The sequence below is a fragment of the Cebus imitator genome, unplaced genomic scaffold, assembly GCF_001604975.1.
Source record: "Cebus imitator isolate Cc_AM_T3 unplaced genomic scaffold, Cebus_imitator-1.0 Scaffold120, whole genome shotgun sequence".
In the NCBI taxonomy this organism is placed as follows: domain Eukaryota; kingdom Metazoa; phylum Chordata; class Mammalia; order Primates; family Cebidae; genus Cebus; species Cebus imitator.
In genome coordinates, this window is record NW_016107435.1 from 3,678,356 (window position 1) to 3,750,444 (window position 72,089).

Sequence of the window (72,089 nt, forward strand, 5' to 3'; positions counted from 1 at the left end):
AGAAATCCAGTGGGTTATTTGTGGGACATTCCTTTATGTTTTTGTGAGCTGTCTTCTAGCAAAAGCCTGCATCCTGCTCTGCCTCAGTTCCCCAGTTCCTCTGGGATACCATCTGGACAGTGTCCTCCTTTCTTTTTTTTTCTTTTTTTTTCGTCTTTCTGTTATTTTCTTTTCTTTCTTTTTCTTTGTTTGTTTGGTCTTTTGAGACAGGGTCTCACTCTGTCATCCAGGCTGGAGCACAGTGGTGCGATCTCAGCTCACTGCGACCTCCACCTCCTGGGTTCAAGCAATTCTGGGGCCTCAGCCTGCCAAGTAGCTGGGATTACAAGCACCTGCCACCACGCCCAGTTAATTCTTATATTTTTAGTAGAGATGGGGTTTCATCATATTGGCCAGGCTGGTCTCAACTCCTGGCCTCAGGTGATCCATCTGCCGTGGACTCCTAAAGTGCTGGGATTACAGGCGGGAGCCGCCGCACGCGACCATGCTCTTTTCTTTTCCCCTTACCATGAAGTCTCTTCCTGGATGCATCATTGCAATGCAATGGCTTTTAAAAAACTTCTCCCTTTTTAAAAATTATTTTGAAATTTATCTTAATTTTATTCAGACAAATCTTTTAATGCTGATTATAAAATATTATTTCTTCCTGTCTCTTTAGTTTTTTCTATTGTTTTTGGAAAGGGGAAGGGCATGGATTTCCCCAACTCAGGAAAACTGAAATCTTAAAATGTCTCCAGGTTATCTTACACTGTAACTTTATGGCCTGAAGCAGATCTCCCCACATCCCACCACATTCCCAGATCCGAGAGCTGCGGACCTCAACTTCATCCTCACCTTCAGCAACACATCATCATCTCTGTTCAGGGCCAGTTTGTGCTACAATTTAGCGGACAGATGTGAGTGGGTGGTGGTGGGAAAGCCTTCTATGACAATTTTTAGTGAACATCTTTGTTTTTCTTATTTAAAAAGTCAATGGATTTTAATTTTTTAAATATTATGACTGTATTTGTACATTTTGCTTGTATTAGGTGTTTTTACATTAATTATAATTTTTATTATAAGGACAAGCTCTGACTCAGTACTGATGTTCTTTAGAGCCCAATTACACATTTCATTTTATTTTAGTTTAGCAAGAAAGCCACAAAATAAAAATCTACATTAAAATATGTGTGTACAAAAAATCAGATTCCCAGCCTATTCCTGTTTACAATTGCAGCAACATTAAAATGTAACACAACAAATACATTTTTTTCTTCTCTCCTGCGATCGCCAAAGAAAAAAAAATACGTCTTTTGATTTGTGGCTGCGGTTGCTTAATCTTCCCGAGTTTCATATTTTTTCATCTGTAGGAGGGGAATATTATTCAATTTGGAGCACTGTTGTAATGATTAAACGCAGTCGAAGATGAAAAGTGCCCAGTGCAATTAGCAATCCTTCAATCAAAATTAGCTAGCTAGCTAGCTGGATGGCTAAATAATGCTTCTCTCCATCCAGAATTTCCAGTTGTTCATTAGGTATGCACATTCAACTTTTTACTTAGGTAATTTTAAATGTGTCCCAGGGGCAACTGTCCTGCTATAAAGATGCTGTTTTGCTGAACGTTTATAAAATGCTTAGCTTCTTCTCACCTAATACACTTAGTCTGTTACAAATTAAATGTCAATTATAGAAAAAGTAAAGCCTTGAGCTACTGAAGGCCAAGTCACCTCGCTGAAGTTTGGATGAGTCGCTTCACTAGTGCACATGCAATCCTGACCTGGAGATCATGTGAGTTTCTGCGTTAGAAGGCAACCACCTGATCGCTCCCAGCGCAGCCAATCAGGAGAGTGTGTTGCCACCACACCCACCTGCTCCGCGCTTTCCCCGGGAGAGGAGCCAGCATGCCTGCTTTTTTTTTTTAATCCGGGCTAAGCTGCTACGAATTAAGTCTTCCTGGAAATCTCTGCAACTCTAATGGATGTGCTAATGGCACAGTTCACTCCAAACTGGATTCATATTTAAATATTACATATCCTCAAACTCTTGAGTGCTTTGATTTTGTTATCTGGTTAGCCTGGGAAACCATTATAAAAAAATACTTTACAAATATCAGACTTTCCCTTAGCAATTACATAAAATCTCCTTGCAGTTCCCTGAAAGGCACAGAAGTGCAGTTTGGTTTGATTGTCTTATCAAAGGACATTTACGCATGAAAATAGGCTGCAGGAGTATTCTATATAAGATAGCAGGCATTTTTGCACGTCTCTTTATATGCCATTTACACCATGAACACATCCAATGCAATTGTACTCATCTTCTGTCATTTTTTAAAATTAGAGTTTATACATGATTTTTGGAGGATGGCCACATCATAGTTATTCATCCCTTGCATGGTTTCTTCTGCCACTTCTAAAGTTCTGTGGAGTTTAATTTTTAGCAGGTTTGAAGATTCTCTACATACTTTGTAGGACAGAGTGAATGTGCACAACATATTGTGTAATAATCGCAATACAAGACAGTGTGCTCTGTTGTGGTATGGAATGCAACTTAATGACAGAGCTTTGTTGTGCACAATAGTAACCTTTGAATTATCTGGGTATTATCAATTTTTTTTCATTTTTTGAGAAAAACTTAAAAAGTGAGCCCAGTTTTTAAAAAGCCTTTCATTGTTCTAACCTACAAATGTACATTGTGTGTTCTTGTGTGTAGTGATGGAGGGCGGGATGAGTAAAGAAGACATTAAAAATATTCAGACCATGAATATAGTGAATTGGAGGCTCTGATTTGATGAGCCAGTTTCTCAGCCATAAACTGGGAGGGGGTGGGGGGTAGAGTTCATTGTCCTTTATGGCTATTACAAATACCTTATATTTAAGAAGATATTTAAAATTACTCCAAGCATTTTTGGCAGAAAGGCACAGTATTCAATGTGATTTTTTTTCTTATTTTATGTGCATGCCTCTCACCCATTTAAAAATAGCTTTTTTGACCTCTAATTTAAATACTATATAATTCCCCCGGTTAAAGAGCACAATTCTATTGTTTTTAGTATATTTACAGAGTTGCGCAGCATCACAATAATGTAATCTAGAGCGTTGTCATCAACTCCCCCCAAATCTCCCTATTCTTCCCCTCCCCTATTAACTACCCAGCCCCAGGCAACCACTGATCTACTTTCGGTCTCTATAGATTTGCCTATTTGTGGACACTTTAAATAGAATCATACAATATGTGTCTTTTGTGACGATCTTCTTTCACTTATCATAACTCAGGATGGCTTTAGATTATTTGACCTTAATGTACTACCTCTGAACATAAAATATTATCCTTGCATTCCTTGATGAGTTTGAGGATTGAGAATAATTTGCATGAGGCAAAAATTAGAAACTAGTTAGAGCAAGTGGGCTTTTCTCCATCACATAAGCTGATCCATCTTGCCAATGTTAAAATACCAGATTGTACAAGCACAAGCTGGGACGCAATGTGAGTCCCTGCATCCCTACATTGACTTTGCGGGGGTGGGGGTGGAGGGGGGTGGGGATGGAGTGCGGGGTGAGGGGGGACGACTGCAAGTGATAAACAGGACTCATCAAATGAGGGGTAAAGTGTCGATCAAATGTAATTTAACAGCTATACTTTCCCTCCTTGGAAAACAGGTGATTGTTGAGTATTCAACATGAATCTAAATAAACCTTGCGTTTGGTGCTTAGCCAGGGGGCCCCGGGAGAGTGGAACCCCTTAGGCTAAGCTAACAGGAGCCTAACAGAGCAAGTTTTTCCATCTGCCCTTTCCCCGTCTTCTCGTTGGCAGGGTTGATCCTCATTACCGTTTGCTCAAACGTTTGGAAATGAATTTAGGGCCCTCCCCCCAACTTATGGTTTTATAGCCAATAGGTGATGAGGTTTATTTGCATATTTCCAGTCACATAAGCAGCGCTGGCGTGAAAACAGTGTCAGACTCCATTCCCTCTCTTCCTCCTCTCCTCAAGGGAAAGCTGCCCACTTCTAGCTGCCCTGCCCTTCCCTTAAAGAGCGACTTGCCCAGCGCCAGACCGCGGCTCCAGCCCTCTCCCGCCCGTGGCTCAGCCCGTCCATCAGTCCGTCCGCGCCTTGCAGCTCCTCCAGAGGGACGCGCCCTGAGATGGAGAGCAAAGCCCTGCTCCTGCTGGCCCTGGCCGTGTGGCTCCAGAGTCTGACCGCCTCCCGCGGAGGGGTGGCCGCCGCCGACCGTAAGTTTTGCACGCAATTTCCCCTCCACCTGCAGACCCGGCGGTGGCAGCTTTCTCCCGAACTGAGGATGGGACGGAGGAAGTTGGAAGGGGCTGCGGCTGCACCCGGGGACTCTCCCAGCCTGGACACTCGCCCCGAAAGGGTCCGTGGAGTGGGATCCAGGAGGGGCTGGAAGGGAATCTCCCCGCGATCGCGAAGCGGCGGCCCCCTGTTCCCGCTTTTTCTCTCCGGGGTTCCGGGTTTCCCCTTCCACTCTGGCTGGGACAGCGTCCCGGGCGCGCGGGCTCCGTTGGAGAGGTTCGGGGTGTGGGGGGCGGGACTGCGGAGGCGGGGAGTAAGGGCCCATCTGGCGGTGACCTGCAGTCACTTCCCTGCCGGAGGGGCCCTGGAATGAAAGGCGCGCGGACCAAGGTGACCTCAGCTTGGCTGGGGCTGCGGCTCAGCCCTCGCCCCGGGACGCGAGAGCCGACAATGTCCCCTTCTGGGGAAGCCAGGGCGCGGGAGGCATTCCGGGCATCTGAGCCACTCGAGACACGCTCGCCCTCGGCGGGACCTCTAGCTCCGCTGTGGGAGTGGCAGTGGGTGTGCGGGTGGAGAAGGGACGCGTGGTGCGGAGTCCTGGGGACATGGCATCCAGTCCGCTATCTGGCGCCCGGGACTCTCTCCAGCTCCCAGGCTCGCACACCCCTCTTTTCTTAGTGCCCCAGCGAGGGGCTGACCCTCCCGAAAACGTGGCGCAGTGAATAGAAATCTGTGGCCGCCGACTCGGGGGCTGCCTGGTCTGCACTTGGCCACCCTTCCTGTCCTGGGGCTGAGGTCAACTCCGGGCTCTCCGCGTCGCGGCTGGGAGCACGTGGGGTTGCCGGGTGCCGTGGGCAGGCGGTTGTCACCGCCGCCAGGGCGCCGCCCTCTCGCAGGGGTCCAGGCGTTCGAGGCCAGACAGGAATGTCTCAGACCTCCCCGCAATGGAGGAAGCCTGTTTAATGCGAACCTTGATTCGGTTAACTTGTAACAGCAACACAGGCAGCAACTGAAGCCATTCATAACAAGGGACAGTATTTGCTTTTTTCTTCCTTGCTGGAATTGCAATTAGGGCGGTGTCGCTTGGATGTGCTTTCAGGGGGCATGTACCCAGTGCTTCAAGTTTGATTGCCGCTGAACGTTTGTTTTATTTTGGCATTAAATGTTGTGAAACAACATTTTTGTTAGGTTAAAAAACAGTTGGCCAGGAGCAACAGCTCACTCATGTAGTCCGAGCACTCTGGGAGGCCGAGGCCCGAGGATAGTTTGAGGCCAGCAGTTTGAGAGCAGCCTGGGAAACATAGGGAGACACCGTCTCTACAAAAGTTAGCTGGGCGTGGTGGCATGCGCATGTGATCCCAGCTAGTCAGCAGGCTGAGGGGAGACGATCACTTGAGCCTCAGAGCTCCAGGAGACTGCAGTGAGCTGCGATGGCCCCACTGCACTCCTTCGCGGGTGACAGGGAGACCCTGTCTAAAACAAACAAAAAAAATGTGATTCCATCAAAGCAAAATTGGTTAAGACAAAAAAGTATCTTTTCTATTGGACCAGTTTGAAAACACTGTAGAGTTGATGAGAAAGTCTTCAACATCTTATGAGGAGGTATGTTCCCCTTCATACTGCTTAGCACTGACAAGATGGTAGGAGCCAACTCCAAATTCTTATTTCAGAAAGCACACCGTAGAATAATGTTATTTTCATTGCAAAACAAGCATAGAAATATGTCGGCATATTCAAGTTTTTGCTAGGCTCCCTTAGAGGTTCAAGACCCTAAATTCTTGGGAGTCAGTGTCACCTCTGTGGCTTTAGCTTCCTCAATTCCGAAATGATGAGTTTGGATGAGGCCAATGTTCTCTGAGGCCACTGTAACTCTTAATTCTTTGATTTAAGTGGACACTTACGTGAGTAATTAGTTTAATTGAGTTTTAGCCAACACATGTTTTCCTGGCTGTAAATGCATTAAGGAAGGTTTATTTCAGAGTAAACTTGAAACAGCTCCCTCTCATCCCTTCTACTTTCACTCTACTCATCCTATATATCATGCCTCTCCCAACACTGCAAATTTGTGCTTCTTTCTCCTCCAGATGCATTCATCTAGGAAGGTAAGAATTTCAGGGTGAGAAAGACATCACCGTGGTAACAGCGATGCTGGTCCTGGTAACAGAGGGCAGCGCCTCCTCTGGGCTCTTGAGTTTATTTATTCATTCTGGATTCTTTCTGAGAAGAATGTGAGGATAAGAGGCACTGCCCTCAGGAACTTTGTCCTGGGAGCCACCACTCTCTCTGCCTGGCCCCAATTAGGAAGTGTGAAGAGCTAAGGAAAAGGAGCATATGGTCAGTGCTTAGCAGCTACAGTTCTATTTGCCTGGCCTTTGTGAATTTCCAGGCTATCTTTTGAGTTGAACGTGATGGCAAAGGAAAGCAAAATAGCAGATGTCACCGGAGGAAAGCTCAGCGAGGGAGTGATTGATTAATAGCTGTGTTGAAAGGTGGGAGTCAGGTATGGGGGAAGAGTTGCAACGGAAAATTTTCACTTTCTTTCAGCAACTTATTTTTAACTCAGCTCTCTATTCTTGCTCTGTTATGGAGGAAAAACCGGGTCATAGAGTTTACTGCCTTTCTTATGCCAGATTGTTCAAGAAACTGCCTTGCAACTTACAACATTTTGCTGCTAGTTTCTTCTGTGACCACCACAAAGGCTGCATTGACTTAAATATGAAGATTTTCTAGCCATCAAAATGATGCTTGGTGATGATTTTGGATCATAAAGTGTAAGGAAAATATTCAAGACGTGAGTATCATTATTTTTTCAGGTCTGGATGAAGAGACAAATTGGATTTGCTCATAATGTAAATTCCAACTTTTATGGCAATATAAACAGCAAAAACACTCATCAGTTATATGAGCAAAAAATGCTCATCAGTGGGAGCATTTATCCATTTAATGAATTTGTCACCACAGTGAACAAATATAGCCTTTTTTATTAACAGAGGCTTTCTAACCTGGGAGTAGAGTCTTTGTCACAGTGCTTTTGTCACACTCTGCCTTTGCAAAAGTTGAAGGCTCCATTAGTTTCTGAAGGAGTAATAGGATAGGTTTCCAACCTACTCAGAGGCTAAGAGTTTGAAATTTACTCTGAACGATGTCTGTTTATTAGACTGCATAACTGCACTTTGCTGTCTTGTGGCCATTTTGAGATTGTGTGCATTGACGCCGTTTGGGTACCCAACAAAAGTTACTTCATATAAATATCTACTATAAAGGAATGGATTATCTTACTTAGGTGATGTAAATTCTGCTGGAAGTGAGCCTATTAAACTTGTGTCAATTCACTCTTTTTGCTCGTCCCAGTCTGTGCTCTCAGAATGATCAAATGCTATCTAAGTAGTTTGGTGATTTTGACTTTTTGAATGAATAAAAGAAAATGTCTCCCATCATTATTTGACAGAACAGAACAAAGGTGACCCAGGTGGCGTGGCCACCCTTTGTCTAATCCAGCCACAGTATTCAAGTACTCAGTACCCTTTTCTGTGTGTGCTTATCCGTGTTTTCACAAATGTTGAAGTCTTTCTATGCACTCAGGTAGTGGTAATGCCATTCTGGCTTGGATTAATATGAGTATAGTGCAGAAGTTTAGAGAAGCTTTTAAGTAGCATGAAAAGTCAGATGCTTCTGGAAGGATGGTGTTGAATGAAGGTCAATGGATCTGCATTTAGATATCAATAGCCCTTCATTTGAGATATAGCTATCATGACATCAACGATGTACTTTTGAAAAAATTTGGTTGCAGAATTAATTATGGTGAACAATAGTGTGAGTGTTAGCACTTATATTTTAACTAAAAAGAAGAGCGCCCCAGTCTTTATCCAGGCTTCCCTTCAATAAAACAATTGTTAGCAAAGTAATCATGGACTTTCAGCAACAAGAAGAAAGTAGTCTCAGATTAACCATGTAAACATTTTGTATTTCACTTTAAAAATCTTAACTTAAATATGCCGACGTGATGACACTCAACCAAATTATTCCATTAACCAGTCCACAAGATCCCATGGAATAATGATGGCTTACACTTGTTCACACTTGATGGTCTACTTCAACTGGGCAATTTTAACACACATCTGTGAACCTATTCTTTTTTTGTTTGTTTGTTTTGCTTTGTTTTTGTTTGAGACGGAGTTTCACTCTTGTTACCCAGACTGGAGTGCAATGGCGCGATCTCGGCTCACCGCAACCTCCGCCTCCTGGGTTCAGGCAATTCTCCTGCCTCAGCCTCCTGAGAAGCTGGGATTACAGGCACGCGCCACCATGCCCAGCTAATTTTTTGTAGTTTTAGTAGAGACGGAGTTTCACCATGTTGACCAGGATGGTCTTGATCTCTTGACCTCGTGATCCACCCGCCTCGGCCTCCCACAGTGCTGGGATTACAGGCGTGTGCCACCGCGCCCGGCCCGGAATCTATTCTTTAACCCGTCTCTTCAGTAGTGTGGAAGGTTAGCCCTAATACTGAAGAAAATTCAGTGTAAAATTCAGGTGATACATACAGGATTATTTTTTACTATTCCAATAATAAAACATGTTTTATAAAAAGTAAACCTGCTGGTTTGATAAAGCATTGTTAAATTGGAATATCTGAACAGACTAATGAATTCAGTGTGATCATGATATCGATGTTTTTCTTCACCAAATCGATCAAGTAATTCAGTTTGTTCTTTGATATCCTACAGACACTGCCTGAGTCAGTAACTATGACCATCAGTCTCAAAGAGCAAATGAATTACTGAGGAAGCTCTATAGGAGTGAGAGAAAAGGGGAGAGAGAGAGAGAGAAAGGGGTGGGGAGATAAAGGGACAGTAGAAATTCCAAAGATAATTGCATTATCATTGAGCTCTTGTACCTCATGTCATTGCATAAATGTTAATCTTACTCATGTGATAACTTTGATCTGCCTTTAGAGCACTATCTGTTGCTTTCCTGATATGCTCAGCGCTTCCCTCTTTCTAGCAACAAGAATTCACACTCTTCCCCTCTATACATTTATCTTTCTCTATGTGCTTTAACTTCTCAACATAATTTTCTTTCTGTGTGTTATTATGTATATTAGAATAAATTGTCTTTGTTTACACACTCAGATTTGTAGTTATTTAGGAATTTAGGAATAAAGATTACATAGTCAGGAAAGGCATAATTTATAAATTGAATATTAACCAAAACTTTCCCTGTAATGCTTAATATGGACGTTTCTGATGGGCCTGATTCGCAAGTTGTACAGAGATACTAAGTTAAATTCAAGATGGAAGTCCTTCCCTTCCTTCCCTTCCGTTCTTCCTTCCCTCCCTCCCTCTCTCCCCACCTACTGTACTCCTTCTCTTTCTCAATTCTAAGGTGGCCTTAATTTCTAAGGGACACAGTAAAAGACAGTCTAGTTGGGTGAGTGCAGTAACTAATATTATTTCCATGTGTGGAAAATAATAGTTACCTTAGTAACAGTTGCATCATATCAGTTCATCTGCCACCCAATAGCAATCACAGTGTGCACTGAGACAACTAAATATACTGACTGCCCTGCAGCCAGGGTCCATCTTCCCACCCATCTCTACATGGTCTAAGTCAGTTGCCAGAGAGCTGACTGAGGTTTGGGAAGCACATTCATCTTTAGGACACCGAGACATCCTCGGCGGGTTGCAGACACAGGTAGTGTGAAAATGATCAGAACATCCAAGAGAAGGAAAGTTTGACTAAGTGCCAGTAAGATTTATGATTTCATATCTGACATAGAATTGAAACCATCTCATAGCTCATAGAGTGGCACTATTTTCCTGTCAAATTCAAATCATTTTCTTTAAAAATGAAATCATAGTCTCCAAATACAAATTTCCTGGAGAATGTGTAAATTTCATATTTTTCTTTACATGCTCTGGACCCAACAGAGGGAAATTGGAGCTGTCAGTGAGCCATACATGCAATCTGCTATAGGATCTATGGATTGAATAGACTTTTTTTCATGGAACTACACAAAGGCAGTCTTAGTCATTTCAAAGAAAATTTGTGGTCATTTCAAAACCACCAGCAATTCCAGGGACACCAAATTGCATAATTGTAGGGGAAAGTGGACTAAAAGTGAATGGCAGCCTCTGGGTTATACCGAGCAATAGTCTTAAAATATCAGTTTGGCAAATAGGTGGTAAGCTAGATTTGTCTGCCAGGTTGTTCAGATCATCTCTGCTGTAAAAAGATTGATAATCAGATATGTTAAAATAAGACTAGAGAGGAGGTATGAGCTATTTAAGGTGGAAAGATGTGGGAGAGGGTAAAATTAGTTTTAAATTTTCTGAAGCACTTTTTAACAGGAAAAGAAGTTCTTGGGCACTAAAAGCAGAATTATATTAAGAGTACTCAATACTCTTTTCCATTATTGGAGAAATAGTAAAGGTACCAGAGTGCTTTCTGGTTGGGAAGGAAGAAGATGACCAACATCTTCAAACAAAGATGAGAAATAGAGCATATTCTTGGTGAATGGATTCACGTGCAGTTTTACTATATGCAAATAAAAAGAGCTTTAAAGATCAGTAGTTTAGCACAGATTCTTGTTTGAATAAATTATCTTAGAGTGTTTACCCATTGTAACAAAACTCCTTTTCTCATAAATAGAATCATTACGAAATTGCTCCTACATTTTAGATGATGGAGGTTTGTGTGCACGTGTGTGTGTATTTGTGTGTAATCAACTCATTGTGTATTTCTTAAACCATAATACTGTTTAAGGAATTGTGGAAAATAATTACTCAAAAGGAAAATGTTGGCCAGTCCTCAGAAAATTAGATAAGGCTGATTCAAATGCCTGTACTTTCTCTGTTGTTACTATGACACTCTTATTTTTATTCTTGGCTTGACTTCTGCAGTTATTTTGAATTTATAGATTTTCACATTTTGAGTTGAAAAAAAAGAGCAAATTTAGATTAAGAAATGAGACATAGTCCTAGCAGCCTCATTAATCTGAAAGTTTTGAATGGTAAAACCTAAAATCTACAAGTTATTACCTTCTTATAGTAAATAGGTAGGTTTTATTTATTTTTTTTACTTTTTTACTTGAAAAGTAATTAAATGACTTCCCTTAATATAACTTCCCTTTGATTGTGCTCTGCTTTGTGAAGTCTGATTTTATTTGCAATATAATTTACTTCAACTATGCACTGTACCCCATGAAGATTTAGTAGCATTTATCAACATTGTCCATAGTTTCAAAAAGTAGGTTCTCTTTCTCTTCTTACCTAGTTTGGAATTAACTATGAAGAACCAGAGTGAACCCTTTCTACAACCAGCTTTGCTGTGGTTTTCAAGTTTTGCCTTTGTGTGGAAGATTGCAATGACATAGTGAGCAAAGAAATATTTGGGAAGAGAATTAACCATGGCTCATACCTAGCATGAATATTTCTGAACAACCTATTAAATGATTTCTTAGAACATTTTGAAGTATATCTTGCCATAGGGTTGGGAACAATTTCATACAAAAACTTCCGCATGCTTTCAATTTTCTTTAAAAAATGTTTTTAAAATTATTTTATTAATAATAGAGGCCAGGCCCGATGGCTCGCACCTGTAATCCCAGCACTTTAGGAGGCTGAGGTGGGCAAATCACTTAAGGCCAGGAGTTCAAAACCAGCCTGGCCAACATTGTGAAACCTCATCTCTACTAAAAATAAAAAAATTAGCTGGGCCCGGTGGCTCATACCTATAATCTCAACACTTTAGTGGGCCAAGGCAGGTGGATCACTTTAGGCCAGGAGATAGAGACCATCCTGGGCAACATGGCAAAACTTCGTCTCTACAAGAAATACAAATTAGCCTGGTGTGGTAACACACACCCGTGATCCCAGCTACTCAGGAAGCTGAGGTGGGAGGATCACTTAAGGGTGAGGCTGCAGTGAGCCAAGATCACATCACTGCACTCCTTTGGCCTGGGCCAGAGAATGAGACTCTGTTTCAAAACAATAACTATAACAACAAAAAACCGCAAATAGTAGAACTATATCACACAAGATCCATGCATGAGTTGATATTCTCTAGGAAAGCAAGTTTCAAAGTAGACCTCAGAGGCCTGGTTCTGGTCCTCACTTTCCCACTAATAGTAGGATAACCTCAGCCAAGTCACTTAAATTCACATCTTGAGAGAAGATTGAATTAACTAAGGAATCTCCAAATAGCAGTTCACATACTTGAAATCGTGAACGTACACACACACACCCTGACTGAGGAAAGCTACAGGAGAGGCTGGAAGACTTGTGAAAATCTTGGCTCAGAGTTAAGGCTGTCTCTCTGTCAACTTTGATCAATGCTGGAGGATCTGTTGTTCTCTTGAAATCCACATTTGTTTTTGGAAAAATTTTCAGAAACAAAAATAGCATCAGTGGTGGTTGCCTGTGAACCTAAAACATACCATTCCAACAAATAAAACCAAGCAACTCTCCAGTTAACCTTATATCCAATTTTTTCTTCACAGACAGAAGAGATTTTATAGACATTGAAAGTAAATTTGCCCTAAGGACCCCTGAAGACACAGCTGAGGACACTTGCCACCTCATTCCTGGAGTAGCAGAGTCTGTGGCTACCTGCCACTTCAATCACAGCAGCAAAACCTTCGTGGTGATCCACGGCTGGACGGTAAGGGAGGCTCTTTGGGGAAGACTGGATTGGGGTTGACCAGGTATCCTGATGGGTCTGTCCTAGTTGTTGGGGACCCAGTGATGGGTCCACACCCCATATCTCTCATGGCTCTCCTTTACATTTGAATATGGCTCTGGCACAGGTGGGATCTGAAGCCACAGGTTCATGAGAACTCCCCCTAGGCAGTGCCAGCCTTCATTGTAACACTGTACCTGGTTGGTGCCCTTGAGCCAGAGCTTCCTGGGAGGTGGGAAAAACATGCTGCCCAGCCATAGAGCAGAAGATAGGTGATTGCTGTGGGGAACTGGTGGAATCCTGGCATGATCCTGCATCATCCAGCACATTGCCAGGAGAACCATTCTAAAGGAGACAGTCTGGAAGAGTGAGGAGAGGGCTGGAGTGGAGTGAGGAAGCATGGGGTCTGTGCTGGCTTTGCCATTCTCCAGCTCTGTGCAGTGGGTCAAGTCACTTGTCATCTCTGGGCCTCCATTTACTGATCCATAAAGCAGAGGCTGAACTAGATATACCTAAGGACACTCTACTTCCAGAATTTTCCAGGTGGAAACTTTAGGGAGCTTTCCTAGAAATTACACAAAAAGAGCTGGGCAGGGAACTGACATGCCAGATGATTACAAAAAGTAAAAGTGTGATTAAATTTACTTTTAAAAAATATTGATAAAAGTCCCCTCTCTAAAGTCACATAGTCACTTTACATTATGTAGTCCTTGCTTAGTTTGTTTTAAAATTTTTCAATCCCGAGTAGATTGTGTCATTTTTTAAAAGGATTTATGTAAAATGGATTTCTAAAGATGTATTATCTATCCATTATGTCAGAGCTTGTGAATATTATAATACTAATTTCTAGTGAGAAGAACTAGCTAAAAATAACATTTATCTAGTCCACATTTCTTTCCCTACATAATTTAAATGCCTTTGTTGCTGACTGAAGAGGAAAATTGCCATAATTTTTATAGAAGTGAAGACTGCTACTAACAGAATTCATACCGATGTTTAATAAAATATATCTATTTACTAGTGTTAACATAATAAATTCAATATTTTATGATAAAAGCTCAAATTCCTAAACATAAGTCCTTTTATATTTTAATAAGTGTAAGTAGGAAAAAAAAAATTTTTTTTGTTGAGATGGAGTCTCACTTTGTTGCCCAGTCTGGAGTGCAGTGGCCAATCTTGGCTCACTGCAATCTTTGTCTCCCAGGTTCAAGCGATTCTCCTGCCTTAGCCTCCCAAGTAGCTGGGACTACAGGTGCCTGCCACCACACCTGGCTTATTTTGTATTTTTAGTAGAAGTGGAGTTTCACCCTGTTGGCCAGGCTGGTCTTGAACTCCTGACCTCAAATGATCCACCCACCTCGGCCTCCCAAAGTGTTGGGATTATAGGCATGAGCCACTGTGTCTGGCCCAGAAAAAGCAATCTGTAGGGGCACTTTGGTTACATACAGAACTTGGCTTTGAATACTTTTCAAAAAATTTGAGCTTAATAAACACATTTATACAACAGAAATAAACTGAATATCTCAGACATCTCAATCTTATCCCTGAGAGACTTGGGAAGTTGTAGAAAAACATGTTTCTTTTTTATGCTAAGATGACATGACCAACCCAATATCAACAGATGGTGCCACTTCCTATCATTGGTCCTACAGCCCCACTAAGCCCACCTGCATCTTTCATGTCCTGCGTCCTGACATTTTGAGTGCCTGAGCCCAGAGACTGGTGTCTGGCTGTGGGACTGAGTTGGGTCTGTGCAAGAACTAAGCCAGCCATGCTGATCTTAGCTTATCTCAGTGAACTCACTGGCAGGGTCAGGTGACCCACCTGGTACAGGTGGCAGGGAAGGCTTCAGTTCAACTGCGTGTCTGAAAACCAAAGATTTAAAACATAGTAATTACTGAACCTCGGAAGAAAAGCTCAGACTGAAAGGATTTAGAAAATAAGATCCTTTTTGAGTTGAAGAAGGTGAGTACTTAGATTTTTCACTCACTTTGTTTGGAGTTACTTCCATCAATATTTTATGTTCATCAGAAATAAAGGATTCAATTAGTTGGTGTGCAGTTAATAAAAGTGTCAGCCACTGTAGGAGCAAGTTGGATGGCCAGCCCTTTTAGATTGCTTAATTTAGAAACACTGAGCTGGGCACGGTGGCTCATGCCTGTAATCCCAGCACTTTGGAAGGCCAAGGCAGGCAGATCACTGGAGGTCAGGAGTTCAAGACCAGCCTGGCCAACATGGTGAAACCCCATCTCTACTTAAAAAAAAAAAATGCAAGAAAATTAGCCAGGTGTGGTGATATATGCATAGTAGTCCCAGCTACTCAGGAGGTGGAGGCAGGATAATCACTTGAACCAAGGAGGCGGAGGTTGCAGTGAGCTGAGATTGTGCCATTGCACTCTACCCTGAGTGAGACAGTGAGACTCTGACTCAAAAAAAAAAAAAAAAAAAAAGAAAGAGAAAAAGAAAGAATTGCTGGTAATACAGAAAAACTTATAATGGGACCTAGAGTAAACCAAGATTTTCTTTCTTTTTCTGAAAAAGGCTGCTTGGGGACTCAAGGGCACAGACTAAGAGAGATAAGGAGGCTCTCTAGTTGTGTCATTAGAGACCCGAAAGAACACTTAGCATGCAGCATGCATGTGATACGTTCCAACCTGTTGCTTAGGCACAGCTATCCTGGAGCTTTGCCACTGGCTAGGATGTCACTGGCTTTAAGTACAGGGTTCCCATTGTGAAGTCGGAGACCCTGGCTAAAACAGGGAGCCATGAACATTATATTCTGAAGAAATGACATCTTATCTTGATCCTGAAAGTCAACTACAAAGGGTGCCCAACGCCCCAACCTTGAGGAGACGAGTGAGATAGGTAGGGAGGAGAGGGTGAGTGGGGTAGGACCGATTCCTCAGGATTCTGTTCCCAGGCAGGAGCTCCTGCTAGTTTCCTCAAAGACCCATTTTGCATTCAGACCGATCTTTCCTTCTAATAGTATAAATGATCAAAAGTTTACTGAATGTCCAAAATATACTTGTAAAATGGAAAGCGTGATGAACTCCAATCTGCTGTTCCTCAACTCAACACATCCCTTCCTGCTATACCTAGATCTGCTTTGGAAGGGACAGACCTGTCTCTGAACACTCTTCCAGTATTTGATTTTTCTATCTGTGCCAGTAGACTTCCAAGTTTGTTTTTTCCATCTCATGCAGGTGTATTAGGCTGATGTATCTATGACAAGTGGTAGGTGGGTATTTTAAGAAAACCTGTGTCATCGTCTTCAGGTAACAGGAATGTATGAGAGTTGGGTGCCAAAACTTGTGGCCGCCCTATACAAGAGAGAACCAGACTCTAACGTCATTGTGGTGGACTGGCTGTCACGGGCTCAGCAACATTACCCAGTATCTGCAGGCTACACCAAGCTGGTGGGACAAGATGTGGCCAGGTTTATCAACTGGATGGAGGTAAGACTGGGAGAAGAAGACTTAGGTGTCCACAACAGTGTTGTTGACTGGAGCCAGACAAATGACTGTTCTTTCTTCCTTTTCTCTTAGATATAAATATTTTCTAGGGGCAGTTCAAAACTTCAGAATGAGCATGGGTATTATTTTATAGTCAAAAGCACCATTTTGATAAGAACAGACTATAAGGTCAATAAAGAGTGCTGCCCTGCTCTATCATTTGATATTTTCATAGTGAATAGATCTGCTGAGAGCAAGAACTAAGTGGGCCCAACAGACAAAAGCTTGTGATTTCAGGACAGAGGAAAGATGGTATGTCCTGCCAAATCCTTCCCCACCAGTTGGCTGGCCTGTGGACATTTTATCCTCACCTTGATATACCAGTATCTTTCATGAAAACATTATCAGTATTTATTCTTTAGTGTGAAATAAGGATGAATATTTTTGTTTAGCTTTAGAAAGTGATATAATTGAGCTAGGAAGATGTTGGAAGGGAAGGTGCATAGGATAGAAGGGAACTGAGGTCTGGGGTTCTGACTTAGCTGCAAGAAACCCACTTTTTCAGACCATCCCCTAAAAAGTACCTCTGAAAAGCACGTTGGGGTTGGAAAGAAGCTAATACTCTGACAGAGGCAAATTATTTTAACCAGGTAGTTGGAAGTAAAAATAAGCTGTTAGACTGACCATCAAAGGACAAAAGTTCTTCTCTTAGTTCTTTTGCTGACCAGGCAAATGAACGTGGGCAAATGGGATCACCTTTCTGGGGCTCAGGCTTCTCACCAGTTGAATGAGGAGCTGGACCATGTGTCTCTGATCCCTTCTACTATAATGTTTCCTGAGTCTATCATTGCTTGGCTAACCTTCAATGATAAAGTGATACAGGTATTTAGTAGGGAATAATGGGAAAATACATGCGCATATACTACATATACAAACATATACACATAAATATATGCATATACATGCATACACATGTGTATATGTGTATATGTTTGTACATATGGTTGTATATGGTTATATATGCAAATACATATACATATACAAATATGTATATATATACTACATAATAAATAATACTATTTCAGACGCTTGGAAAAACTTTGTAATTTAAACCTGTTATTAAAGAAAGAGAAAATCTATACTGGATTTGTTTATGCAAAAGTGAAAAAAAAGAAAAAAGGAGAAAATTGCAACACTAGGGAATATCTTCTCTCTTACCCGTAACACAAAATTAAAATAAGTTGAATTAGTTTTCAGTATTTCCTGTATTTTGAAAACAATATTTATATTCATTTTGTTTAAGTTTTGATTTTTGGCAGAACTATAAGAACCTTCGTTTTCTTTTTCTCTTCCAAAGGAGGAATTTAACTACCCTCTGGACAATGTCCATCTCTTGGGATACAGCCTTGGAGCTCATGCTGCTGGCATTGCAGGAAGCCTGACCAATAAGAAAGTCAACAGAATTACTGGTAATTAAGCAATTTCATTGGTCTTATCATAAGAGTGGAGAAGACTGTCTGTCATCCTGAGAGAGAATCAGAACAAATTTTCTTAAATCCCCACACATGTGTAGTGTTCTTCCAGTAGGTATGCCCAGCACTTGATTATCTCATTGTAGGGTTCTTTTTTACTGATAAGAAAACATATAGATGCTCTGACGGGCTTACTGTCCACTGGCAACAGCACAGAAATAAAGCAGAATTACACACAATGCCTGCAGATTTCTCTGGGAAGCATTTTTCCCCTCTCTCAGCTCTGTGTTTTAGTAGTGCAATGCACATCTGTACTAGGAGACAAGAAAACGGACCAATTTCAAAGGCCACTTGGAAAGAATCTATGCAAAGGTGTGGCATCCACACAGAGACAAATAACACACTTCTGTTTATACATCTCAACAGATTCAGAAATAATCCGCAAAAGGAAATCCAGCCATCCTGAGTGAAAATCACTGTATAAGGCTAGTTTAAGAGACTCAAATTCATTTTAGAAGGAGCCAAGCCTCCTTTTATGACTCTGTAGTAATGTAAAGATCCAATGCCTACAGAATAGGAGCTAATAAGAATCTAAATAGCTGCCGGTGTCAAATGATGAGCAGTGACATGCTAATGTCATACGAATGGAGATGTAAAGATCTGTGGGCCTGTTTTTTCCCTTTTAAGGCCTCGATCCAGCTGGACCTAACTTTGAGTATGCAGAAGCCCCAAGTCGCCTTTCTCCTGATGATGCAGATTTTGTAGACGTCTTACATACATTCACTAGAGGGTCCCCTGGCCGAAGCATTGGAATCCAGAAACCAGTTGGACATGTTGACATTTACCCAAATGGAGGTACTTTTCAGCCAGGATGTAACATTGGAGAAGCTATTCGTGTGATTGCAGAGAGGGGCCTTGGAGGTAAGTATGATTTAGAAGAGAATTCAACTGAGTCTTATCCTTAATCCTTATTGACCCAATGTCCTCCTCAGTAGCTGCAAAGTATGTTGTTTTCATATGCACATTTGGACAAATTACGTTTCTGAAGAATTCTGCAGTGTTCAGCATGACTACCTTAGAGCCAGGCAAACAGCCATATATCTTTTATGTATTCTATTGTAGACTACATTGAGAAGTGCACTTATAGTAGCAAGAGAAAAAGGTGGGATTTAGACAGGAAAACTCCACTGACCTCAATAATGGCATCATAAAATGCTATCTGGCCACATGTTGTCATACTTTGAATGTAGTTGCAAAGCCAATGGAAGGATTTTAAAAGTTATTAAAATGGGAAGAGATATTAATTAGTATAAATCTTCCAAAATTTTCAGAAGAAAGCATAATTTAATATCAGCTTAGCATTTACTTTAATAATCATGTTAGCTTGTGTTAAATTTGTGATTTTTTTTTTTAAGATAGAGTCTTGTTCTATTGCCCAAGCTGGAGCACAGTGGCACAATCACAGTTCAGTGTGGTCTTGAACTTCTAGGCTCAAGCGATCATCCTGCCATAGCCTTCCAAGTATTTGGAACTAAGGCACGCACTACCATGACAGGCTAATGTTTTTATTTTTTGTAGAAAAATGGGTCTTGCTATGTTGCCCTGGCTGGTCTTAAACTCCTGGCCTCGAGTGATCCTCCTGTCTCAGCCTCCCAAAGTTCTGAGATTACAGATGTGAGCCACCATGCCCAGTTTATGATTTATTTTTAAGCCCTTTGCATACCTTATGGACATTGGGACCCCCCTATGGTATTCTTGTTATTTTTGTGCACATGTTATAAATCTTAGAGCATAATGTTACTATTTTCAATTGTCTTCAAAACTTGTAAGAAATTTATTCTTAGGGCATTACTGATTATTTCTATGGTTCATCTGATGTAAAAGAGGGTTAGTAGGGGCAGAATCCTCAATTATACACAATATCAATGATAGAATAAAATTCATTTAACAATTATGCCCTTAAGATGCGGTTTCTAGAAATACAGATTGTCCTTGACTTATAATTTTTCCAACTTTATGATTGGGCTATAACCTCATTGTAAGTTGAGAAGCATGTATATGTATATATGATGGTTCAACTTAAAACTTTTTGACATTATGATGGGTTTGGGGGTATTAAGTACATTTTGACTTACAGTATTTTTGGCTTATGATGAATTTATTGTAAGGTAAGGGGCATGTATGTGTTTCCAGAAGCACCTAGAAGTGTTAGACACTTTCAATATAAGAGAAGGATGAGATAAATGAGGAAATCAACCTCTACCTTGGAGGCTTATTATGGCTTCATAAACATACTCATAAATGTAAGAAGCACAAAAGTCAAAAATTCCCTCTGAACTTGCAACTTTCACTGTCTTGGAGGTGGGGAGGGCAGCTACCACCAAGAATATCTGCTGAAATAGGGCCTACAATTATAAATGCACAGGACTATATCCTTGAGTCATTTTATCCTAACGCCACATCTAACCTATTTTAGACACACCAAATGAAACATTCACTGTGGATTTCTGCAGAGATACAATCTTTGTGTCTTTACTCAGATGTGGACCAGCTAGTGAAGTGCTCCCATGAGCGTTCCATTCATCTCTTCATCGACTCCCTGCTGAATGAAGAAAATCCAAGTAAGGCCTACCGGTGCAGTTCCAAGGAAGCCTTTGAGAAAGGGCTCTGCCTGAGTTGTAGAAAGAACCGCTGCAACAATCTGGGCTATGAGATCAACAAAGTCAGAGCCAAAAGAAGCAGCAAAATGTACCTGAAGACCCGTTCTCAGATGCCCTACAAAGGTAGGCTGGAGATAAGGAAAGCAAGGAGTCCTATTTTTAACCTGCTCACCACATCACATGTACTGATTCTGTCCACCGGAACAGAGATACTGACTGATATTACTAAACCCTGAGCCCTCACTGGTGTTTCTGTTGATGAGGGGTTGCACTGATCATTTGACTGCGGCTCCTAATTCCCATTGCCAGCAAGGCCCCAGCGCCCAGCCTGGGATTCGCAGACTTGCTCGCCTCCCTCCCCTATAACTGTGGCCATTGGCATGGCTAGCCTACAAGCACGGTGCTCAGAGCTCATTTGGAACCATCCACCTGGGGTCAACAAACTATAACCCTTGAGGCAAATCCAGCCTACTTCCTGCTTTTTTAATAGTTTTTTTAACTTTAAGTTCAGGGGTACGTATGCAGGTTTGCTGAATAGGTACACTCGTGTCATGAGAGTTTGTTGTCCGGATTATTTCATCACCCAGATATTAAGCCTACTACCCATTAGTTATTTTTCCCAAAGCTCTACCTCCTCTCACCCTCTGGGAGGCCCCAGTGTCTGTTGTTACCCTCTATGTGCCCATGCAAACTTTTATTAGGACGCAGCCACACACATTCGTGACCATGTTGTCAAAGGCTATTTTCCTGCCACCATAACAGAGTTGATAGCCCACAGAGCCTGAAATATTTGCTCCCTGGCCGTTTACAGAAAGTTCATGACTTACATGAAGGCAAGAACCATGTGTCTTTTTATTTATTTATTTATTTATTTATTTATTTTGAGATGAAGTCTGGCTCTGTCTCCCAGGCTGGAGTAGAGGGGCATGATCCTGGCTCACTACAGCCTCCACCTCCTAGGTTCAAGCGATTCTCCTGCCTCAGCCTCCTGAGTAGCTAGGACTACAGGCACATGCCACCACGCCTGGCTAATTTTTTGTATTTCTGTAGACCAGGGGTTTCACCATGCTGGCCAGGCTCAACTCGAGCTGCTGACCTCATGTGATCTGCCCTCCTTGGCCTCATCTGTCTTCTTCAATGTAACTATTCCTAGAAGGCATATCTCATGCCTTCTAAGATATTGCCATTTTGTCAAGAGTTTGTTTCACACTTGAATGTCAAGTTTGGCCTCTTGCTTAGAGCCAAACCTAAAGAAATGGTGGAAAAATGGGAGAGGACGGCCTTAGTAGCTGTGGGGTTTTGTTGTATTTCTGTTTGTTTTTTGCTTAGTATCTGGCTACTGTTTAATTATAAAAAGAGATGTCTCTAAACAAAATAGAAATTGTTATCAGAAGTTCACAACAACTTTTATCGAAATTTTTTTTCACCTGGACAAGAGTCTAAAGCAGCATAAAAATATAGTTTGCTATATTCTAAACCATCAGCCTTAAGAGATCTGTGTCACAGTTTAAGAGAAAGTACATTTAATAGTAACACAAATAAGAAAAAAATCTGACCTAGGATAGTGGGATATAGAAGGAAAAAACATTCCAAGAACTCTTTTTCTTTCTTCAGTCTTACTCTGTTGCCCAGGCTAGAGTGCAGTGGCCTGATCTTGGCTCACTGCAACCTTTGCCTCCCAGGTTCAAGCAATTCTCTTGCCTTAGCCTCCTAAGTAGCTGGGATTATAGGCACCCGCCACCATGCCCAGCTAATATTTTTTTTGTATTTTTAGTAGAAACGAGGTTTTACCATGTTGGCCAGGCTAGTCTCAAACTCCTGACCTTAGGTAATTCACCTGCCACTGCCTCCCAAAGTGCTGGGATTACAGGCATGAGCCACCATGCCTTGCCTCCAAGAACTCTTTTCCCCCCTTCATTGTGGTTGTATTTTAGCCCTGCTGCCATTCTTTTAATCTTTCCCCAGGCCCATTTGCCCAGGGTTTTTGGTAGAGACCAGAGGAGGAGCAGGGAGGAGATATAGAAGTTCAAGTACCCACTTCCAGAGGCTGTCCCTAGTATAGAATACTTTAGGAGCTGGCTTTACAAGGCAGTCCTTGTGGCCTCACAGATGGCTCAATGAAATAAGTTTTTTTTTTTTTAATTTATTTCCATAGGTTATTGGGGAACAGGTGGTATTTGGTTACATGAGTAAGTTCTTTACTGGTGATTTGTTAGATTTTGGTGTGCCCATCACGGAATGAAAAAAAATCAATGAAATAAGTTCTATGCTGCACCTGCTAGATCCCTATTCTGCACAAGATGGTGGGGGAATTAAAAGGGTGTGCATCATCCTCTGACTGGAAGCCTGCTTACAGTCAGGGTGGAAGGAAATACTCATGAAACAAACACAGTGACATAGTGACACAGAAGCAAATGCTGAATATGCTTGGTCACATTGCTAAGGGACAAGATAGGCATGGATGGTGTAGTTCATGGAAAAAGCATTATGGGTGTTTTGGCCTTCTGATTTGATCTAGCAAGCACCCCATCAAGGATTGCTACTTCCCAGTGCTGCTTGGCAATTCAGACACATTTGGGTTTTTTGCTTTTTGGGTTTTTTTGTTGTTTGTTTTTTGTTTTTATGATACAGGGTCTCACTCTGCTGCCCAGGTTGGAGTGCAGTGGAGTGATCCTGGCTCACTGCAAACTCCACCTCCTGGGTTCAAGTGATTCTCCTGCCTCAGCCTCGGGATTATAGGCAGCCGCCACTATGCCTGGCTAATTGTTGTATTTTTAGTAGAAATGGGGTTTCGCCATGTTGGTCAGGCTGGTCTCGAACTCCTTATGATCTGCCCACCTTGGCTTCTCAAAGTGCTGGGATTACAGGCGTGAGCCACCGCGCCCGGTCAACATTTGGATTTTTCCTATGCATATAGCCACACTTTTCTGAAAAGGAATAGAATTCAAGGTCTATATTTTCCAGATATGAACATTGTACACAATGAAGTCTTTCCAAGACATACCAGTGGTTCCGTGTGTGTGCAATTCTGGTTTGGGCACTAGTGAGATACCTTCTGTGGTTCTGAATTGCCTGATTGTTTGGGGTTGTGATAGTTTCATAATGATTGATCAGCATGTGTTCCAATTTCCTCCTTGGCAGTCTTCCATTACCAAGTAAAGATTCATTTTTCTGGGACTAAGAGTGAAACCCAGACCAACCAGGCCTTCGAGATTTCTCTGTATGGCACTGTGGCCGAGAGCGAGAACATCCCATTCACCCTGTGAGTAGCACAGGGGGCGGTCATCATGGCACTGCTCCCTCCCCTGCCATAACCCTTGGTCTGAGCGGCAAGCAGAAGCAGAGAGGGATGCCTGGAAAACAAGTCTCTAGTTTAATAAATCGGAATTTCAACATTGAGGTCTTTGCTCTATTTTATAATGAGGAAAAATGCTTTAAATTGGCTATTTTATTTTCACTTACTAGTTATATTTTTTCTTTTTATTTATTATCTTATATCTGCTTATTTCTTTTATAAAGTTGCTGTTAAACAATACAATTAAATTATCTCAAAAAGTTTGACGTTAAAGAAAATGAACAATAGTAACACAAAACTGCTCTCTCTCTCTCTCTCTCTATATATATATATATACACATATAATATATATAGAAAATATAAGTAATAAAAAGTCCATGACAAAGTGTTAGCCCTTACTTTTTTTTTTTTTTGAGATGGAGTCTTGCTCTGTTGCCCACGCTGAAGTGCAGTGGCACGAGCTTGGCTCACTGCAACCTCCACCTCCCAAGTTCAAGCAATTTTTCTGCCTTAGCCTCATCAGTAGCTGGAACTACAGGTGGCCGCCACCATATCTGGCTAATTTTTGTATTGTTAGTAGAGAACAAGTATTCTACCTTGTTGGCCAGGCTGGTCTCAAACTCCTGATCTCAGGTGATCTGCCTGCCTCGGCCTGCCAAAGTGTTGGGATTACAGGTGTAAGCCACCGTGCCAGGCCTACCCCTTACTATTAATCAGATAAATATAAAATTAAGGCAACTTAATATTCTTTTACAATTACTAGATGAAAAAATCTTTAAAAATAGCCAGTGCAGATAAGATGGTGAAGCAGAACAAGGGAACCTACTGTGCATCGTTTATGGCTAGAACCCCATAGGTGAGGAATGGAGTGTGTTAGTCACTTTCCATAGCTACAAAATGTTATAACATAGAAGGAAGTGTTTTTTCTAATATTTATCCTAAAGAAATTATCAAGAAAAAAATTTTTCAAACATCTATTACAGTGGTACATATACTAGCATAAATTAGAAACACGGTATCCAACACTAGGTCAATGGTTAAATTAATTGTGCTTTATCAAGTCAATAAAATCGATCTAGCCTTTAAAAAGTGTAAATCCGCCGGGCGCAGTGGCTCATGCCTGTAATCCCAGCTCTTTGGGAGGCCGAGGCGGGTGGATCACGAGGTCAAGAGATCGAGACCATCCTGGTCAACATGGTGAAACCCCGTCTCTACTAAAAATACAGAAAATTAGCTGGGCATGGTGGCACGTGCCTATAATCCCAGCTACTCAGGAGGCTGAGGCAGGAGAATTGCCTGAACCCAGGAGGCGGAGGTTGCGGTGAGCCGAGATCGCGCCATTGCACTCAAGCCTTTGTAACAAGAGCGAAAACTCCGTCTCAAAAAAAATAAATAAAAAATTAAAAAAATAAAAAGTGTAATTCTAGAAAACCAGGAAAACATGGTAAAAAATGGAAGATGAAATATAAAGAGAATAAAGACTAGAGAATCTTGTTTGCTGTTATTGCATGTAAATAAAAATATGTCCAGGTATCAATACAAATTGAATAGGAATACATGAAAATGAAACATATTTCTGAATGACTGACTAAAGGATTTTCTTTTAGAATTGTTTTGGTTCATGCCGTTAGGATAAATGCTGGAATAGACAAAAGGGATGTGGATATCATTTAAAATACACTAAATGCCATTGACCTTCATTTTATTTTGTTGGGCATTTTTTGCATTTTTAAAATATCCCCTAAACAAGAAAGCTATTAATATACTGGGAGAAGAAAAAAGTGGAGGAGGGAGCTGATTTCTATAACTAACCAAATTTATTGCTCTTCTGTTTAGGCCTGAAGTTTCCACAAATAAGACATACTCCTTCCTGATTTACACAGAGGTAGATATTGGAGAACTACTCATGTTGAAGCTCAAATGGAACAGCGATTCATACTTCAGCTGGTCAGACTGGTGGAGCAGTCCTGGCTTTGCCATTGAGAAGATCAGAGTCAAAGCAGGAGAAACACAGAAAAAGTAATTAGATGTATTTTTGTCCATTGGCTTCAGACCCCCACCTGATGTCATTACCTAGGGGTTGTATTTCAGGGGCATTCATGGTTCAGGGAGAACTTTAGAAAACCTTGTATATATTACTATATGACCTAGAATTTTCTTTAGGAGTATTCTTTTATTTATTTTTTATTTTTTATTTTTTGGAAAATGACAGTATTTTTGTTTTTCATGTAAGGAAAACATAAGCTCTGAATCACTCACAGTTATTCAGTGAGAGCTGGAAGTAGAAGTCAGGATTCTCATTTTCTCATTTAGCACTGTTTCTTGCAAGCACAAAATAGTTGAAGAACAAACTTCAGAGATGTTGCTTGGATCATCAAAGATTCAAACCAACTTCTTCAAGAAGGATAAGATTCCAAGATAATCTCAACCTGTCTCCCCAGTAAGAACCCTATAGGATTTAAAACTGTTTTTTGTTTGTTTTGTTTTGTTTTTTCTTGAGACAGAGTTTCGCTCTTGTTACCCAGGCTGGAGTGCAATGGTGCGATCTCGGCTCACCGCAGCCTCCACCTCCTGGGTTCAAGCAATTCTCCTACCTCAGCCTCCCAAGTAGCTGGGACTACAGGCTGTGCCACCATGCCCAGCTAATTTATGCATTTTTAGTAGAGACAGGGTTTCACCATGTTCACCAGGATGGTCTCGATCTCTTGACCTAGTGATCCACCCACCTTGGCCTCCCAAAGCGCTAGGATTATAGGCGTGAGCCACCGCAACCGGCCAGGATTTAAAACTTTTATACTAAATGTGCTGGGATTTTGCAAACTATAGTGTGCTGTTATTGTTAATAAAACTCTTTAGTTAGGATTGACAAATTATTTCTCTTTAGTCATTTGCTTGTATCACACACACAGAAAAAGATCTTGCGGATGGAAATGACATATAGAACCTTTTTATCACTAGCAAATTCTAGCTGAAGGCAGGTGCCCTAATTCCTTAATGCACATGCTAAGATATGGCAGAGTTGATCTTTTATCATCTCTTGGTAAAAGCCCAGTGATATAAGGCTGCTCTAGGCTGTCTGCATGCCTGTCTATCTAAATTAACTAGCTTGTTTGCTGAACACTGGGTTAGGCTCTCAAATTACTCTCTGATTCTGATGTGGCCTGAGTGTGACAGTTAATTATTGGGAATATCAAAACAATTACCCAGTACGATCATGTAGTACTGAAACAGTACTGACAGAACTGTACATTTTTGAACACTGATTTTGATTGTTCTACATAGCATATTCACATCCATTTTCTTCCACAGGGTGATCTTCTGTTCTAGGGAGAAAGTGTCTCATTTGCAGAAAGGAAAGGCACCTGCAGTATTTGTGAAATGCCATGACAAGTCTCTGAATAAGAAGTCAGGCTGGTGAGCATTCTGGGCTAAAGCTCTCTGGGTATCCTGAGCTTGCACTTCAAGGGAGACAGCTTCATGTATTCCTCTTCACCCCATCACCAACAGGTTGCCCTGACTCATGTGATCAAAACCTTCAATCAGCCTTTCTTAGTCCTTCTGCATACATATCAGATGGCTCTGTTGCTTTTTGCAATACTTCCTCTATTTTCTTCCTCCCGTTGTTTCTCCCAGCCCTGACCTTCATCCCAGGCACACATGTTAGGTTTTGTTTTACTCCCTGACCTACCCATGAATCTTCACTTCTACTTTTTTCTCTATTATGTCTCTGCTGTCTTTGCAGATGCCATCTGCAGAGCATGCAACACATGTTTATTAGTTACAGTTCTGGCTGTGGGTGCAGCTTTTCATAGGATGTATTCAGGGAAGTAAAAGGTCTCACGGCATCACCTGCAGCCACACAGTTCTTGATTCTCCAAGTGCCAGCACACTTCAGGACAGACAGCCAACAGGGCTGGCCCAAGCACCCATCTCAAAACCCTTGAAGCTGCCAAGTGAATGGAATGAGAGTTATAGGAAACTGTTCTTTTTTCTCTGTGCAAACAACTCTCTGCCTCTTTCCTACCTGACCTTTAAGGGTAATCCATGTGGCAGCTGTTAACTGAATCTTTCCAGAGCGTCAGTACTAAGCGGAGACTAAGCATGTGACCTTCACCACTCCTGTTCTGAATTCCTGGAATATGCCATTTTCATCCCTCCACACATCCCCTGCCAGATAGCAACTGCTAATATGTTACAGGAATAAAGGGGAGAAATATTAGATCATGTCATACAAGCCAGTGGCACAAGAAATGATGGGAAAGGCTGGACACAGCGTCATCTGGAAATAGGAAAAGCAATTGCTTTTGGTTTGTTCTCTTTTCCTAGTTTGCATTTAGAGACAAAAATATAAAATAAGAATTACCTAATTATAAAAAGCATATTAAAGACCCCATATAGAACATCTTTAATATCTTCAATTTCTACTTTATAATAGACTTTATACATATTTACTATAGATTACGAAAAATGAGCAAAAAGAAAATAAAATCACTGTGACCGTATCACTCACAGACAACCCCAATTAACATTTTGATTTCTATCCTTTCTGACATTATATATACATAATGTTTATATGTTTTTCATCTTTTACAAAAATGGAATTAAGGTGTATAAACTCTGAATGACTAGATGAGACCATCTGGATCAAAAGTATTAATGTAAGAGCATTCAAGATAAACTCAAAATGGAGAATAGTTAGTAGTATTGAGCGAGGGAAAATAATGCAATTCTCATCTAACTAGAGACTTTTCTAAGAGGTTATTACTTTGCTTTTCTTCATCGCAAATCTGAGGCAATATCATACTTTCTTCAATTCTTAGAAAGAGACTTTTAGATGAATTTTTGTTGTTGTTGTTGTTGTTTTTTCTTGAGAAGGAGTTTCACTCTTGTTGCCCAGGCTGGAGTGTAGTGGCGTGATCTCAGCTCACTGTAACCTCCGCCTCTCGAGTTCAAGCGCTTCTCCTGCCTTAGCCTCCCAAGTAGCTGCGATTACAGGTGTCTGCCACCACACTTAGCTAATTTTATATTTTTAGTAGAGATGAAGTTTCACCACGTTGTTCAGGCTGTTCCTGAACTCCTGACCTCAGGTGATCCACCCGCCTTGGACTCCCAAAGTGCTGGGATTATAGGCATGAGCCACTGTGCTCGGCCCTAGATGAAGTTTTATACGTGCATTTGTGTTACACATAAATAGCATGCATATTCTCCCAGAGCATCTACAACTTTAAATCTATATGTGAATGTAAAAATAAAACCGCATTAAATTAGGAAGTAACTCTAGCTGCTTGTAAAGCACGTCCAATCATATTATTTATGTAAGTCACAAGACTTTATCTGAGAAAGCCTAATGATGCATTCCTTGTTTGATTGTAGGATTACTGAAAGAACAGTTATTTAGGCAGAGAATGTTCAGATGCATTTTATTTATATTTATTTATTTTTGAGATAGTCTTGCTCTGCTACCCAGGCTAGAATGCAGTGGCATGATTTCAGTACACTGCAACTCTGCCTCCCAGGTTCAAGAAATTCTTGTGCCTCAGCCTCCCAAGTAGTGGGGATTATAGGCGCCTGCCATCACGCCTGGCTATTTTTTGTGTTTTTAGTAGGGACAGAGCTTCACCATATTGGTCTGGCTGGTCATTGAACTCCTGCCCTCAGGTGATCTGCCTGCCTCAGCTTCCAAAGTGCTGGGATTACAGGCAAGAGCCACAGCACCCAGCCAGATGCATTTTTTTAAAATGCACCTGAACTTTAACTAGGAGGTAATTACAAATTAGACTAATAATCTTCTATAGTTTCTTTCTTCTGTTATTAAAATCAATCAATCAAATCAAAGATTCTCTTTCACACACCTTCTGTTAACTCCTCAGAAACCTCATATCACAAGAAAAGAAATGGAACAGGCTTTTAGAGTATTTTAGAATGAGAAATCCTCTAAATTTAGAAGTGATTTGGCCCAGTCCTCCAAAAATGATGGAACTTATTGGGTCGTGGCTAAATAGTCGTTCCAATGTCTTCTACTCCTACCAACCTGCCATTATCTGATCCATTATACATATCCCCCCTGGGTTTGTTCTCCCAACCTTCGTCTGAAATTCCAGCAGAAGGCTTTTTTCACCCTAAAACCGGTGGGGGAGGGGCAGGGATTGTAAAACACTCAGCAGATAATAAATTGCCCTTTTCCTCTGCTTTTTCTTAGAAACTGGGCGGATCTACAGGAGGAAGAACAGCACATGAATTCCGTGAAGAATGAAGTGAAGGAAGTAACTTTTACAAAATATACCCAGTGTTTGGGTGTTTCAAAAGTGGATTTTGCTGAATATTAATCCCAGCTCTATCTTTGTTAGTTATTTTAGGAGACAGTCTCAAGCACACTAAAAAGTGGCTAATTCAATTTGTGGGGTATAGTGGCCAAATAGCACATTCTCTGATGTTAAAAGACAGCAGATCATGAAAAGCACTGTTTTGTCCTTTGAGAAAGAAGTAATTGTTTGGGTGCATAGTAAAATAAGTCTCTTTCATGTGGCATATTGGGCCATAGCCTATAATTGGTTAGAACCTCCTATTTTAATTAGATTCTGGATCTTTCAGACTAAGGCCTTCTCAAAGTTTACTCCAAATCTCCAAGAATGCAGAAAATGCTTTTCCACAGCATGAATTAGACTCATCTACCTAGCAGCATGCATGATTTTTTGGAATGATTCCCTCTTGCTATTGGGATGTGTTCCAGAAGTCAACCAGGAACAAGTGACTTGAGGGATAGAGAAAGGGGCTGACAAACCCACAGCCTTTAAGCAGTTCCTACTGTTGGCTTGCAACATGACAAAGTTACAAATTCAGGGAGATATAAAATCTACATCAATTAATTCTTAATAGGTTTTATCATTTATTGCTTAATCCCTCTCTCCTCCTTTTTTTTTCTCTGTCTCAAGACAAAGAAAATTTTCATAATGTTCTCTGGGGAGGTGTTGGAAACAAGCCTGTAGTCCTTGGCTGACACATAATCTGAATGGTGCAGAAAAAAAAAGATACCATAATTTTATTATCAGATTCTCCAAATGATTTTCATCAACTTGAAATCATTCAATATCTGATAGTGACTATTCAGTTTTAGGCTTACCTCAGTCATGCTTGTGCTGTACTTCCAGTGTGTCTCTTTTGTACCCAGCTTTGACATGAAAAGATGTGTTTGAGTTCAAATTTGCAGTGTGTGAGCTTCTACAGATTTTAGACAAGGGTAGTTTTTACCAAGTAAAAGGTGGAGAAGTTCCTGGGGTGGATTCCTAAGCAGTGCTTGTAAATCATTGTGTGCAAGGAGCCACATGGAGCACCATAAGGGTTGCTATTTGTTGTTTTTAACAACTAATCAAGAGTGAGTGAACAATTATTTATAAACTAGATCTCATATTTTCAGAATGCTCTTCTATGTATAAATATGAAATGATAAACAAGTCAAATATCTCAGAGGCTATAGCTGGGAACCCGACTGTGAAAGTGTGTGATATCTGAACACAGACTTAGAAAGCTCTGCATGTGTGCTCATTCTTCAGCATAATTCAGAAGGGAAAACAGTAGATCAAAGGATGTATATTGAAATATGTTGGAGTAGAAATTGTTCCTGATGTGCCAGAACTTTGACCCTTTCTCTGAGAGAGATGATCGTGCCTATAAAATATAGGACCAATGTTGTGATTGATATCATCAGGCTTGGAATGAATTCTCTCTTAAAATAAAATGATGTATGATTTGTTGTTGGCATCCCCTTTATTACTAATTCATTAAATTTCTGGATTTGGGTTGTGACCCAGGGTGCATTTACTTAAAAGATTCACTAATCAGCACATAGCCCTGGGAACTCTGGCTCTGAAAAACTTCGCTATATATATCAAGGATGCTTTGGCTTTACATTTTATTTATTAGCTGTAATTACATGTGTGGATGTGTAAACGGAGCTTGTACATATTGGAAAGGTCATTGTGGCTATCTGCATTTATAAATGTGTGGTGCTAACTTTGTACGTGTCTTTATCAGTGATGGTCTCACAGAGCCAACTTATAAAATAATACAATGAAATGGGCTTTAACAAAACAAGAAAGAAACTTAACTGTGTGAAGAAATGGAATCAGCTTTTAATAAAATTGACAACATTTTATTACAATACTAAGTCATCATTTCGTATCATTTTTAAAGTAAATTTATTCTTAGGTCAGATTCACTGAGCATATTTTGACTAAGTAATCACTGTACTTAGTAAACCAAAGAGCTTCTGAGAATTATAGTGCACATTATACATATTTTTAACATTTATATTTGTATAAAGCTATACAAAACTTTAGATATCCTTTAAACTGACTATAGAAAAAAATGATAGAGAATTTTGCCTGCATAATATACATAGGACTATTCTTGCCTACAATATGCTTTTTCACAAGCAAAATGTTAGACTAATATAAAGTATCTTTGGCCATTTTATAGTATATATCATCTGTATTTCTGAGGCTTCATTGTTATAATGCAAGTAGCATTTGTGCAATAAAATGAATATATGGGATGGAAGGGAGGGTACATTTTTTAGAATTTTGCTTTGGGTTACCTTGATAATTAAAATAATAGCATATAGTCCATTTATACAGCTAAGTAGGGATTGCTTCTTAGTACAGTCAGGAAGAATTTAGCACAGAAAACAACTGCTTCAATGGCCACTGACCCAAACTTCCAGGCTAGAGTGCAATGGCGCCACCATGGCTCACTGCAACCTCCACCTCTCAGGCTCAAACGATTCTCCTGCCTCAGCCTCTCAAGTAGATGATACTACAGGAACAGACCACTGCACCCAGCTAATTTTTGTATTTTTTTGTAGAGATGGGGTTTCCCCATGTTTCTCAGGATGGTCTTGACTTCCTGGCCTCAAGTGATCCACCCTCCTTGGCCTCCTAAACTGTTGGAATTGCAGGCATGAGCCACCATGCCCAGCCTTGACCCAAACTTTTATTGTCAGTTAGGCATTGGGTCTTCTGGAATTTGGGTCTCCCCTGACAGGAGGGGATTCCCAGTTTACACTTGGCCACTGCCCCTCAATGCTTATTGATACAATGAACGCGATAGACAACTACAAGTGTTGTTGAGGATGTGGAGAAATGTGAACCTGCATATATTGCTGATAGGAATGTAAAATGGCACAGCCACTCTGGAGAACAATTTGGTGGTATTTTACAAAGCTAAGCATAGCATTTAACCCATATGACCTAGCAATTCCACTCCAAGGTACATACCCAAGAGAAATGAAAACACAGGTCCATGATTATTTGCACACAAATGTTCATAGCAGCATTAATCAGATTAGTCCCAAAGTGGACAACCCAAATGTCCATGAACTTGTAAAAGAGATAAGCAAATGTGGCAAACTCATATAATGAAATATTATTTGGAAGTAAAAAGAAGAAGTAGCTGATATATGATACAGTATGATGCGCCTCAAAAATCTTTTGCTACATGAAAGAAACCAGATGCAAAATGGAACCATGGGCTTAGGGGAGGAGAATGGGACATCGGTGTAAAAGTTGCAAAGAGGAACAAAAAAAGCTGCGCGCCTTGCTTATAGGTCAAGTAACACAGGAGGAAAGAAAATACCCACATTTGAGAGGGCTAAAAGAAAGAGGTGTTCTCAAGATGAAGTAGAAGGTGGAACTCAATTCTGGAGGTGAGGCACACACACTGTACCAAATTGAAGACTAGCCAAAACAGGAATGGGGTGAAAGCACCTTTTCATAAGACATGCCCACCATTGTTCTGTTCTCCGCCCTTAAGCCCTTATCTTGCTCATGTCCACAAGCTTATTGCCATCCATTCTTCCTGGTTACAGATATCTGCGGAGCTCTGAGTTTTTTTCCTAATCATTATTTTAGAACCTGGCTCACTCACTCTCCCTTCTACACTAGTTCTGTCATTATCTAGCTGATGTTAGTAACTCTGAGGCGAAAAATTTTATTTTCCAATGGCAGCCACAAAACGACCTTCCATTCTACATGCTCTCCTGCAATGTTGCCTTGACATTCCCATTAAAAGTTGGCATCTAGTCACCCCACTTTTTTCCAGTCTCCCCACTTCTTTGAACTTGTGTGAGCTCTAAGATTGCTTCTGCTAGTAGAATATAACTTACGCGACCCTGGGCCAATGTGGGGTGCAGACCTTAACTGGCTTGGCAGCTCTGCTTTTGGCTCCTGGGGGCATTCACTCTTGGGAAACTTCACTTTGGAACTTAGCGTTTATGATATGGGAAGTCGAATCCACATAAAAAGAGCGTATGTTGGTGCTCTCAACTCCCAACCAATAACCAGTCTCGACTGTCAGCCACGTGAGTGACACATCTTGGACCTCCAGCCAGTTGAGTCTTCAGAAAACTGCAGCTCAAGCTGGCATCTGGATACAACCACATGAGAGACACCCTGCCCAGCCAAGCTCAGGCAACTCACAGTACTATTAGAGATAATAATAAGTTGTTATTTTAACTAAGTTTTGAGGAGTTTGTTTTGCAACAACAGATAGTTGAAACATCTGCATGATGCATCCAGTATTCTGGCTTCTCACCGGCTTTGCCTCCTCTCTCCCATTACTTTGTCTTCTAAATCTATTTTTACATAGAAACATTCAGTCATGCACTATACTACATCATGCCATTACTAATAACTCATCAACTCAATTTCAGCTTCTCCCTTCTTTCAAGTAGAAAGACAGGCTGACACATCCTGTCTTTCTACTTTAATCAGTCTAGTGTTCTCAGTCCAGCAACTCCTCAACTGCCCCAGGCCCTCCAATACATTGATCTATCCATCCCTCATTTCCTTTCTTAGCCTCGCTTTGATCCTTACTCAGCTTAGATTTCAAGGCCCAAGGTTATTATTATTCCGATGCCAAAACTCTAAAGAGCTGTGCTTCTCTCGCCCTCGATTGAGCTCTCCAGGGCAAAACATGAACCCTGAATAAATCCAAGTCACCAATTACTCATTAACTGCATCTGAGCAGCAGAATGTGATAGGTAACACATCCATGCGCACACAACCCTGCTGCCCATCACTTTACCGCCTCACTCAACATAAGGCCTTACAGCCATCCAGCAGTCCTCCTCCATTTCCCTAGTCCAAACATGGTTCACTCTCCCAGATGATTATTTAATTTCAGACCTCCAGTAACTTCTCACCTCTCTCCACTCTCAGTTGATGGCCTTGCTTATCTGCTGAGAATACAATCATAAAGAACTGTATGTGCTTCATTCTTAAATCTATCAATCTCCCTGTTTTCCCTTACAATGCAAGAAACATTTTCCCTGTTCCTATCTCTGACCAATGTTTGCACAAACATCTTGCAGGAGAAGGAAGTCCTTTTCTCCTACTCAAAGACATTGCTCTGAAGTTGTCCCTGTTCTCTCCTGCTCCTCAGTTTTCACCTCCCTACCGGATCATTCTAACAACTAACAAACATGTATATTTCCCACTTAAAAACAAATTAAAACTTGCTTGAACCCACTTCCATCTCCAGCTTCCATTCTATATTTTTTTTGAGACAGAGTCTTACTCTGTTGCCCAGGCTGGAGTACAATGGCATGATCTCAGCTCAATGCAACCTCTACCTCCCAGGTTCAAGCGAATCTCTTGCCTCAGCTTCTTGAGTAGCTGGGATTGCAGGCACGTGCCACCATGCCTGGTTAAGTTTTTCCTATTTTTAGCAGAGATGGGGTTTTGCCATGTTGGCCAGGCTGGTCTCAAACTCCTGACCTCAAGTGATCTGTCCATCTAAGCCTCCCAAAGTGCTGGGATTACAGATGTGAGTCACTGCACCCAGCCTTATGTTCTTCTTTATGGCAATTGCTTAATATCTCTAATGATTTCTACTTCCCCTCTCAATCCTCAAACAAAGTCTGATCAAGCCACTTTCAATCTACCAAACTTATTCTTGCTAAGTGGATTTACCATGGCAGTAAATCCAATGGCTGATTCTCCTTTGTCCTCTTACCTGACTTCCTGGTATGATTTGAGCCAGGTTGCTTTTCCCTTGAGACAATTTTTCATTGGTCTCTTAGGACTCCACTATTTGCTACCCTCTGTCTCTCATTAGGTATTCCTTCTCACTCTTTGCTGATTCCTGTTGATCTTCTTAACTCTTAACATGTTGAGTGCTTCAGCTTTCAGTCTTGAGCTGTCTCAACTGCATTTATATCTATTCACAAGGTGATACTTAGTTCCATGGCTTTAAATACCACATAGCTGCTGATGAATCCAAAATTTACATCTCTGTCTTGTACCTTGCTTCTAAATTTCAGATTTTTTATATATCCAGTTGTCTATCAAATCTCTCAGTTTGGCTTTGCAATGGGTATTGTGAAACTATCATGCTATAAAACATAGTTATCCACCAGTGTTCTCCTACTAGTTAATACAATTTCTTTCTTCCAGTTGCTCAGGAGGAAATCTTGGAATCCATATTTGAGTTCTTTCTTCTGCAGTACATATCAATCAGTCAAAAAAAACTGGTTTGGTGTCATGGCTCATGCCTGTAATCCTAGCATTTTGGGAAGGGGCCTGGGCAGCAGGGTCACTTGAGCTCAGGAGTTTGAGACCAGCCCAGGCAACATGGCAAGACATCACCTGTACTACAAAAAAAGAAAAAAAAATTAGTTGGGCATAGTGGTGCATACTTGCATTTTCAGGAGACTGAGGTTTGAGGATAGCTTGAGCCCAGGAGGGTAATGCTGCAGTGAGCTATATTATCAACAATGCACTCCAGCCTGGGTGTCAGAGAAAGACCCTGTCTCAAAGAAACAATTCTGTCAGCTTCGTTTCAAAATATGTCCAGTATCTGACTACTTTTTACCATTTTTAATGTTACACCATCAGGTTTCACTGGATTATTTCAATAGTTTCCCCTGGTTTCTCTGCTACTATCCTTGATTCTCATTAGTCTATTCATAATGAGTCAGGTGAACTTCTAGAGTAGATCATAGCATCCATTCCTCTACCTGAAACTTCATCTCTCTGTGTTTTTCATCCTGCCTAACAACAAAAAACTATAATTTATTGTTTGCATATGTATGTGTGTATACTTGTTATTCATCCTGTTTTACAGTCAGTTCACTTCTGGTTAATTTTTGTATATGGTACTATCTATGGATAGAGGTGTTTTTTGTTGTGGTAGCTGTGGTAATAATTTCTTTTTTACATAGTCAAATTGTTCCAGCAATTTGTTGAAAAAATTATCCTCTCTCCATTGAATTACATTGGCAACTCTGTTCTTTGATCTTCACAGATCAGTTACTCATGATGACTGATTTTTTAAAATGCGGGGTTTGAACAGAGTTCACTCAGAAAACCTGTGCTAGAGTTCCAGTATATGGACTTCCTCTCTTTATCAGGGCTCAGATTCTTCATCCTCTCATCACAGGATCAGGATCTACAATGGAAATCTGCTTACGTGAGATTAAGAGAAGATATCTGGAGCCAAAGCCCTTCTCTGACTCCACCCACTGCTCTGACAGGGCTTCAACAACTCTAGAGTCTTTTAATCAATAGACTGCTAAGCCAAAGACAATGCTTCCCTAGCCAAATGTGAAACACAGCAGTTTCATAATGTAAATGAAATTCCTTCTTAGCACACAACTGGAGAAAGCTCTAAAGGAGATAAGAATCAGTAATAAGATTGACAATAAGATTTGGCGGCATAGGCTGAGGATGATGAAATTTCCCTTAATCTTTGTGTTTCCAGATGGCAGCATAAATCCCATCATGGATGAGACACTAAGAATTGGCACAAGATCTGCACTTTAGATTCAAAAGCTATGTGATCCAGGCCCTCAAATTTATCTTTTCTAATCTTCATAATAATTCTATGAGGTTGAAATCATTGACCCATTATAAATGTTGCATCCCTGAGGATGCAAACCCAAGACCATTTCCTGAGTCATGCCACACTAAGGCAAAATTAGGAATCCTAAAGCCCAGTAATGGTGATCCAATGGTCCAAGTTGCAAGTTAAGGAGAGTAGGTTGGTAGAGATGATAAATCATTGTACTCCCCAGACTTCTCCAACTCATTCCAGTTACTCTTCATGCATTTAACTTGAAGCTCGTCCGCAGACAACCTGGCCTTTTACTCTTTCCCTAAACAAGGTTTTTTTCCTGTAGTCTCTATATTTTTGCTCAAATGGCCCTCTCTGCCTAGAATGACCATCCTATTTTCTAAGTACTTTAAATGGCTGCATTCACCCTTCTGAGTTCTCGTCTGCAAGCTTTGTTTCTTCCATTGCTATGTTACCACTAGGATCTATCTGTCAGCACAAGTGTTGCATGTACTTGCTCTGATGCTATGTTAATAAAAATAGTCACTACCAGTTTTTCTATATCAACTTTGTGCCAGGCACTGTGTAAAGCACTTGGTTAACACGTTTTATTCTCACAATAGCTTCCTTAATAGGTATTTTTATCTTCTCTTTGTTGATGAATGAACTGACGTGCAGGGAAAAGAAGTAATTGAGAAATCAAAGCTAGTAAGTGGGAGAGTTGGCTTTTAAACCAATGTGTGACTTCAAAGTTGGAGTTCTTGAGTTTCTTTCCCCCCTTTGAGTTTTAAGCCTGTTTGAACATATCTGGGGCACTTAGAGATGGTGCACCAGAAATCTATTGTCAAGAAAAAGTTTTCCTAAGAGAAAAGAGAAGCAAAACACATAAAAGCAAGTCATGGACAGAAGGCCAGGATAGAGAGGAGAGACAATTTTGAGTTCCACCATATGCCTGTTTCTGTTGTCTGGCATCCCAGTGTTTGGGGGCATGCCTGAAGTTTAAGGGGAAGTGACTATGATAATCTGTGAATTGTTAGATTTGGCATCTTTGGTGTGGGGCACGGTGGCCCAACGTTTTCCCAGAAAACTTCTAATGTGCTGGGGTCTCTTGTGGCTTTTGTAAGCTGCACTGACTTCATTGGGGACTCCGGAGGTCAGGAAACCTTGACACAGCTGGTGCTTCAGCAACTCATTGGTGGTGGGTTGTGACAAGTGATATTATTAACAGCTGGACAGACAAAGGAAGGAAAACATAGGGTCAACACAAATTTTTATCAGGTACCTATGATGTGTGGGCAATTTTGTAAGGTGCTAAGGTCATGCAGCCTGTGGCATGTTTTGAGCAAATCAATAAGAAAATTACACACACACACACACACACACCCACAGAGAGAGAGAGAGAGAGAGAGAGAGAGAGGGAAGAAGGGAAAAATAGTAAAAGATGGGAACACAAAAGTAAATATAAAATGGTCATACCCTTAAACATATGAAAGGTAGACAGTGTCACTTATGTTTGAGCAGACATATAGGAGTATATAGAAAAAGCTAGGAGTGACACAGGTCTTCATATACTCGTCTTTTTGTAATTCATTTGCTCAGATTTTGGTAATTCATGCACAGGCACTGTATTGTACATGCTAACCCTGACTTTACTCACTGCTCTGTTCCTCACCCAAGTTTGTTAGGAATGATTTAAAGATGCTGAAGATACCTGGATATAAAGAAGGGGAATGAAGAAGCTAGAAAAAATGCTACTGTGCTATTATTTTGGCTCTATGTTTCCTCCAGCATTCTGTTGCCCAGAAATTGATTTGCATCATTGTCTTGTCTCCTCAGTTCCTTTGACAGTAATGATTATATCATCCATTTTTCTTTTAGAAAATTCAAAGTATAAAAATGTGTGTTTATATTTTAGCAACAATTTGTTAAACAACATATATATAAATGAATTAAGACTGTCATGAATAAGTACTTTTAAACTTCAACAAGTAGCATAAATAAATGAAACTTCTCATCTTTCTCTCCATGTCTCTATTCCTGTAGGTTTCTACAAGCAAAGGGTGTAATCAAAAATGACCAGGACACTCATTCTTCCTGGGAACATGTAGGATGCTCTAAAAATACCTTCTTTGATTCATTAACATGAGTTTCGTAAGACCTTAACAAAAATGAACACAATTAGTTCTAGAAAGAGATTTTCCTGTGTCCTAAAAAGGAGAAAACAACCAGGAGACAAAAAGGAACCGAGATACTGACCAAAATAGGCCGTTAGGAAAGAGTGGGTGATTTTGAGTTGGGGTTTTTAAAAAAAAGCAACAGAAAGCAGAAGCTAGAAAGAAGGAAGGAAGATACTCATGCCTTGATACAATATCAGTTTAATAACTTAATATTGATTTTAAAAGTAAAAAAACCCCACAACCTTATTTTTCCAATGTATGTGCTAATATCATGTGAGTTTGTGTCACACATTGAGGACAATGACAGTGCTAGTTAAATAAAGAGTTGGTTGATGTGCCTGAATGACACTGTGAAGTCTGCATTTGATAACCAAGTAAGGGCTAGAAAATTAGGCTCTTACATGTCCCCAGGTTGGAGGTGAGCCTGGGTTGTTAAATAGGACCCTAAGACTCCTCTGCTGTCACATGTGATTTGGCTAAGATGCCAATGATGACTGTCCCTTCAGAGGTATGGAGCCTTCTATCTGAGACCATGTCACTCATTATTTCAAGGTGACCTCAAGTCCAAGGGCACATTTTAACTTCATGTACAACAAATCGCTTCACTCTGCTCCTTGATGTTTCCTGTGTCACTAAAGGGTAGGATGCAGGACGTAAAGAAGCGAGGGTGGTACCTCTTATCCACACAAGTAAAAGAAGAAATGCTCAAGTTATGCTGTATAATTTTTATGAAAAAGGTAGAAGAAATCGGCACACTATTTTTATGAGGCTCACTACAGGTGGATATCTTTCCAAAAAGTGCTTTGTCAAAAGAATTGACATAATTACAGTGTTTCCCACATTTTCTCCTAAGCCACATGCCTAAAAACTCAGCAGAAAAACTAATGAAAAGAAAATATAATCTATTTAAGATAAGTTGAAATATAAGCAAAGTCAAAAGATAACAAATTGATCCCTCCAAAACTGATATATAAAAAATAAGTTTTGGCCAGGCACAGTGGGTCACACCTGTAATCCTGACACTTTGGGAGGCTGAGGTGGGAGGATCACCTGAGATCAGGAGTTTGAGATCAGCCTGACCAACATGGGGAAACCCTGTCTCTACTCAAAATACAAAATTAGCTGGGCATGGCGGCACATGCTTGTAATCCCAGCTACTCGGGAGGCTGAAGCAGGAGAATCACTTGAATCTAAGAAGTGGAGGTAGTGGTAAGCTGAAATTACACCATTGCACTCCAGCCTGGGCAACAAGAGCAAAGCTCCATCTCAAAAAAACAAAAGTTTCTAAAAATCAATAAGAAAATCATACACACACACACACACACACACACACACACACACACAGAGAGAGCGAGAGAGAGACAGAGACAGAGACAGAGAGAAACAAAAAGTAAAAGGTGGCAACACAAAAGTAAATAAAAAATTGTCCTTAAACATATGAAAGTAGCCAGTGTCACTCATAATAAGAGATAGAAATTAATAATACACGAAAATGCCACTTTTTACCAATTTAGATTGGGAAAATCTCAAAGTTCAAAAATACATCTTGTTGGAGACTCTGAAGGAAAATAAGAACTCTTACATTGCTGATAGTAATGTATACTGGTGCAATCCTTTTGGGGAGACAATTGGTAATAACTTTCAAAATTATAAATACATATCATTTTCTAATGGTTCTGCTTTTAGGAATTTATCTTGAAGATATACATCTGCAAAAGGATATTAGCATTGTGTCAGTCATTACAATTTTGTTTGTAACAGCAAGTTAGTGAACAACACATATATCTGTCAATTAGGATTATTTTGTAACCATAAAAAATGAAGATAAAGATGCATTTGTCAAAATTTGATATTTATTCATGAAAAAAAACTCTCAGAAAATTAGGAATAGAACAGTATGTGCTCAATCTGATGAATGCCATCCACTAAAAAGCTACAGCTAAAATTAGATTTAATGGTAAAAGATTAAATTATTTTCCTGAGATCAGGAAAAAGGCTAAGATAGTTGCCTTACCAATCCTATTCAACATTATACTGGAGGTTCCACTCAGTGCAACAAGACAAGATAAAGAAATAAAAGGCATCCAGATTGGAAAGGAAGAGATAAAACTGTCTCATTTCCATACATGATCATCTATGTAAATAATCTGATGGAATCAACAAAAATGATGTAAAAAGTTGTCCATGTGATTCAATTAACAGGCTTTTCAACATGGTGATAGAATAACTGGATATCTCTATGTAAAAACAAACAACAAAACCCAGCCACCTCTATTTATAGCTTCCACTATATGTACAAAATTACTAGAACCGAGCCTAAATATAGAACCTAAAACTATAAAACCTCTAAATGAAAACAGAATAAAGTCTTTGTGACATTGGGTCAAGCATAGCTTTCTTAAGTGAGATATCAAAAGCACAAACCATAAAAGAAAGTACTGATAGCAAAGACTTAATCAAAATTTAAAACATTTGCTCTTCCAAAGATAATGTTAAGAAAACAAATGGTCAAGTCAGACTGAGTAAAATATTTGCAAAAACAAAAAATCTGATCAAGGTCTTATATTCAAAACTATTAAAGAACCCTCAGAACTCAAGATCAACAAACAACCCAATCCTTAAACGATTTCAAAAATTAAATTAAAATTAAAATGGACAATTAATGATACAAATAGATTGTAAATAATAGAAAAATATATATTGTGCAAACAAATACCACAAGAAAGCTGACATATTATTTTAATATCACACAAAATAGACTTCAAGGCAAAAGAAAACGTTACTGGAGACAAAGAGGGACATTTTCTAATAATAAGATTGTCAATCTTCCAGGAAATCATAACAATCATAAATTTATACGCAACTAATAACAAAGTGCCAAATGCATGAAGCAAAACTGGACAGAAATGAAGACAATTTGACAATAATTTTAAGAGATTTCAGTGTCCCATTTTCAACAACGTAGAGAAAAACTAGACAGGAAAGCAACAAGGCAACAGAAGCCCTGAAAAATAAACCGAATAGACCTAACATATCTATAGTACACTTCACTGAGTAACAGCACAATACACAATTTTCTCAAGTGCACATGGACCCGACAGAGGCTAGGCCATATGCTAGGCTATAAAATGCTTCATAAATTTAAAAAGAAAGAAATAATACAAAGTAGGTTCTCGAACAATAGTGGAATACAATTAAAAATCAATAGCAGGAAAAAAATAGGAAAACTCATAAATATGTAGAAATTAAACAGCATAAAAAAATAACAACAACAACAAAAAGAAATTAAACAGTATTTTCCTAAATAACCAATGGATCAAAGAACAAACCAAAGGGAACTCAGAAAATAATTTGAGATGAATGAAAATGAAAGCACAACACACCCAAACTTATGAGATGCAGCCAAAACAATTCTTCAAGAAAAATTTCTAGTTGTAAATTCCTATATTAAGTAAGAAGACCTCAAATTAATAACATTCTTTTAGGTTAAGACACTGGAAAAAAAAGAGCACCCTATATCCATAGCTAGCAAAAGGACAGAAATAATAAACACTAGAGCAAAAATAAATGAAATGGAGAATAGAAAAATAGGGAAAAATCAATGAAACCAAAAACTGTTGTTTTTTTTTTTTTAAAGGTCAACGTGATTGACAAAGCATTAGTTAGACTGACCAAGAAAAAAAGAAGGGAGACTCAAATTAGTAGAATCAGACATGAAAGAGGGTACATTACCAATGCTACAGAAATAAAAGGAATTGCAAAGAATATTATGATAATTGTGTACCAACAAATTAGATAACTTAGATGAGATGGACAAATTCCTAGAAAGACACAAACTACTAAAACTTACTCAAAAAGAAATAGACAATCTGAATAGACTTATAATAAGTGAAGAGGTAAGTAATTACCTGTAAAATTACCTAAGCTGTATTTCACCAAAATTAAAAACCTTTGTGTTCAATGTTACGTTAAGATCAAAACACAAAACCAGTTATATTTCTATACAATGAATAAATTATAATGAACAATCTGAAAATAAAGTCAAACAAATATTTGCAATTGTACCACATCAAAACACTTAATAAATTTAACAAAATAACTGCAAAAGTTATACATTAAAAACTACAAAATGTTGTTGAAAGATATTAAAGAAACTGTGAATAAATAGAATAGAATCTCATAGTTATGGATTAGAAAACTTAACAGTGTTTAGATAGCAGTACTCCTCAGATAGATGTACAGTGCAATCCCTATCAGAATCCCAGTTGTCTTCTTTGTAGAAATTGACAAGCTGACTCTAAAATTCGTATGCAAAGATACCAGAATAACCAAAACAATCTTGAAAAAGATGAGCAAAGTAGGAGAGCTTATATCTCCTGATTTCAAAATTTACTACAAGGCAGTAGTAATCCAGACAGTATCGTGTTGACATGAGGATAAAAATGTATAGATCAAGGGAACAGAGTTAAAAGTTCACATGTGAACTAATACATCTATGGTCAACTGATTCAATGAGGGTTCCAAGACCATCCAGTGGCAGTGGGGGTGAGGGTAGGAGGGGAAGAATTGTTTTTTCAACTCATGGAGCTGAGACAATCCAATAGCTACGTGCAAAAGAATGAAGTTGGAACCTTTCCTTACACATCTGAAAATTAACTTAAAATATGAAAACTATAAAACTCTCAGAAGAAAACGTAGGGGCAAATTGATACTCTTTTGTATTCAGCAAAGGATTCTAAGATATAAACTTTTTCAGCAAAGGATTCTAAGATATAAACTTTTTCAAAGCACAGCAATGAAAGAAAAAAGTAGATAAATCATATTTTATAAAAATTAAAAACTTTTGTGCTTAAAAATGCCATTAATAAAATGGAAAGACAACCCAAATATATTGAATGAAGTCCAATTTATCTGTTAATTAATTTTTATATATAACATAAGGTAAGGATCAACTTCATTCTTACAAATCAATAAGAAAAAAATAAACCAACATAAAAATGGGCAAAGATCTGAATATACATTTCTTCAAAAAAGATGTACAAATGGCCAATAAACATATGAACAGATACTTGATGTCATTAGTCATCAGAGAAATGTAAATCAAAACAAGAAAGTAACACTTCACATTCACTAGAATGACTACAATAATAAACTCAGATAATCAGAAGAGTTTATAAGTATATAATTATATCAGAATCCTCAAACATTGCTGGTAGAAAACTACAATGCTTCGGTCGTTTTCAAAGAAGCTGACGGTCAAACAATTAAATATACAGTTACCATAAGACCTAGTAATTCCACTTTGAGTACATAACCAGGAGAAATTAAAACCTATGTCCATAAAAAGATGTGTACATGGACATTTATAGCANACTTCTTTCTAAACTAAACATACCCTTACCACACGATCCAGGAATTACATTATTTGCCCAAAGGAACTGAAAGCTTATGTCCACACAAAAACCTGTACATGGACATTTATAGCAGCTTTATTTATAGGGCACAAAAGATGAAACAACAATATTCATCAACCTAAGAATGAATGAATAAAATGAGACATATCATAACCATGGAACACTATTCAGCCATTAAAAGCAACAAAGTACTGATAGATGCTATTACTTACTACAACAGATAGACCTGAAAAATAGTATGCTAAGGGAAGGAAACCAGCCACAAAAGACTACATATTATGATTCAATTTGTATGGAAGTCTAAAATAGAGAAATCTAGAGAAACAGAAAGTAGATCAGTGGTTGCTGAAGGCAGGTGGTGGTGGTGGGGATGGGAAACTATTTAAAAATGAACAAATATTTAGACAATTAACCAAAGAAAAAATGTTGTTGGGAAAGAACCATATGATAAGATGCTCATCATTTGTTATATTAGAAAGGTTAAAACAAAAAAAAAAAATTAATTTTATTGTTAGCAAAGATTTAGAGCAACTAGAACTCCCAGACATCGTTGGTGGGGATCCCACATAGTACAGCCACTTTGTAAAACAGTTTTGCAGATTCTTGTAAAGTTAAACTTACATGTATCTGGGACCCAGATTTTCACTCCTAGAAATTTCACCCAAGAGAAATGCAAAATGTCAACACAAAAACTTACAGTAAATATTTAGAGCAACTGTATTAGTTTCTATTACTACTGTGACAAATTACCACAATCTTAGTGGTTTAAAGCAAGACAAATGTATTAGCTTACAGTTCTGAGGCCGGAAATTCAAAACAACTCTCAGACTAAATCAAAGTATTTTTGACTTTGTTCTTTCTGGAAGCTCTAGGGGAGAATTCACTTTCTTGCCAATTCTGACTTCATTCCTGGATCGTAGCTTTCTTCATCTTCAAAGCCAGCCATGTAGTATCTTCAAATCTCCGTCTCTCAAACACACACACACAGCTCTGCTTCTCCTACCTCCCTCCTTCCCTTATAAGAACCTTTGTGATTACATTGGGCCAACCTGGATAAACCAAGATAATCTCTTCATCTCACATTTCTTAATTTAATCACACCCACAATATCCCTTTTGACATTAACATATTCAGTTTCTGGGGATTATCATTCAGACACATTGGGTGTAGGAGACAAGGGGGTGGGGCTGGGCATGGTGGCTCACACCTGTAATCCCAGGACTTTGGGAGGCCGAGGCTGGCAGAACACCTGAGGTTAGGAGTACAAAACCAGACTGGACAAAACGGTAAAAACCAATCTCTACTAAAAATACAAAAATTAGCCAGGCATGGTGGTGGGCACCTGTAATCCCAGCTACTTGGGAGGGTGAGGCAGGAGAATCTATTGAGCCCAGGAGGCGGAGGTTGCAATGAGCTGAGATCCTGCCACTGCATTCCAGCCTGAGCAAAAGAAACAAAAACAAAAACAAAAAACTAAAAAAAAAAAAAAAAAAAAAAAAAAAAAAAAAAAAGAAAGAAAAGAAAAAGCCAGGGAGGGGGGCAGGTATTATTTTGCCTAATACAGTAGTTTTATTTAAAATGGCTAAAACTGGAAAAAATCAAGATGGCCTGTTACCTGATGAATGGATAAGCAAATTGTGATATGTTCCACACAATAGACACAAAATCTGAGACATGTGAACACCATTCCTTGCACAATCTTCTCACACCAACATGCCTGATGCATCTTAGAGTCATTGACCTCCTGACAAGGATTCTTTCTTTGACCAAGCTCTAGACAGGCTCCTCTGAGCTCTTTTTCAATTAGACCATGTCCTTGGGTGTGTCCTCAAGAGCCAATCTTAGCAAGAATTCTGCTAAGTCAGTTTAGGCGGGATCCTCAATATGTCAGCACCTTTGATATCTGATTGGGTTCCTCATCCTCCACCATCCCTCAGGTGATGTCCAATTCCCCTGGCCTGCCTTCAGTAAGAATCCTGTTAGTTGGATTTAGACAGAATATCCTCGATCCCTGATGTTCCCTCTTAGCAATTTTTGATCCGCTGCTAAGTACTCACTGTACATTCCCACTTGTTCTTGTTGTGTTTGGAGTTGAGCCCAATCTCTCCTGATTACAGCAAAACCCCATTTAGTAGACCTTATATCTATGGTGATGGTTCCAAATAAAGTGTGCCTTACCATTTTAACCAGTGTTAGAAATATTCTAATTCAACACTTCTCATGTTATAGACAGAAAGCTAGCATCTGAAGAGATCGGGTGACTTGCCAAAGGGCACCCATGTGAGATCTCCTGCCTCTTGGTTCAGTACTTTCCCTACCGTACTCCACATTAATCCTCACTGAGTTTCTAGTCCTAGGAAAATCATAAAATACGAATGAAAATTAATAGCATAAAGTACTAAATGGTGCTCTTTCTTTCCCTTAAAGCATGAGGTTTGGTACAGTCATTAACAACTCAGACTTGGGGACAAACAGGCACAGTAGCAGGCCCTGGCTCTGCTACTTCCCAATTAAGTAATTCTCTGTGCCCTGTTCTGAGCTACATAAAATAAAGCTAATAATATCTAATATTCAGGGCAGTTGTCAGAATTAAATAGGAATTTGCTGGTAAAATTCTTAGCATGATAAGTGCTCAGTATCTGGTGGCTCTTATCATTCTTGTCACTGCTCTTTATTGAAAATCAAAGCTGAGTTCACAGACCCCATGAAGGCCCTTTAGCATCCACTCTTCCAAAAAAGGCAATTTGTAGGAAGGCACATAAGCCTTTTGTTAATGTTCAAAATAAGCCCAAAGGATACTTAGTTTAAAAATACAGTAACAATTGCTTTGTAAAATACATGCTTCTAGTTGAGTGAATTCAACTGAATTCTACCGATTATTTTAGAAAGTAATCGGTTGCATGAATTTTACATCTTAAAATAAGCTAGTCTTTCTCTAGACAGGCAAGGTGGATAGAGTCTTCAGAACAAATAAATTTCATCCTTACTTTCCTCAGTTAGGTTATATCACATTTAATGTTTAGTGAGAAGCAAGGATGAGTTCATCACAAAGTGTTACAGAAATACTTATAAATTTAATGTTTATTTTGGAAGGGAAATAGGTAGAGGAGTTTGTATACGATGCAAAATAATTGATTTCACCAAAAACTTCAACCTTTGTAAAATTTGTCACCTGTGCATCTGGAACAGAAGTGTTTATATTGCCTGCAAAACAGAGCAAACCCTGTGAAACAGAGCAAGACTCCGTCTCAGGAAAACAAAACAAAACAAAAAAACCACCACCAACAACAATAAAACCCATAAAAGACAGTTCTCAAATTATCTGTATTGTTTTTGTCCTTACCAATGACAAGAACTCCAGTGACAAGAAGACCAGATGAGAGGTGATGACTCAGCCCAAACCTATCCTACTCCTACCAATAAAGCAATGCCTAGAACAGATCTCCTGGGAAGCATTCTTTATAGCAAGAAGGATAAAACAAGAATGATGGCTTATGAAGGATATTTGATTGTTGCTTATTGCCTGAACCCTCCAGATCAGCCTATCTGTCTAAATGTCCTCTGCTGACTCTGTAAGACACAGGAAAACTGCCCAGCAAGCCCTGCCTAAATTCTTGGCCCACAGAATTTTGGGGTATGATAAAATGGCTGTTGTTTTACATCACTAAGCTCAAGTAAATTTTGCTTTTCAGCAAAAGATAAAGAAAACTAAAACAGTAGTGGCTTAATCAAAAAAGTACATTACAAGCTCTTTTCATTTTTGAGACAAAGTCACTCTGTCACCCAGGCTTCAGTGCAGTGGCATGATCTCCACTCACTGCAACCTCCGCCTCCAGGGTTCAAGCAATTCTCAGACCTCAGCTTTTTGAGTAGCTGGGATTACAGCCATGCACCATCACCAGTAATTTTTGTATTTTTAGTAGAGATGTGGTTTTGCCATGTTGGTCAAGCTAGTCTCAAATTCCTAGCCTCAAGTGATCCACCTGCCTTGGCCTCCCAAAGTGCTGGAATTACAGACATGAGCCACCAAGCCCAGTCTGCTAGCTCTTATATATGAAAAATCCAAGGGGGGCTCTGGTTTCAGATATGGCTTGACGCTAAGAGTTCCATTTTAAAAATTTCCTGGCTCTGCATTCACACCACTCTCAAGACAGCCCACCTGTATTCATTCTGAAGTGGGAGCTGGCCAGTTTTATATTCACAGCTTCGAGATCAGTGGAAAGAGGGGACCTCTATTAGGCTGGTTCAGGCCCCTAACAAATCAGTAATCACTGCTGTCTGATAGACGAGATGTGTTAGCTGGCTTCCAGCCTGAGTTCCATGCTTTGCTTTTGGAACTAGAGTTTTAACCTGTACTACTGTTTCTCATTGAAGAATCCATTAATCTTTCAGAATATTCCTGTAGTCAACAAAAAATTTCCGGAGCAGAAAACTCCTGGAAGAATAAAGTCAGGCTAAGAAATGCTGGAAAGGTGCACAAAGTCATGATAATGTTGACAATCAGGGTGTTCAGTTTTTGGTGTCAGGACTGGTTCAGGTGCTTGGGATGAACCCAGGTGATAGACACAAGGGCTGTGCTGGGCAGGGCTGCTGGGGAAGAAAATGTCAACGAAGCCCCTCTATCAGTAAGTCCTATTGCTGCTTATGGTTGAAAAGAGCTTTCTGGTGATACAAAATGCCTCCTTGGTACTTTCTCATGTGTTAACCTGGCCTAGATCCTAGGGGACACCTCACAGATGTTAAGCCATGATGCCTGACCTCAAGGAGATAATGACACATAGGATGGTGATGAAACTGCGAAGACACAGATGTGAAGTTTGATGCTTGTTTGAATTGCAAAGGTTAGGGTTGGCTCCTTGAATCAGGTTAGGATACACTACATGGCACTGGTCACATGGTGTGCTGATAGCAGTGATGGATTGGACAGTATTAAACAGAGGAGCAATCTACATAGGCAAAACTCCCAACACATCGACAGCAGCCATCTGGGTTACTGGTGCATATCTCTAAGCACAGGGTCTGTTTTTAAGGTAGAGAGCTTTAAATCTTTTGTCAGCATTTAAGTGTTCTGTGTGGCCTTCACCTTATGAGAACTCTAACTTTATTTTTTTAGTTTTGCTCTTTCTCCCCAGGCTGGAGTGCTATGGCACCAACTCGGCTCACTGAAATCTTCACCTCCTGAGTTCAAGTGATTCTCCTGCCTCAGCATCCCAAGTAGCTGGGATTACAGTTGCATACCACCATGCCTGGCTAATATTGTATTTTTAGTAGAGATGGGGTTTCCCCACATTGGCCAGGCTGGTTTTGAACTCCTGACCTCAGGTGATCCACCTGCCTTGGCCTCCCAAAATGCTGAGATTACAGGTATGAGCCATTGCACCCACCTGGGAACTAATTTTAAGTGAGAGATTGTTATAGCATTAGGAATGTCTGCAGGGTCCCAGCAAGTGAGGGTGTTTCTGTTGGCTTCTTGGCCTATAGACTCCTTGAGGCAAAGTTACACTCATTCTGAAGAGCCTCAGCTAAAGCAGGTTATGGAAACTGCCTGGCCTTGCTGCAGAGGGTAGGTGAGAACACCAGAGGTCAAACCACTGCAAGTCCCTGACCTTCCAGTTGATTTTGTTTGTAATACAGATCAACAAAATACTATTTCTCAACTTCTTGAAAAAGTGGAGCCAGCCTGGCTGGGTCTTCTCAGTGATAGAGAGAAATGGGGGTTGAAGGGTCATTGCTGGGCATGAAGACCTTCTGGAATGTCAAGGAATATAGCTGGGACAGAGTTAGGACCCAGGCCAGGAATGAAAAGAATAGTAAAGGAGACCAAACACAGCCCTGCAACCCTCTACTTGGTTTAGTGTCTTTGATTCCATTTACTTTTTCCAAGTCTTCCAGAGACCACTAACTGTCTAGATTGACATTCTCTATTCCTTGTAAAGCAGGCCATTCTCCCTTTGGTCTCTGTTTTAAGAAATATTTGCTAAAAGTGATTTTGCCTATAGAATGATCTTAGAAAGAACTAATAAATTGTGCTTTTGTGAATCTTGAAAGTTAACTGTGAATTGACCTTAATTTCAAATGTACGTATATATTTTCAAAGGCACCAAACAGCCAAATTCTCTATAAATATGGTGTCTCTAATTGGCTTCGACAATGTTTTGAACGTACTTAAGGCATATCTCACAGTGCATTTAAATTGTTTCTCTGTTAGCATCTATCATTATCTGTCTTACATTGTGCTACATTGTGTGTCTCTACCCTACCACCTTGTGAGCCCCAGAGGCTCAGCACTGACCTGATTCTTTTCTGTGTTTCCGTTAGCACCTAATTGAGCACAGATCTAGACGCTCACCCATGAGGAGCTTCATAAATGCTTGTTGAATTAAAGTGATCTGGTACCTGGTCAGTATGGACCATGCTCCATGTTGTCTCCGTCTGGCTTGTGTGGACAGGACATGATACCATCCAAGGATGGATGATATTAACCCAGCCTGGACGCTGTTTATGGCTACCGTGAATATGAACAGGTGGGCAGAATGTCATCAAGCCAGGTCCAAAAATATATAGAGAACAGAGTGTGTGGCCACCAGTAATCTGGAAATACTAAGCCATTTAAAGAGGTATAATGCTAAATGCCTCATCTAATTGTTACAAGGGTTTGAGATAATGCAATTAAATTACCTAGCAAAGAGCCTTGCCCAATTGCTGAAGTGGTAACATTCTTTTTGTCACAATTATTAATGGATTAACAGTAATAAGCCATCTGGTATAATAATAGAATGCTGGAAAACAACTTGGCCTATAGGAGAACCAGACAAATTCTTTTTTTGCGTGACAGTATTCTGGATTTGATTATTGGCAACCAACTGAATAGATAGAGCCTTCTATTAATGATACTTCTACAATCTCTTCTTGGCTGAGGAAATCCTACATGCCCTATAAGATTCAACTCCATCGACTTCTGTAAAGCCCTTCCCTCATCTTCTGCTTTCTCTCCCATGGTGCTCCTCAAAGGCACTACCCTCTCCAGGTCCAACTCTACATACCTCAAGCTGTTGTCAGGCCCCCATCACCCTCTACAGTACATGATGCTGCCAATTCTTACCAAGCAAAGCCATGTATGCTTTGAGGGGCATTTTTTAACCTTGGCATGGATGGACAGAGAAGACAAGCACACTGAACTTGAAAGTGTCTCCCAAGAGATTCTAATGTGCCCACACCACCAGTCCATCTTGACAAATGCTGCTTTTACCTATGCTCTAACCAAAAAGTGCTGATTCACCTTTATATTACTATAGCTATTATATATAGTATATATAGTTGATATATGTTGTATAATTGATATATATGAAACAATAACTTGATTCAATATAGTTTTTCAAATGTTTATCTTCTTAGCTAATTTGCAAGTATCACCCATACCTGATAAATGTATGGTCTACAGAAGTCAGGCAGAGACAATATGGAACACTCTACAGGTGCCAAATAGGCTTAACTAGAAAAGTATTTATTGAGCATCTGCCAAACGTCTAGGTTTGTGCTGGGTTGGGTGCTCAGTGCATGCATCTGATCCTGGGAGTGCTTCTTTAAATATCATGGCCTGGTCCCCTCTCCCTTCACCTTATTCCCTGCAGAGAAGTACTGACCTCAACCCCAGGCACTCCTCTCTCCTGTCTGCATCTGCTGCTGACATCACTGAGAGGTGTGAGGCTCTAGATTCCTCCTTCTGGCCTCGGTGTATTCTGAATTTCTGCCATGTATTTCCTGGATCCTTTCAGAACTTCCATGGCATCCCAGCCTTCAGGGTGAGGGAGGCATGGAGAAAGAGCCAAGTGTGGAATCATCAGAAGTGATGATGAGCCTAAATGTTGGCTCTTCCATTTAATGCTTCTATGACCATACATAAGTTCTATATCTCCCTGACTGCAACTACAAAATGAGGGTAACAATTCTTCCCCACTAAAGGTAAGTGCAGACTAATTGAGGTATGTAATGCGTGTTTGATAAAAGTCTATTCTGGACACTCACCTCCCAACTATATCCTTCCCCTGCTTCTCAGTCAGGCCCAGTCTTTGCTTTCAGGTTGCACTGCCCTGCTCTTTGAAGATTTCAACTTCACCCTAATCCTAGAAGAATTTGTGCCTCCAGGGTCTGAAAAACCCTAAACTTCTCACCCAGGATTTGAACAGGCAGGTAACAGAGTGCATTCGGAAAGGCTGGAGAATAGTGAAACTGAATGACACAAAGTTATGGAAATATTTAGACTTTATCTTGACAACCATGGTCTAAGTTTCTGGAAAGACACCTTGACATACACACATGCACTTGGTTCCTAGTGAAACATTTCTAAAAGGATATTATTGTAATTTGTTTTCCTGTCACATCCACACATACACATGACAACATCTGCACCAAATTTCATCTAAAGCCAAAAATACACAGTTACTCATGTTTATTCAAACAGATATGGTTCTTATTAGTCAGTTATTTCAACTTTGTTGAATGTCTTTAGAACATAGAATACCGTCACTGCATTGACTGGCTTTCATTATGCCTTCAAATGACAAAATATATGCCAATTAAAAAAGGCGGCCACACACCAGAGTCAGGAAAGCACCTGGAGCTTCTGGTTTGGGAGGGGTATAGGGGGATTTCAAGGGTCTAGTGAAAGATTCAGCTGAAAAAGTAGAAGAAGGAAAGATCCCAGTAAGCCTTCAAAACCCACCGGTTGCTTCTACCTGGAAACTCATTTTCCCCCTTCCTTCTATATTTAATTTTTACTTAGAATTTACTTATCACCGTGGAGGCAATTTCCCTCAGGAAATCTCCCTGACCCTGAGTTAGGGCCCCCCTTATATGTTCATCCTGCATCACTCATGGTGGTCCTCAAAGGCACCACCCTCTCCAGCCCCACTCTGTGTATCTAAAGCTGTTTCCAAGCTCCTGTCACCCCCTATGATAGATGATGCCTCCACTTCTTAGCAAAAAAGAGCCATATATGCTTGCATCCTGCATACTGTCTTGCATCTTATTCCTCCATCACAGCACTACCCACCATCTCGGAATTGCTCCTTTGGTTGCGTCTCCTATGAGACCATGAACTACATAATGTGTCTGTAGCCAATGCCTCACATAATGTCTACCAAATAATAGGGGCTCAGTAAATATTTGCTCGATGAATGATTGAATGAATGAATAAAAGTCAAAGCCCTGATAAGAAGTTTGGACTTTATTTGGTAAATATTGGAGAAACATTAAGAAAAAAATTAAGATTCAAAAAAATTAATCTTCTAGGTTTAAGAAGATTTCTTTGGAAGAACTAGATAGAAATAGGTTAGAATGAGGATAGGGTTGGTATTGAGAGAACTGTCAATCCTACTGTCATCCAGGAAGGAGAGGCAAGTGTTTCTGGGAGAGAAAACAATAATTCAGATAAAAGACGCTGAGTGATCCAACAAGGTTAGTAATGCAGAGAAGGGACAGAGGAGAAGGAAATATCTGCAAATAAATTTCAAGCCTACAGGAAAGGATAATTCTGCATAAATAAAACTAGGAAATATGCTGGGTGAAGTGGTTCAAGCCTGAAATCCCAGTGCTTTGGGAGGCCAAGGCAAGGGGATCACTTGAGGCCAGGAGTTTGAGACCAGCCTGGGCAACACAGGGAGACCCCTGCCTCTACAAAAAATGTTTTTTTAAAATTAGCTGGATGTGGTGGTGCAGACCTGTGGTCTCAGCTACTTAGGAGGCTGAGGCAGCAGGAATGCCTGCGTCCAGGAGTCGGAGACTGCAGTGAGCTATGGCTGTGCCACTGCACTCCAGCCTCAACAACAGAGTAAGACCCTGTCTCTAAAAACAGAAGATTAAAAAACAATAATGAGCTAGAATATACTAGAAGAGATTCCACATTACGTAGGATGATGGGCTTATTTCAACAAATTGACCATGAAGGTGTAGAGGAACATCTGCATGGCGATAGATGATAGGAGTTTGGGAAAGAGGTTAGAGATCATAAATGTCGATTTTAGGGCCATGCCCACGGAGGTGACAGCTAATTAAATAAGATAACCAAGGAATAAATAATGGTGAGAGAGAAATATGAGACAAAATTGACCTTTGTGGATAGGTAAATTTAGGGAAGAGCAGGTGGAGGAAAATCTACTGAAAAAGCTTCAAAGGAACTGTAGGATAAGTGGACGTTATCAATGTCAGAAAGTGTCTACAAAGAAATGAAGTCAGCTGATAATGACAAGGGAAGTGCCTGGGTCTGGCAGTAGTGTCATAGGCGACTCCTTAGAATATACATTCTATACAGTGACAGGAGCACAAACAAGATTGCAAGGGACAAAGAATAAATGGGATTTTCACAAATGGGATCAATGGCCTCTAGAGAAGTTTGCAGGGAACTCAAACAGGGAGAGAATATGGTAACTTAAGAGGTAGTATTTAAGAAGTAAGATTTTTATTCTATTTTTTTTTAAAAGAAGAGAGATTTGAGCTTTTTTTAAGGCCTGTACGTCAGTGAAGGAGAAGAGATTGATTTCAAAGAAAATATGAAAATAATTGACAGAACCTTGAAGAATAGTGAAATTGAATGACACACAGTTATGGGAATATTTAGACTTTATCTTGACAACCATGGTTTAAGTTTCTGGAAAGACACCTTGACATACACACATGCACTTGGTTCCCAGTGAAACATTTCTAAAAGGATATTATTGTAATTTGTTTTCCTGTCACATCCACACATACACATGACAACATCTGCATCAAATTTCATCTAAAGCCAAAAATATACAGTTACTCATGCTTATTCAAACAGATATGGTTCTTATTAGTCAGTTATTTCAACTTTGTTGAATGTCTTTAGAACATAGAATACTGTCACTGCATTGACTGGCTTTCATTACGCCTTCAAGTGACAAAATATAGGCCAATTTTAAAAGATGGCCATGCATGGTGGCTCACACCTGTAATCCCAGCACTTTGGGAGGCCGAGGCAGGTGGATCACCTGAGGTAAGGAGTTCAAGACCAGCCTGACCAACATGGTGAAACCCCATCTCTACTAAAAATATAAAATTAGCTGGGCATGGTGGCACATGACTGTAATCCTAGCTACGTGAAAGGCTGAGGCAGGAGAATCACTTGAACCCAGGAAGAAGAGGCTGCAGTGAATCGAGATCACACCATTGCACACTAGCCTAGGCAACAAGAGCAAAACTCCATCTCAGATACATACATACATACATACATACACACATACAGAAAATTAAAAAGGAAGTGTGTTTCTCTTCATGTATGAATATGCATATCTATTTTGTAGCTAAAAGTGAAATACCAATCCTATTCAGAATAACAGAAGAAAATGAATAAATTATATCACATAACATTTATCATTATACATGTCTTAAGAAGGATAACCATTCATTAGTTTAAGTTAAGCCTTCTGCTTTGATGATAAAGGTTAGTTTAGAAAGCCTAGGCCCAGTCTGCCTCTCCTGTGATATTCACATTGGATGCAACAGAAACAAAATCATAGCTATTAAGAGACTCTATAAGGGTGTAGAATAAACTAACAAATGTGGTTACTTGTGACAGGAAAGGTGAAAAAACTAAATTATTCAGGATAAGGGTGAGCCTTTAATATATCTTTCCAACACTTTCATTTTTGAAATATTTAACTAGATTACCTAATTATAAAGCAAATTAAAAACGTAAAATAAAACTAAACTCAAATATCCAGTCATAGTTTTATTATCCCACCATGCTTCTATCAAAACACAACATTCTGCCTAAAACAATTTATCACCCTTCATAACAGAAGGTTAACCAGGATGCTAATGAATAAATGTATCAATTGTTTCTCCCTGTCAAGCACAAGATAATGTCTTCCATAATAGCATACACTCAAGCAATGAATAATAAAAATCATTATCATCATCATTACCATCATACAAATTATTTGTTAGGGCAATAAAAACCCATTCCTTTAAGGTGACTGTCCAAAATGAAATTGTATATGGATGGTTGACTTAAGACAGTTCAATACTGTGTCTCACACACACACTGTTTGAAATGGGCTTGGCATCTTGCAGAGCTAACTCAATGCATATCTACTCCAAAGAGATCAGGAAAGATCCAAAAGTACATGCTCCTCATGAGAAAGGTGGATCCTGCACAGATAATTGCTTCCCTTGAAAACTGGAGGAAGCGCTGTCCTTGCTGCTCACAAAGAGGAAACAGAGAAAGCATGGGATGGTAGAGGCTTGTAGGAAAATGTTAGATCTTAAGAGCAGAAAAATGCAAGAGAAACATATGACGACATCCATAGTCCCTTGAGGTCTATGGGACTAGAATTGTTGTTTGGAAGTTAGATTCTATGGCAAACAACAATACTGTATGCTTCTTCATAAATGGTTTAGCCAGGAGAAGCGCAGGCAAAATGACCTTTGAGGACAGTCTTCATGAAGAGAAGAAATCATGTCTCAAATTGCAAAACAGCAAGGCAAGGCTGACACGCTTTTCCATTCCCAAAGCTGACTTTCTTTGACCTTGAAATCTCTGAATGTTGGTGCAGCCACTTGTTCCCTAAAGGAAAATGATCTTAGAGCCCTGTATAACCATCTGGCAAAGCTTCTCCTTTCTGTTTTTCCTTCTGGACTTGTCAGAGAAGCTGTCTCAACCTGCGGCAACTCCAGAGAATATGGGGTGAGAGGAGGCACAGATCTAACAAGGAATAGTTTGGAGCAGCTGTACTTTTCCCAAAGGCAAGATGGCACCACAGTCTCTCCATTTGATACACCCAGGGCGTTGGAATCAGAGCAAATCACAAACAATGCTAACTGTTTATAATAGGTGCTTGTGAAATGGGAAGCTAGAGTGGTTTAATTCCCCTCAGAGAGGTCTAAAATCCAGGCTCTGGAACTTAATTTGCTTATTCGACTTTGCAATACTTTATTTATCTCTGGCCCTGACTACTAGAACAATTTTGTAAAAGTCTGAAAGACACTGTTAAGTGGTAAAGAATTTAAAGCTTGGCTAAGCAAACAATGTTTTATCAGCACCTTCTGAAAGATTGGTGAACATGAAACAACCACTTATGTTTTTGTTTGAGATGTATTTAAAGTTTCATTCATTTAATTATTTACTCAGTCACTAATTTAACAGTCATTTGAATGCCTGCTATGAGTCAAGCTCTATGCTACATGCTAGGCATACCATGGTGAATGAAACAGACTTGATCCTTGTCTCTCAAGAAACTGATGGTCTAATGGGGAGACAAGCATTTACTTTATTATGATATTAGATAATATACCAAGAATGAAGAGTACAGGGTGTCCTCAGAGTGTGTAACAGAGATGCTGAGCCTCCTTTGGAAATCAGGAAAGATTTTCCCAAGGAAAACTGATTTAAATGGAGACTCGAAAGATGAATAGGAGTTATTGAGGCAAGAGAAGTAGGATAGGAAGGGGAGAAAGAACATTCTACACAGTTAGAACAGCATGTTCTTGTCGGAGAATAAGAACAAAGAGAAAGCCAGTATTTCTAGAGCCAAATGCAGCCTGGGACAGAGACACAAGAGAAGGCTGGTACTCAGGGCATGGGCACAGCCCTTCAAGAGCTTGTGTTCCATTTAGACTGCATCCAAAGATGAATGGAAGCCACTAAATAGTTTTACAAATGTCCAACAGCAAGTGATCTTTCCTCACACCCATGGTCTTGAAGAACAGGAGTAACAGAGGATGATGAGGAAGGGGAGTGGAGAGAGCTGCAACAAATCAACGTCAGATTGTGTTCTCTTCTGGGAAATCTCTACCTTACAGACAATTCACTCCATCACAGTTTATTACTCTAAAGACTCTCCCTGAAAATATACATACCAAAAAAAAAAAAGAAAAAGAAAAAAAAAGAAGCATGCTACTTTAAATGGATCTTCTCACTCTATGTCTGACTTCTCTTGCTGGCAAGGTGGCCCCTGCATGCTTAAATCCAAGCTTGATTTTCTTTGGAAGCTGCTGGGCCAATTAACTGTCCACTTGCAGAGCAGCACTGCCTGGCAAACGCTATAGCAGTTGAATGGAAAATGAAGTGAAAGAGGTTAAAACACATGCTATTTTTTTTCTAAAAGTTAGAATCTTCCAAGTTGTGCACAAAGGAGGAATGCACAGTAGGGAATGATTTGTTGTTGTTTTTTGAAGGTGAGGCAGCACTGAATTGAGGCAAAAATGACTTATGTTACTGGGTTTCAAGAAAGTACTGGAAGGAACATGTAGATGAGCAAATGAATGCAGTGACTGCTTTTAACAGTATGTGTTTGGTGAGAATATTACTCATCAACAGGCTGAATATCTTGAAAAGATGGCATTTCTCTCTCCTACTGCCCCCCCCATCCCATGCAGCCCGCTCTCACTCTCTCTATATATGTGTATGTGTTGACAATAGTGTGGAAAAGATAACTCAGCCATTCACTTGGACAACTTATGTGTTATTCCCAAACATGAAATCCTCTTTTCAGCCAACTAGCCTGTTCCAGCTTCTCCATGTCCCCTTACCATGAATGCCTTGCCTTTCACCTGAATGTTACCAGCCAACCAGATTCTACCCAGTAGGTGAGGCCTTATTGCAGGCGCATCTTCTCCCTCAGGCTTTAGTCTAAAGCCAGATTCTCACTTTTCCTGAGCTCAAAAAGATATTATTGCTCCACCACTAGTTTGGCCTGAGCATCACTGCTTTGCAGTTTCAAAACACTTGTTTATTGTCTTGTTTGCTCAGACACTAAAGCTTACAGTGAGAGACAAGTCTGACACATCTTGGGAATCCCCCTCATAATAAATTATAGGTGTTCAAGAAATATCAGTTACTTAATTAAAATGAAGTTGCTTCAGAGCCATTTAACTCACAGAATAAAACTAGACTATAAGCTAAGATATTTCCCTCCAGGTTAAAAAGTAAAAAACTACTTTCTTTTAAATAAAAGTATGACAGTGAAAAGCAAATGACTTCAAAGGATTTTTGTGACTAGTAAACAGGTTACGGGCTGCAGTATGTGACAGTTATTCCCTTTTCCATACTATCCAGTTATAATTAGTAAACAATTATATGATTAAAGCACATAATTTTTAAGTAGGTAGATAGCTATAGATATATAGGTACATACACTGAAACACACACACTTATTTTTGGGTATTACTTTTTCTAGCTTCTGAAGGCAGAAAATAAGGTCATTGATTTGCAAATTTTTTTCTTCAAAAATAGCATTTAATCTATAAATCTCCTAATTATTGCCTATGTATCTCCATAGCCAACAAAATAGAGTCAATAAAATCATCTCTATAGTCAACATAATGAACATATGCATTATTCCCAAATGACTAATAAAGTCAATCACCTTTTGTGAGCTTAATTGACATCAGTATTTCTTCTTTGAAGAATTGTCTGTTAAATCATTTGCCCATTTTCCTTTAATTTTTTTATTTTTCTCATTAAGTTGTCAAGAGTTTTAAAATATACTCTGGATACTAAGTTTTTTTTAATCAGATAGAATTTCTATATTCCATTTGAGTTAATTTTTGTACATTATGAAAAGTCTAGGTCAAAATAAATTTTTGCATATTAATCTTGAATTACTTTACCATTTTAAAAACTAGACATTTTATACTAAATTGTTTTTGTACTTTTGTTAAAAATTAATCATACATGTAGTGTCTTTCATAAATTTCCTGTTTGTTCCATTGACCTATTTGTCTGTCCTGATGCCAGTGTTACATTATCTTCATTATTGTATCCTTATAATAAGACTTGAAGTCACGTAGTACAAGCCTCCTAATTTTATTCCTGTCTTTCAATTTTGTTTTGGCTATTCTGTACCCTTTGCATTTCCACATATATATTAAAATAAGCCTGTCATTTTTTTTAAAAAAGTTCTGCTTGGATTTTGATTGGAATTACTTTGAATCTATAAAATATTGTGGAGATAATTGACATTGATACAAAAGAATCTTCTTATATATGCACATGCTATATATATTCATTTAATAATGTTTTCTTTAATTCCTGACATCATTTGATAGTTTTAAGTATAGAGGTCTTGCACGTTTGTTGTGAGATGTATGCCAAGTAATTCATATTTATGATATTATAAATGATCTTATTTTAAAATTCAACTTCTCTTGGTTCATTGCAAGCATATGAAAATACAATTTGTGTATATTGTTCTCAAATCCTGCAATCATGCTAAATCATTTATTAATTTAGTTTTTTGTAGAGTCCATAGATTTTTTTTGTAGATTTTACGTACACGATCACATCAAATACATATAGAGACAATATTGCTTCTTTCTTTCCAATTGGAATGTCTTCTATTCTTTGATCTTGTTCTATCACAGAACAAGAACTTCTAGTAAAATATTAAATAGAAATGGTGAGACTGAATCTACTTCCCATGCATATTCCCGGTCTTAGGAGGAAAGCATTTGTTAAAATCATCAAATATCTATCGTCCCCATTTTCCCAACTGTCTTATTAATATTCACATTTTTACAATTTGTTTAGTTGAACTGGAAGCCAAATAAGGTTCATACATTTTGATTGGCTGATACATCTTTTAAGTCTCTTCTGATTTGTAGGCTTGTCCTCTTTTTCTTCATGTGTGTGTTTGTGTGTGTGTGTGTGTGTGTGTGTGTGTGTGTGTGTGTGTGTGTGTTTTGTAATGATAGCATTTAACATTTTCCTCTGATTCTTATATTTCATCTAAATTTGCAGGTAGATCTAAACGCTGGACCAGACTAAACCTAGATGTTTTCGGAAACATTACTTCATCGGTGCTGTGTATATTCTCACCAAAGTCATGAGGTCTATCTCTGACATTATCAGTTATTGATGATCATTACATAGACCCATTAATTCACTGGCAGTTACCAAGAGCTGATATTCATATTCTATCATTTTCATCACTTATTAGCTGGAATATACCTATAAAGGGAAAATTTACCAACTATTTAGTTACTCTGGGATATAGGATAGGCAAGAAATAATTAATTCTTATCTTAAATTAGCAAATTTTCAAAATAATGAGTTGATTCCTTAATACCCTTCAAAGGTTCCAATGAGTTTTTAAACTACATTTTTAGAATAAATATGAATGCATGGAATAAAACCTATGTGTAATGTTTCAATTAATTGTGGTAATTATCCTTATCAGTATCCAAATGATATTATCTTTGGCTAATGAGAGCCTCCTCACACTGGTTCCTGAGTCTTTATTAGCTGATCCTTGTGTTAGCCTGGGTTACAACAACAAGAGATCACAGATGAGGTGGCTTAAACAACAGAATTTATTTCTCCATAATTCTGGAGGCTGAAAGTCCAAGGTCAAGGTGTTGACAGTGTAGGCTTTGGTAAGGTCTCTCTTCTTGGCTTGCAGAGGGTTGTTTTCTCACTGTCTTCATTTAGCCTTTCGTCTGTGTATGCATGAAGAGAGAAAGAGATCTCTGTGTCTTTTCCTCTACTGATAAGGACACTTGTCCCATCAGATTAAGGCCTACCCTTATTACCTCATTTAACCTAAATTGCCTCCTTAAAGCCTTATCCCCAAAGACACTTACCTTGGGGGTTAGACCTTTAACATAGGAATTTTAGGGAGACACAATTCAGTCCATAACAACCCTAGTAATTTTAGATCGCACCCTTGCCTCCTTGCTTTCCTTTCATGATGAGATACTCTTAGCTCATCTTGTAGATTTCCTAACTCAAACCTGGAATCAGCCATTGTGATAAATGCTGTCTTGTTCATATATATATATATATGAACATATTCATATATACACATACACACATATATATACATATACATATGTGTGTATATGTATATGAACATATATGTGTATATATATGCATACACACACACACATATATATATATATACACACACACACACATACACACACATATACATATATATATATATACACACACACACATACACACACATATACATATATATATATATATGCTGAGCCAGGGGCTTTCATGGGCCTCAGGTGGGAGGAAATGTATGCCAGTTGGTCCTTGGGAGGCCATGGGACCAGAAAAGGCACCACAAGGTCTCACTTCAATGGGTGTGACTGGTAGCCCAGCCCCCAGCCTTCAGACCTTCCTGGCCTAAAGGTGGGACCTTACTGGGGACCGATCCCCTTCAACCCAGTAGTCTGTCTGCCTCCTGCTTCTGCTCCTGGGCTCGGCCTCAATTTTGCTCCCAGGTCAGAGTGGGTGCCAACATCAGGGAGAAGCCAGGCAGTGGGAACAGGTACTTCTGAGCCTGTGAGGTCATGGGGGCCCTTCCTGGGCCCCTCAGAGTGCAGGAATGCCCAAGTCTGCAGCTGCAGTTTGGGTGGCTGCAGCCACACCTGTGGCTGGGCTGGCAGGGGTGGTAGGACTCCCACCTGCTCTGCAGAGCAGAAGCCCTGGGTCTGCAGCTGTGGTTTTCATGGCTGCAGTGGCACCCAGGGGCCTGCCACCCAATTCAAAAGGAGTAGGGCTCCCGCTTGTCACCAGCTCCCACCAGCTCCATGTGGTGAGTAGCCCTGGCCATTCCTCCCTACTGCAGCCAGCATGATGGCAGTGGCAGGCTGTTTGGAACAGCTATTGCCATCAGCAGAATACCATAAGGCCTTTTCAATGAACAGAATATATGTTCCCTTTAGTTTATTTATTCACTTTTAATTTTTTTTTAATAGAGACAGGATTTTACCATGTTGCCCAGGCTGGTCTCAAACTCCTGGCCTCAAGCAATCCTTTGCCTCAGCCTTACAAAGTGCTGAGATTACAGGTGTGAACCACAAATCCAGCAGCCTAGTTTATATATTTTTCATAATTTTTTTCTTTTTTATATTTCTAATTCTTCCTTTCTTACATTATTTCTGAGTTTTCTAATACTAAATTTCTCTTTCCTGTGTTTTATCATTCTTAAAATTTTTTAATTTTTAATTTTATTTATTTACTTCTTATTTGACAAGCAGAGTATCATGTTTGGCATTTTCACATACATACAATTATTAGGTTTTCTGTCATATTACAATTTTTTTAATTTTATGTCCTTTAAGATGCATTAAAACACACACACACACACACACACACAGACACACACACGCACACACACACACCAACTGCAAACGTGAAAGGAAGAAAAAGCATGGTACCTAACCGAATTTCCACATTTCAGCAACACTTTGCTCCTTCTTTTAATGAAGTTTTAAGAAATGTCATCATGACATAAGCTTGAAATATCTCTAGGCATTTTCTTTGATGCTCAGGACATGTCACTGGTGAGGTTGTAAACAACAGAAAACAGGGGTTGCCAAATGACCAAATTATGGAGACACAGGCCTGCTTTTTCCCACAGGAACACACCAAATGATGATGGCAATGATCTTCTCACACCACGCTGGAGGACAGCAACATCACACAGCATAGCTGTATTCATCTGCCAATGCCTAGCTGCATTTGATATACTGTCTATCAGAACTTCAATACACTTCTTAATCATGCTGATACTGGGATCAAACCTAGCTCTTGACTGTTGATCACCTCTTGAATAAAGGTATCGTACCAAAGCACTTTTCGTGCTTTCATAATATGAACTAGAGCAGCTTGGAGATACATTTTCTGATCCTCATCGACAGCACTTCTAGTCTGCTCCATTTCTTATGGTATGTTTCTGCATTGATGTAGCCATTTTAGACTTTGTTCTTTTACTGCTGAAGTTCATATTTAATAAAAATGAAGATTCTGCACCAATATCTTCCTTTTTTGAATCATGGTTAATCATTTTCACATCAAGTAATGATTTGATTGTTTTTGTCAGTTCCTTTTCATTCATCTGAGTGCTGTCTTGAAGCTCTTTATAACTGACAGTTTCACTGTTGTGAAAGGCAAGAACTGCCACTTGGGTATATTGTAACCATGGCTACATATACTTTGCCCAAATAGTTCATTTTAACTTCATCTGTACAGAGATAATGTAACCATGTAAGTTTCCTTCCACTGAAATTTTGGCTATAAAGTAATTCAAACATTTGTACAGTTTTCTTTAATTCCTGGGGAATTGCAAATGTAGATGCAGGAGCCTGAGTAAGGGGCCACACAACAGCCTGTAGAACATATATTTTGAAAATTCCCAAATCTATTACTGTGTCTTGGTTTTTGATAAAATTGTTGAACTTATCGTTGAGATCAGTACTGACACTCATAACTGTATATGTCTGATGTAGCTTGCTGGTAAACTCATAACCACAGGCTTGCTTTAGTTTGTTGATCATGGCTTCCTCAGAGTCCACAGACAAGGATAACCCATGAATTAAATGTTTTGCCAGCAGTCTTGAGTAGAACTTTTGAAAGCTGTCCTTGTCATCAATGAATCTGAACACCGTGGTGAAGCTTGTGAGCCTGTCTTCCACTTTATTCTCTGTCATCCCTTTCGCCATCTTCTTCAGTAAGCTGTCACAGACTTAGCAAGCAGTTCAGGTGCTTGGCAAACAGACTTAGGCTCTGTAATTTACAACTGACGTAAGCACCTTATCCAACACACTCAAAGTGCTGATCACCATTCAAAATAGTGTTGATAAGTTGAATAAATTTACCATGCACTTCCAAAACTGACTCCGCAGTGTTGACACGTTTTCCTGAGTAAGTTTGCTGCTTGCTTGAAGGCCCTCATCAAGGATATGGTTCTGCAGCTCCTGAGTCATATGAAGTCCTCATCAATGATATAGCTTTGCAGCTCCTAAGTCATATGTGGGCATAGCACAGGGTAAGATGTATATATTTGCCATGTCATTTTTTTTCTCTTGTCGAATGATATGACATTCTGCATGTAAAAGTTGTAAGAGGTCTGCTACCATTCATTGTTGACATTCATGAATCACTTTAGTATATGGACTTGGATATAGTTATTTTCAACATCGAATTTCTTCATCTTTTAATCTACCTAGAACCTTTTCCATATACTGTGAGCAGCTTGAGCCTTGTAATAAATTTGAAGCTTCTTGTTTGTAATATTCTCCTGTTTCAGTCAGAAAGGGAGACTCAAAGATTTCCTGATAAAACTTTAAGGGAATTTTTTCTTATACTGTTCAACATGGACAAAGGAGTTAATAACCCCATGGATTACTTTCTGGTTTGGGTCTTCTCCCCCACAATCATTTTTTATTCCTCAGAGCGGCATTCAGATAAGGATGGCCTAAAGTGGTTCAATCATCAATTTTCTCCACATACCCAATGCTCTCCTGTTTCCATAAGTGGTCATTCATATCTACACCACCATAGCCATACTGAAGGTTCGCTTCTGTTAATTTATTCTTTTAAATAAACTGGGTGTTGAGACACCTATGTCAGCAGTCCAGAGAGTCTGTGCCCTTGCTACATTCTTCCCAGTACCTATGATACATAACAAGTACTTGTTCTTCTGACTCCAGAACTCTCTTGTGCAAATGCCAAATGTGACTTTCCAAAAAAATCTTAGTTTCTATATAAAGTCTTTCTCCAAGGGGTTCAGGATGGGACGGACACACTTAAAGCATAGATCCCTGAGAAGAGGTTGTTCTGTGCTGCTCTTTTGACGTATTCCAACATGACCACAGCTTTTGTTGTCGTCAAAAGTTTGTTCCATGTTTCATTAAAATCTACAATACTCTTGGTTTCAAAGACATTGTGCCATTGTGCACGTGTAGTGTTGAAATCTTCTGCAGAAGCGAGGCAAGGGGCAGGAAATAAGGTGAGGGGGAGGCAGCCCAAAGGAGTGAAGGACAGCCTGGTGAGGAAGGTGGGGGGAGGCAGCGGCAGCAGCTGTGAGCTCATGTCCCCCTGCTCACAGCACTGCCATTACTGTGCAATTACTAGTTTTAAAAACATTACAGTTTCTATCTGTTTTATGGGTACTTTCTGGCATGCTTCTGCTGTTTGTAGGAATGTTACTCAGCTTGTTATTCTCTTTTATTCTTATAGCAACTTTGTGTGAAATTTAACCTTGATGGTTTCTTTTGCTCATTTTTATGTGAGATTACTTTGTATGTTTTCATGAAATTAGTGTTCCTCTTTTTGAAAGAAAAAAAAATTAAAAGAAGCTAAGTTCACACAGCTTCTTTTTCTGTTGTTTGCGGAAAAAGACATATATAAAGACAACATAAAATACTGCCAAGGTTGTAGAGAAACTACATCACTGATACATTGCTGACGGGGGTGTTAAATGGTACAGGCACTCTGGGAAACATTTGCGAGTTTCTTATAAGACTAAACATACAACTACAATACAACACAGAAATTTCACTCCAGGGCATGTAGTCCAGAGAAATACAGATAGGTTCACATAGGGCCGGGCACAGTGGCTCATGCCTATAATCCCAGCACTTTGGGAGGCTAAGGCAGGCAGATCATGAGGTTAGGAGATCAAGACCATACTGGCCAACATGGTGAAACCTCGACTCCACGAAAAATACAAAAATTAGCTGGGTGTGGTGATGCACGCCTGTAGTCCCAGCTACTTGGGAGGCTGAGGCAGGAGAATTGCTTGAACTCAGGAGGCAGAGGTTGCAATGAGCTGAGATAGTGGCACTTCCAGCCTGACAACAGAGCAAGACTGTCTCAAAAAAATAATAATAATAAAGATAGGTTCACACAAAAACTGGAACGAGAATTTTTACAGTAGCTTTATTCGTGATAGCCAAAAACTGGAAACAGCCCAGATATCTTTCAATAGATAAGTAGTTAAGCAGGCTGTGGCACATTCGTTTCATAAAATATGACTCAGCTATACCTATAAAAAGGAACATACCATTGGCCAGGTGTGGTAGTTCATGCCTGTAATCCCTGCACTTTAAGAGGCCAAGGTGGGAGGACCACTTGAGGCCAAGATTTCAAGACCAGCCTGGGCAATATAGTGAGACCTCATATCTACAAAAATGTTTAAAAATTAGTTGGAGTGGTGGCTCATATCTGCACTCCTAGCTACTCAGGAGGCTGAGGCAGGAGGATGGCTTGAGCCTTGGAGTTGAAGGCTGCAGTGAGCTATGATCACCTCACTGCTCTTCAGCTTAGGTGACAGAGTGAAAGCCTATCTCAAAAAGAAAAAAAAAAAGAAAAGAAAGGATTGGATTATTATTGATGCACATAACCTGCATGAATGTTGGGTAATTACGCTGAGTGAAAAAAAAAAAACAATCACAAAGTTTACTCACTGTATGAATTCATTTCATATACCATTTTTGAAAGGGTAACATCAGAAAGATGATGACTAGACTAGTGTAGGTAGATATGGTTATAAAAAGGCAACAAGAAAGATCCTTGTAGTATTAGAATTGCTCAGTATCACTGGCTGTGGTAGTATACAAATATACACAGGTGATAAACTTATACCAAGTAAGTACGCACACACATGAACGAATGCATGTAGAACTGGAAAAAAATCTAAATACGATTAGTGGACTGTATCAATGTTAACATCTTGGTTCTGCTGGTTCTGATATTATATTACTGTTTCACGAAATCTTACCATCAGGGTACACTGGGCAGAATATAAACAAGATTCCTCTGTATTATTCCTTATAATTGCATGCATAATTTACAATGATCTCAATAGAAATTTCACTTTACAAAACAAAAAAAAATTTGCTGCTTATTTCTAAGGTTTTCTGGCTCAGTTCTCCTTCGCTGCTTTTATATGAATGTTCTTTTTCCTCAGTCTCTGTTGTTTTGCTCAAATGTGATTTCAAGCTTGGTAGTTTTCCACCAAAGTGAGTTCTTATTTTGAAAGGCAGCTCTATTGATCAGTTAAAAAAAAAAAAAAAAAAAAAAGAAAGAAAAAACAAATTCATAGGACTAGATTGCTCCTGCCCTGCAGACTTTGCCATGAACTGCCTACCCTCATTCCTATTGAAGAGGCCAATGCCTCTTCTCAGTTCATTCACTCTTCTTAAATCCTTCACCTGCACCTGCCAATGAGTATTGTTGGCAACTGTAGAGTCCTCATGCTCTAAAGATCTTGAGTTGTCCCATTGTTTTTTGTTTTTTTTTCTGAATTTGCTTGTACATGAGTTATGTCATGCCAGACCACTATTGACTTTACTGGGACAGCACTGTGTCCGAGAGGCCCAAGAAGAGACTCAGGGCCAGCAAATGGTACTTACTTAGGGTTTATTGAGGATTTACACACAGGCCAGTTCAAGAGCGGTAGGCTAGACCGGAAAACCACTATGATTTGTTTAAAACAAAAAAGCATGTTGGTTATACAGCATTTTTATTTATCAACCTTCACCCAGCAAACAAAGGGCCTGAACCCACTGTACAGACTGCCTTCCAACTAATGGGCCAGGGATTCAAATGTCCTTCAAAGATACTTCCTTAGTTCTGAGCTAAGGAATCTGAGGTTGGCCACTCTCAGATTCTTTAGCTCAGAATTTTGAACACACATTCTCTTAGATCATGGGCACATTCTGGGGGTATGCTGAAGTGGTTGCTGCCAGGTACCTCTGCCACACAGGTTATACCACCCTTAAACAATTCTTCCACAGCAAACGCAGTGAGAACAGTGGCCAATGCTCAGAAACCAGGTTGTATGAGTAAGTTGTTGGGAGGAAAGCTTTTGCTCTGCCAGGTTGAATTCAGTGATTAGGGGCCTGTACATTAACTAACAATAGACAGATTAACAGGAAAAAAAGGTTTACTTATACATTAAAGGTGTTCAGGAAATGCCACTGTAAAAATGTGCTGCTTCAGTGTGTTGACATTTCATACTGAGGGCACTTGGGAGACAGTGGATGTAGGCGGAGGCTTTCTCTGGGCTCCCCTTACCTGTCTAAAAGCAGATCCTCTGAAAGGAATTCAGCTGTCATCAGTCCCCTCCCTAGGAATTTCATCAACCAGGGAAGATTAACTTGTATCACAAGATGGGAGTCAGGGAGTCAATGTGACACCTCAGACAAACTTAGTCACAGACTGATACCTACTCTTCCAAAGGCCCATTCATCTTTTCCATTCATCACCTACTCTCCCCTACTTGGTTTGGAAGTTATTCCCTTTTTTTCTTCCTCTGATGCTCCTATGTATGTAACAAATTTGCATACTTTTTCTCCTGTTAATCTGCCTGTTGTCACAGACTCAGTTACAGGACCTGAGAGTAGAAAGAAAGCATTTTCTCCCATATGGCATACATGCAGGAGTACTCAGTGATGAGTAACTCGCTCAACAGCTAGAGATAAAAAGCTTATATAACAAATTTAACAAGTGTGAGCAGGGTGGGGGTGGGGTTAGGACTTCAGTGGGAAGGTATAGAAGGTTCTGAAACCACTGCTGGAAAAATTATTACAGTGAGAAAATTATGACAGTGAAAGAGATCTAACCTAACCAACACCCATCTTGCCTCTAACCTCCAAACTTCCCTTAGCCAATCATTCCTGGGCTTGTGGATGGCTAACTTTGGAAGAAATTTAGTTTATAGTATACATGATATTAGTCGTTCCCAAAAACTAAATCACCATTATAAAGCTAATGAAAACTACCAGGTTAAGAGGATGAGAGGAGCCTGAATTCTGCTAGGTATAGACATAAACCATTACCAACCAGTATTCCAGAGGTCACAAGACTTACACCTTCACTAACTACTCCTATAAATAACATCACTTTTGTAGAACCTAAGATTGACCTTTGAGATATCTTTCCAGGTTTTTGCATTTTTGTACCTGGGGTCAACTGATGGCTCCACCCAGAAGCAAAGTTAGCATACACAAGAACCATTTTCCAAATGCATATGACTGTAACCCCCTCTGACCAGCAGCCCCTATTCCCTGCCTGCCAAACTGTCCTTGAGAAATCCTAACCTCTGAATTTTAGGGGGAGATTTATTTGAGTAATAACTCTATCCCACATGGCATGGTCAGCCTTATGTCAATTAAGCTATTTCTCCTTTTCAATGCCATGGTCTCAGTGAATTGGTTTTGTTCATGCAGTGGACAGAGAACCTGCCAGACAAAGTTCCAGTTGAGTTTTGGATGTTGAGAAAATGAGCAGCCTGTCCCCATAGCAGCTGTATTCACAGGAAATCCCCTGTAAGGAGGGTTAATGTCACTATTTTCTGGAGGCTCTGGTTTAGTCAGAGAAAGAAGTTAAGACTTATTTCTGCATCTTCTTCACTTCAAATATTTTTCCTTTAAGATAACCTTTTTACCAATTCTGGGGGTCTGAGCATGTTCCCACCCAGGTTGGTAACAGCCAACAGGGAAGGCCAGCCCCACCTCCTGCCTGTCCCATGAGGATGAGCACCCACACTAGTGTAAGAGGCGAGAATATGCCACCCCCAAATATGCCACCTTGGCATGAGGATTATTTTAAGAAACTGAAGACACAAAAGAATCTCTGAAAGCAGAATAGTGGTTACCTTTTTGTAGGGGAAATTTATATCTATAAAGGAATTCTCCATTTGTAAGGATGTCTTTCTATCTGTACCAGTAACTCTTACTGGAAAAGACGTGGACTTAAATCTGCTGAATGCTGATGAAAAGAGTCAAACCCTGTAAAATACTGGAAGAGATTTATTCTAAGTCAAATATGCGTGGCCAGTGACTCATGACACAGCCCCCTCAGTAGATTCTGAGGACATGTGCCTAAGGTGGTCAAAGTCCAGCTTGGTTTTACACATTTTAGAGATATATAAGATATCAATCAATACATGTAAGATGTACACTGGTTTCATTTGGAAAGTCAGGACAACTGGAAGCAGAGAGCTTTCAAGACATAGGCAGATGCAAAGATTTTGTGATTAGCCATTGGTTGAAAGAGTTATCATCAATAGAAAGGAATGTCTGGGTAAAAGGTTGTGGAAACCAAGGTTTTATCATGCAGATGAAG

General features: G+C 39.7%; 1 protein-coding gene and 1 pseudogene across 1 annotated transcript; one reads left to right on the forward strand and one right to left on the reverse strand.

Annotated features, from left to right (window-relative positions):
- Window positions 1-3,447: 3,447 nt before the first annotated feature.
- Window positions 3,448-31,944, forward strand: LPL (lipoprotein lipase). The gene is made up of 10 exons (XM_017539699.2): window positions 3,448-4,207; window positions 12,727-12,887; window positions 16,181-16,360; window positions 17,715-17,826; window positions 18,517-18,750; window positions 20,370-20,612; window positions 23,631-23,751; window positions 25,621-25,803; window positions 27,094-27,198; window positions 29,984-31,944. Coding segments are annotated over exons 1-10 (1,428 nt in total). The 5' UTR covers window positions 3,448-4,119; the 3' UTR covers window positions 29,985-31,944.
- A 32,710-nt stretch (window positions 31,945-64,654) lies between these two features.
- On the reverse strand, window positions 64,655-66,993 carry LOC108312013 (annotated as a pseudogene).
- Between the last annotated feature and the right edge of the window lie 5,096 nt (window positions 66,994-72,089).

Coding starts and splice junctions, on each gene's coding strand:
- LPL (XM_017539699.2), top strand. CDS start 4,120: ATGGAGAGCAAAGCCCTGCTCCTGCTGGCCCTGGCCGTGTGGCTCCAG. Junction 12,888..16,180: donor TGGTGATCCACGGCTGGACG/GTAAGGGAGGCT, acceptor CATCGTCTTCAG/GTAACAGGAATGTATGAGAG. Junction 20,613..23,630: donor TTCTCAGATGCCCTACAAAG/GTAGGCTGGAGA, acceptor CCTCCTTGGCAG/TCTTCCATTACCAAGTAAAG.